This window comes from Vicia villosa, linkage group LG4, assembly GCF_029867415.1.
Source record: "Vicia villosa cultivar HV-30 ecotype Madison, WI linkage group LG4, Vvil1.0, whole genome shotgun sequence".
NCBI lineage: Eukaryota > Viridiplantae > Streptophyta > Magnoliopsida > Fabales > Fabaceae > Vicia > Vicia villosa.
The window spans coordinates 13,536,571-13,608,659 of record NC_081183.1 but is presented as its reverse complement, the minus strand read 5'-3'; the positions used below and the strand labels follow the sequence as shown (position 1 = coordinate 13,608,659).

The 72,089-nt window shown below is 35.1% G+C and overlaps 4 protein-coding genes across 6 annotated transcripts; all 4 read right to left on the bottom strand.

Annotated features, from left to right (window-relative positions):
- Positions 1 to 1,625: 1,625 nt before the first annotated feature.
- On the bottom strand, positions 1,626 to 6,689 carry LOC131594535 (YTH domain-containing protein ECT2-like). 3 transcript variants are annotated; one of them, XM_058866703.1, is made up of 9 exons: positions 6,483 to 6,689; positions 5,497 to 5,567; positions 5,311 to 5,407; positions 4,953 to 5,026; positions 3,641 to 4,177; positions 2,796 to 3,377; positions 2,487 to 2,699; positions 2,251 to 2,400; positions 1,626 to 2,148 (listed from the first exon to the last, which is right to left on the bottom strand). In XM_058866703.1, exons 1-9 carry the CDS (start codon positions 6,511 to 6,513, stop codon positions 1,933 to 1,935), a joined length of 1,971 nt encoding a protein of 656 aa, XP_058722686.1. In that variant the 5' UTR covers positions 6,514 to 6,689; the 3' UTR covers positions 1,626 to 1,932. The 3 variants fall into 3 exon arrangements, with proteins under 3 accessions (XP_058722686.1, XP_058722685.1, XP_058722687.1); XM_058866702.1 differs by having other exon boundaries at positions 5,497 to 5,570; positions 6,483 to 6,688; XM_058866704.1 differs by lacking the exon at positions 6,483 to 6,689 and having other exon boundaries at positions 5,306 to 5,407; positions 5,497 to 5,516.
- Positions 6,690 to 30,243: 23,554 nt separating this feature from the next.
- Positions 30,244 to 35,471, bottom strand: LOC131594534 (ADP-glucose phosphorylase-like). Its single transcript, XM_058866701.1, has 6 exons — positions 35,219 to 35,471; positions 34,646 to 35,107; positions 31,837 to 32,127; positions 31,313 to 31,584; positions 30,908 to 30,974; positions 30,244 to 30,824 (listed from the first exon to the last, which is right to left on the bottom strand). The coding sequence occupies exons 1-6, from the start codon at positions 35,294 to 35,296 to the stop codon at positions 30,318 to 30,320; spliced, it is 1,677 nt and encodes a 558-aa protein (XP_058722684.1). The 5' UTR covers positions 35,297 to 35,471; the 3' UTR covers positions 30,244 to 30,317.
- A 1,784-nt stretch (positions 35,472 to 37,255) lies between these two features.
- LOC131598842 (ADP-glucose phosphorylase) lies at positions 37,256 to 39,948 on the bottom strand. The gene is made up of 3 exons (XM_058871412.1): positions 39,352 to 39,948; positions 37,949 to 38,239; positions 37,256 to 37,840 (listed from the first exon to the last, which is right to left on the bottom strand). The coding sequence occupies exons 1-3, from the start codon at positions 39,865 to 39,867 to the stop codon at positions 37,574 to 37,576; spliced, it is 1,074 nt and encodes a 357-aa protein (XP_058727395.1). The 5' UTR covers positions 39,868 to 39,948; the 3' UTR covers positions 37,256 to 37,573.
- A 2,509-nt stretch (positions 39,949 to 42,457) lies between these two features.
- Positions 42,458 to 45,306, bottom strand: LOC131598841 (probable glutamate dehydrogenase 3). The gene is made up of 8 exons (XM_058871411.1): positions 45,117 to 45,306; positions 44,654 to 44,989; positions 44,424 to 44,498; positions 44,221 to 44,337; positions 43,545 to 43,795; positions 43,368 to 43,443; positions 43,182 to 43,268; positions 42,458 to 42,838 (listed from the first exon to the last, which is right to left on the bottom strand). The coding sequence occupies exons 1-8, from the start codon at positions 45,222 to 45,224 to the stop codon at positions 42,653 to 42,655; spliced, it is 1,236 nt and encodes a 411-aa protein (XP_058727394.1). The 5' UTR covers positions 45,225 to 45,306; the 3' UTR covers positions 42,458 to 42,652.
- Between the last annotated feature and the right edge of the window lie 26,783 nt (positions 45,307 to 72,089).

Genomic DNA, 72,089 nt, shown 5'->3' with positions numbered 1-72,089 from the left:
CTCATAAAAGAGATAAGAACAAAATTAATCCAACAATTAAATTCTTGCAAAATCATCACCAAATAGTGATATAAAAACTCAATCAAGCGTTCCCAATCCGATGTTACATATCAGAGCAAGACACCTCTAAATTAACGGAAATTAATAAAATATTATAATAAGTTATCGTCCTTACATCTGCAACTTTTCTTGAGTATTTGCACGTTACCCACGTAAAAGCAACATTCAAACACAAGGGGTGAGTAATCATAATCAATTATAAAAGGTATTAAGAAAAGTAAACTTTTACCAATATAGTCTACAACTCAACAACATCAATACAACATATACTCATACCTTCATTCATCATAAATAACACACATACGACTATCATCATGTAGCACTTAGTAGCTAATATTCATCACAACACATATCCTCAACAAGATTATGCAATGTCACATAAGATGTTATGCAATGACACTGACTCAATGCATGTGGTACCAATTATGAACACTTAGTTCATCTCCCTCCATGATCCCTACCATAGGATTAATTCCCTTTTGAAATCGGAACACATCACAAATTGCTACCATTATCATAGTAATATTTCACTAAAATCCCCGAAGAAGGAATTCTTGCTACTCGCACTCGATCCATCATCATAGAAACGAGGCCACATCATAAACAGAACTGAAATTTCCACATCATGTATTCATACCTGCAGCAAAACAAACAACACATAACATAAGTCCACTAACGGTAACATCATTTCAAATCTAGCCAAATTAAACCAGTTCATTTTCAATCATAGATCCTAAATTCTCTTCATAAATGCAAAAAAAAAAAAGGAACAATGTTGGATTAAAATAAATACATGAAAATGGTGAATGTGATTGTTGTTACCATTTGGGTCGAGAAAAGTTCGAGTAATGGCGGAAAATAGTTTGCTAATGAGAACAGCTTCGTCAAGATCAGAGAAGTGTTTGTGACCTTCCTTCAACATTGATTGCATCTCTTAAGAAACCATTTTGATGAAATTTGAAGTAACAAACCCTAATCCTAAAATTCACAAATTGGCAATTTGAAAATGTGTGTTTACACTAAGTCTCAGAGAGGGTATGAGAATTTTCCAATAAGGAAGCTCTTAGAAGAAAGAGAGAAGGAAAATAAAAAATATTATTTTGGTTTAATTTTTTTAAACAACTAATGTGATATTCGTTCACCATAACCACTAAATTTATTTGATATGATATAAAATTTATTTGATACAATATAAATATTTTAAATTGATAAATTGAATTTCATATTAAAAAATTAGTATACAATCTAATTTTCTACGGGAGATATGATGATGTGTATTTATACGCATAGAACCTAACTAAGTGTCTTATTTACAAGAATTAATTTAATGGCTAAAATTATGTAACAATGATATATAATACTCCTCCACAAATTAAAGTATGCATAGAAAGAAGTTCCATCCTGGCAAGAAAGGAATATAAGGCTGATGTAGCGAGTGGTTTGGTGGCAAAAAAAGGAATAGAAGGTTGATGTAGCGAGTGGTTTGAAGAGGTAGTGCATTTATTGAAATTCATATAAAGGGAGGAAGAAGCATGTAGAACATATAAATCACTAAATCCAAAAAAAAAACCAAACAAACATGTTCTTCATTCTTACTTTAAACATATGTCAAACAAAAGTAAAATAGCAATACTATATAACCATGGCAAAATATATCTTCTTGGATTAGAGAGGCCACTCCCCACACACATAATATCAGTCTTGACATCTATTTGACTAGCTAAGAAAAAGATAAACTGATAAACTCCACTAAAAGATTAAGGTCAAACCAACTTAAGCATAAAAAAAACAAAAACTTTCTCCATACTAAAGTAATTCAAGAAAAAGGATAAAAAGGTTTGGAGGAGGATTGTAAATCACATCTTAACCACTCTACGGCTTGACTTCTTCACCGGTTTTGTCACCGGTTAAGCTGCTATTCGAAGAGTCTGCAGGTGGTTCAGTAGGTGAAGTAAGTCCATTCCCTTCGGTAAGATTCTCCTTTGTTTCTGCTGCATCAGGAATAGCTGATTCATTCGTCGAAGTTTCATCAAGGGACTTGGGCAATAAGTCTGTTCCAACAGATGTTAAATCATTGGACTTGCTGACCTGTAAGTGAACAGGGTATTTGAAATGTCAATCAATGTATCTTAGTATCCTCAATCAAGGTGTATTGAAACAAATTAAATGAGTAATTGTAAAGGTGCATACCATGTCTTTTGTGAGCAATTGTTCCTTGGCTTTTTTCTCCTGAGTTGCCTTTTCGCGAGCCTCATAAAATCCAAAATCATCCAGAATGCATGTTTTGCTTGAATACTCCTTGAAGATTTTGAGGATTTCAATACCCTTCTCAAACTTGACCTGCACAGGAATGTAGTTAAGCATTGTTTATTGAAAGGTGGATAGGGTTCATAGAACAGAACGGATCTCTATCTCTGAGTAAATACCTCTTGAGTGTCTCTACTGTTTGTAACAGGTTTGTATTCATTGTTTTCTAGCGTTATGTGTCTCAACACATTATTTGGGATATCCTTTATGATATGCCACTTGACAGAAAAGCAACCAGTCCACCTGTCCTGCTGCCAATACTCTACGGTTCTGTCAAAATCAACTGGACTCACCATTTCAGCCAAACCAACAAACTGTCCACTAGTATTGACCTGTAACAGAAATCATTGAGGCAAAAAGTGGATATTTGTAAAACCAAGGAAATATAAGAATTTCAAAGAAAATACTGCAGTGAATTGCTAACTCACCGAAAATAGCAAAAATATGGGACAGTCACCAGACTTCTCCTTGGCTTCCTGATATGCTGCATCTAGCTTCTTGTTGCCATTGGGGGTGCTTGTCCACACACTGTATTTCATACTTTTATGAATATCATCCTCGCTATAAGACTTGATGACATAAAACTTTGCATCAGAATAACTCTCAGATAAATCTTCCCCATTGTACTGTTGCTTGTTGGGAACTGGAAGCACTTCTTTATTATCATCACTCTTGATGGGAAGGTCCTGACCCTTGAGCAATAATGTGACAGCTCCAAGACTTTTGACATTTTTATCATCAGAAGTATTGGAACCTCTTGGTCCCTTGTTCAGCTCACCAAAGCCATCAGTGTTTTTTTTGACATGGTCAAAACCTCGGCCATAACTTGAGGCTTTAAACTTGTTATCAAAAGAACCTGCTCTGGATCCATATGCAGTAGATCCAAAATTTGACCTAGCTCTGTATGTGTTTCCATATTGGCTGTACGCCGTGTTGTTCGGGTACATCCCATTAACAGCATATCCAGAAGACAGTCCTAGTCCAGATGAATGCATGGAAGCATACATGTTCTGCAACCGAGGAATAATATTTAAGGTAAATTATTAATATTTTCTACAAATAGTCATCCATAATCATGTATGATGAAAAATTAAAATATAAATGGGAAGTTGGTTGAGGATAAAAAAGAACTCAAGATAGGAAACTATAGCATACAAAAGAAAGTTCATCATGCAGTTAAGCTGTTGTTTTAAAGGGGGGAAAACAAATGTATGCAAGTACTTAGATGCTTAAAGTCTAAAGGTTAAGAAGTAGGATGGCAGAGTGAACATACTGTGAATTGCGGAAGTGGCTGCGGAAAATTGGTATTCCTTTGAGAGTTAAAATCTTTGGCAGGCATAGCTGCCGAAGATAATCCAAATTTTGATCCATGTTTGGACTGCCTGTCAGAAAATAATGAAGGATCCGAAGGGTATGATTGCTGAGTCCCATGAGTACCTACTCTTGGATCTTGATATTCAGCCACAGGAAAGCCAGCCCTTTGGTAAGAATCATTTGCCCCATTGTTATTTGAAGAATATCCATTTGTCACAGTAGAGGCATTTCCTTTATTCATTACTGATGTAGGGACATGTTCAGCAGTAACATCAGTTGAAGTTTTCCCTCCATGACCATTTATTTTGTTAGCACCATATGTCCCATTGGCAGAAGCTGGAGGATGATAGTAAGAAGGATACTGGTACTGTTGCATCCCATAAATCGTTTCATCAGGTGGAAGGGATGGAGATGAACTGGGAGATGGATAGGACCCATATGGTGCATAACCATAACCTTGAGGGTACATGTAAGAACCACTATCTCCAAAAACACCCTGTTAGTCAATTCAATAAACAAAACATGGTTAAGAATGCTCAAGGACTCAGCATTACTGTTAAATTATAATTCGTTGTACGAAAATGGTAAGAAACAAATCATATTAGCAATGATACGAGGAAAAACAAGATAAGAATCTACACTTAAAAGAACTTGGTACATGAAAGAAATAACTATTGTGCCCAATACCCTAACACTTTTCTGGTTTGTAGGGTAATTACAACAACACCCTTTGCTTTACTGAGGATAGTGTTCATCGAGGCCATTCCTCAGGGTACAGTACATACTCATAGCTCCCCCTACTAAAATCTCCTAAAAACAACAAATGGAAGTATAATTTCCAAGACAACAATGGTGTAGAAGTTGCGAGTAAAATTTCAGCAGAGGTTGCTGTCATAACCACAAATGATGGTTGGCTCATCAAAATGATCAAACTAAAACCATATTCACTAAAAGGTCTAGGACTGGTGATCATAAAGAAAAATATCATGAATAATGAAACGCAAACATATGAATACAGAAACTTTAAATGCTGCATTTAAAAGTAATAAGGCAAAGAAACCATATTCACTAAAAGTCCTCGTCACTTAATATTGAAGTCGTGTGTTATTGTTCAACATTGTTTCAAAGAGGTTAACCCCATTAGACCTTAATATTATTCAACATTGTTCCAAAAAGGCTAACCTCATTACAAAAACAACACTAATTTATTATAAATAAAAAATAAATGCACACAATTATCACGAATTCGAATAACCAGAATAAGTACATACTTGTGCCATCCCGCCATTGGAGTTCACATAGCTGTTATAAGGATTCCACTCATAGTTGTTTTGCCCATCATAACCTGTAGTTGCAGACATTCCCATTACCACATAATTTTTTCCATTAAAAATTCTCAAATAAAAGTGTTGTCAATTGCAGAAAACAACAGTTCATTCAAATCTCGCAATGCTACAGTGCTATAGTGCCTTCTATAGCCATTATTTGACAACACTATGAACTAATTAGTGTATCGCATAACAATAGTGGTTTCTTCAAATTCTGCTACGCCAAAAGTGCTGCTATGTGACAAGATTAAGAATAAACAACCTCCACATTATTCACTCAAGTCATAACAGCTTACCTTACCTCCATAATAGTATGCAGTAGAAGGGTGAACATGTGGAACAAAACTCGCATTTGGATTAAATGGCTTGGGCCCATCATTAGCAGCACCATGTCCATTCTGTACATACAAACAAATATATTATAAGAATCAATTAATAAACTACAATTCCAAACACGCACATGCTTCGTACAATGTTCAATCCTCACCTTTGGCGCATCAGGAACCACAACCGTCCTGGACTCAGAATCCAAGGTTATATTCTGTATTCTCTCAGCAACTTCTGTATCAATTAGAGTAAAGAAAATTTATTCTTATTCAAAGAATCATTTCAGAACTACATGCATAAAAAAAAACTTCCAATGAACAACAACAAAGAAGTAAAATACAAGAAAAAGAAAAAGTTCAAGCAGCTCAACACAGGTATGCCCTTTAGTAAAATTCAACAAATAGAAACTATGAACAGAGTAGACTGGAGTAGAGCAAATATTTGCACTCAGACACATGCAATGACATCAACCAGAAAATACTACGCTGTAGCGCGCCACTTGACAACAGCGTTTTGATTAGTTCAAAACTCCAGACATCAGCTATGTTGGGGTTTTTCACAATCACAATGGCAAATTATGCAAAGTATGGTGTCTCAAATTGCCGGATTTTTGCTACCCGCAATCAATATAACTGCTAAAGCCACTATTCAACAACATGTCAAACATCAGCTATGGCGTAGTTTTTCACAATCACCATGGCAAATTTCTGCAAAGTATGCTATCTCAAATCGGCGGATTTTTGCTTCCCGCAATCAATAATATGCTACAACCACTATTTGACAACAATTACACCCAAAGAAAAACCCTTGAAAATTAGGGTTAAAAAACCACAATAATCTGAACAAAATCAGCTCATAGCAAATTAGGTCATAAACACAAATTCGACTCAATCATTCATAGCTACCACAGTTACCACCACAAAATCAAACTCTTAAAAAAATCAAATTTTCACCGGAATCAATAACACCCACAACTCAAAACCTAGTTTTTACAGCATATTATAATAAAATTCAAGAAATTAACCATAGAAGAAAACGAAACCCTAATTACACACAAACAATATATTCAAGAAATTGAAGAAAGAAATCAAAAAAACAAGCATCGAGTACAAGAAAAAGCGAAAGGAGTGTGAAAGAAAAGGATACTTGAGGGGTCTGGAGAGGAAGCAGTTGACATGGTGAAATCAATCGACGACGACGACGACGCAGCCGATGAGAGAGAGAGAGTGATAGAGAGAGAAAGATGAGAGAGAAAGAGAAGAAGAAGTGAATTTATATAGAGGAGAAGCTTGGAGAAGGGGTCGGCGCAATAGCACCGTGAGTGTTGGGGTTTTGAACAACGCGACTCTATTCAAGAGATTTAAGCCCAATTTTTTCCACTATTTCTTTAGGTTTAAATATGCTTTCCCTATTTTATTTCATTTTCTTTTTTTTGTCATTGGTGTTTTTTTTATTTTTTATTTTGTTATCAATATCTGATCCACTAGACTGACTAATTAGATTCGGGATTTAGTTTTGACATCAAGTGTCCCTCACGTCGCAGTTGTGGGAATCGAACGGTAATTTTTCCTATCAAATTCAGCGTTAATCATTATTTGACCAATTAATGATTAGGGTTTTATTTTTGTCTATAGAAAATTCAATCATATTAAAATTGTTTTGGACATTATTTATTTTTATTTTATTTTTTACTGGGTTGTGTATTGTCCAAAAATGGTACAAATGTGTGTTTCCATTACAAGGACAAAGAGACTCATAAGTCATAGTGGATATACTATACGAATAGGGTGAGGGATAACTCGCGTCGATGAATTGATGTACTTGCTTATGTGATAAATGTATTTGTGATATGTGCAATTCTTATGAAACTTGTTCAAATTATGAAGTGTGATGAATGAATATGTTATGGTATGCTATATTAATTGTACATATATTATGTATTCATTATGATGTGAATTCTCACCCTTCTATTTGAATGATCATTGTGACATCGTGCAGGTTTCGACGAGTAGTGTGCTTGCACGAGGATTTAGCCGAGGAGTCTTTCAGTTTTATCGTTTTGATTAAGTAGTGAGTCAAATGCTCTGATCATGTAACATTGAGGGTTTTTAACTCATGTTTTTAATGTTTGGATATTGTTATCTTTATGGTATTTTACATGATAATTTGGATACTTAAAATTGAAGGCTATGTTGCCTAGTTGTTGAATTCATATGACATGTGTGTGTGTGTGTGTGTGTGTGTGTGTGTGTGTGTATATATATATATATGAATTGATTATGTTATATGATTTGGTAGATGGATATAGTATGAGATATATTCATTGAAATTGCGTGAGATTTATTATTCTACGTGCGATAGGCATAATGTATGAAAGCATGAAGTTTCAAATTGTGTTATAAGGTGATCAGTGCATGTTTGTATGATTCGATATTTGGATTTTCATTGCTATGAAAACAGCATGTAGCGCCCTTTTGTTTATGCATTTTATTTACTCTATGAATATATAGATTGAATATTTTGGGGGTTAGAAAAGGTGTGTTACAAGTTAAGCACGGCTACGAAATCGACCAGGATTTAAGACTTGATGCTTCCTCTCATAACATATTGGATGACGTATTCCGAGAGTTTTATCGACCAAGATACCATTAATTCCGCTAGATCGGGCCTCTTCAGCAACTGGCTGGCGGGGTAATTGGTTTTCACTAGGATGGTGTGCCCTTGGTAATAAGGTCAGAGTTTTCTCGCTGCAGTAACGACTACTAACATGAGTTTCTTAATCTTCTGGTAGCGTGCCTCAACGCCCTTGAACTCTTAGCTCACAGAATATACAAGTTTGTCCATTTTGTCTATTTCTTGGGCGAGGACTAAGTTCATCGCACGCTCGGTGAGCGAGAGGTAGAGGAGCAAGGGTGAGCCTTACTTCGAGCGAGTGAGGATTGGGGGGAGATGGGAAGTACTCTTTGATCTTATAGAAGACTTCCTCACACTTGGCGTCCACTTGAATTTATCTTTCTTCTTGAGGGAGGCGAAGAAAAGGAAAGTTATATCGCCTGCACAGAAGAGGAAGCAAGAAAGGGTGGCGAGGTGTCTAGTGAGTTATTGCACTTCTTTCACATTAGTGGGACTTCTCGTATCGATGAATGTTTGGCATTTGTTTGGATTGGCTTCAATTCCTCTCCAAGTTAATATGAATCCTAGAAATTTCCTTGCATGTACTCTAAAGAAGCATTTGGCGAGATTCAAGTGCATATCATACTTTCTTACAGATTGTAGGATGTCTTCCAGGTCTTCGGTGAGGTTGTGTCGTTCTGCCATCTTAATGATTATTATCGCCACATACTTCAAGATTTCGCCCTATCAGATGGGCGAAGACAGCATCCATGAGTAGTTGGTATGTGGCACCACTATTTTTTAGGTTGAAGTGCATGTCGTTGTAGTAGTAGTTGTCATGGTTAGACATGAAGGAAATTTAGGGGGCATTTAGGGGATCCATCTTTATTTAGGTATACCATGAGTATGCGTCTATGAAGCTCAGGATACGGTAGCTTGAGGATCTGTCAATGAGGCGGTCAATATCTAGTAATAGGTACAGATCTTTAAGACTGACGAAATTCAGAAAAGTGAAGTCCACACACATTCACCCTTTGTTGTTATCCTTCTGTACCAGGATCATGTTGGCCAGCCAAGTGGGGTAATTTGTTTTTCGTGAAGAACCCGTAGCTGGATGACTTTTCTACTTATTCGTCAATGGAAACTCGCTTTTCCCCGTTCACCTTCTGTTTCCTTTAAACCACTGGTCTGGAGAATAGATGGATGACGAGGAGATGGTTGACGAATTTAATGTCAATCCCTGACATGTCTAAGGGGGTCCAAGCAAATAGGTCGACGTTCCTTATGATTCAATCGACTAGCTCCCGCTCCTGCCCTACAGGAAATTAGGTGTTTATCTTTGTGACTTTATGGGCGTGGGGTCCTATTTGGACTTTCTTATGGTCTTCTATGAGCATGATTTGCTTGGTCTCTACACCCAATATGGATCCCAACCTTCCAAGTCACCATTTTGAACTTCGGAAGGAAGGGCATCAACGAGGGTGAGCTATTCTATGGTTGTCTCCTGGCTGCTCATATAACACTTGTGAGACACTTGTTAATCACCTCGGATGGTGCCCACTCTTCCATCTAGGAGCAGATATTTTAGGGTTAATTACTGGGTGGACACGGGTATAGCTGTCAATATGGGCTACCCGGCCCTAAACGGGCCAGCCCTAGCGGGCCCTGGGCTTTTCAGGGCTGGGCCAAAAAGGCCCTGTATAATATGGGCTCGAGATTTACTTCCCGAGCCCGGCCCTAGATGGGCTTCGGGCTACCCGGCCCTAAATGGGCTTTTTTATTTAAAAAAATTAAAATAAAAACTCCATGATATTTATTATAAATAAAATTAAAAATTATGTTATTTTAAACATAATACATTTTTAAGTACTATATTATCTCTTATAAATACTATAATGTGTTTCTAAATATAATATATGTCTAAATTGTATAAAATAATACTTGAATATTTATTATAAAAGAAAAACTAATATAATTCGATGAAAAAATGTTGATTATATTAATGTATAATATTTAAAAGAGAAAGATTGAATAAAATAGAGATAAAATTTAGTGAAGTAAGAAAAATCAATATGCTATTTTGGAGTAAGATGATATAAATATTAATATATATTTTTAAAATTTATAATTATGCGGGCCTGATGGGCTACCCACGGCCCATATTGGCTAGCCCTACTGGGTGGCGGGCTTTTCAGGGCTGGGCTAAAAAAACCCTGAAAATATGGGCTTTAATTTTAAGGCCCAAGCCCTATGATTTTTCGGGCCCGGCTGTAGCAACCTGCCTAAAATTTTAACTTAGAGAGTCGCCACCTATTCTGAAGGGCGAATAGGAAACCCTACGTAGTATAGAGATCAGGGTAAGATACTATATTCAGGTCGAGGGAAGGTGTTAGGCACCCTCAACCCTTTCCTAAGGTTTTATGTTCACAGTAAAGGTTAATGGCTAATTATTGAGGTTTATAGCTAAGGAAGTGAATAGGGGAAAAATTGAGATTTTAGGGAGGGGGACTCGCCTTGGTTATCCAAGTGCCTACGTATCTCCTTAAGGAGAATCAGAGTCAACGTAGTTCGGGGAAGGGTTGTACGCCCCAGAGTTAGAATTGAAGGTGTTTGAAATTGCTTGTGCTTTGAAAAGCGTTTTTTAATTGTCTAATTGATGAGGATGAAAATCCATAGTTTAGTATTGTGGTTTTGAAAGGTTTTGAGAAGTGTTTTAGGATGTGGGCGTACAACCCTAATTTTAGTATGCACTATTAACCGCGATAATCGATTGATTCAATTACCATAGTTAACAGATTAGTAGTTGTATCGTTACCAATTTTAATCAATTGATTTGATTATTACTAATAACGAATAATAGTATTTTTTAATAATTATGAATTGATTTGCATTGTTACCCCTCGCAATCGATTGATTCGATTAAAAAGAATAACAAATTTGAAGTTAGAAAAAAGGATTAATCATCACAACTAATAAGATAGTTGCAACCATTTAATCGAATATAATTGAATTGCATTTTAATTAAATTGAATTTTAATTAAAATTATCATTGACCATAGCGATTAATTAATTTAATCGGAACGAACAACGAATTGACATTTTAATATAAATATCACATAATAATTTATTTATAAAAATAATTATTATACAATTAATATATATTAAAAGGTATTTTAATTAAAACAAAATAAATAATTAAAATTATTTAAGCTAATAGGATTAGGATTCAGTGTGGTTGTTATTAGGGACTATGGTATAGAGACAAACTCTAGGCTATTGGATCTGACTGAGTGGATGATCAAGGGCTCAGATTCTGAGGGTGTATGATGGTACATAGGGCTGTGGGTGCATGAGATCTCATTGAAACAATTTAGAAAAATATATGTTAAAGGAGAGGCTCGAACCTGCGACCTCTCCCCTCACACGCGCGCATCCAACCAACCCAACCAGACAAGCTATCTGTTTACTATACGCGCCTGATCCAATACATACCAACTTTAGACACGTCAATACAAACGCGCGCGCAAATTTAAAAGGACCAGTGGTGTGTTGCCACGCAGCCCTCTTCCCCAATAGAACCTGCAAATTTCAGAAACAATAGCTACGAAATAGCTGCGTTTTTCTTCGTAGCGAACCAAACCAGGAAAATAACGAATCGAGCCTCTACGCACATAAACTGTTCGCGACCTATCCAATTCTCTCGTCTCAAACATGCGAACATGGTCATGTGGTTGATTTCATTTAATTTTACCTCTACAGCAAAGCCCCAAATAATACCCTAGGAACTCGACTCGACCTCTTATGGCAAATATCGTTCAAGGCATACAAACTCAAAGCGACTAACCCAGAAACGTTCAGATCAAGGTCATTGATCAAAATATGCCATTAATTGCTAACAAGAATGTATGGATTATGCTAATCGATCAAGAATTCAGAAGCACTTACTTGGACAGATCGGAGACAATTCTGGGTTTGTTGAAGCTATGCTAGTATCCAGACACGTTCCAAATCACCTGGAGAAGCTTGTGGAACCTTTAATTCTTGTTGACATCCACGAATTCTTTGAAAAACGATTTTGAGTTCTTTGGTGATTTTTTTTGGTTCTTGTAAATGTGCCTCCCTTCAGAAATCCCTCCCCTAATCTGGTCCCTTGTGTTTGATACTTATACTGGAATGAATTAGGTTAAAAAAGAGAGCCCAAGGATTATTGAATCAAATTTTGCCATATTTGAGAAATTTGATTTCTTTCTTGAATGGCAAGCTACTATTTTCGATCAATATTGTATCAAATCTTTCCAATCCATGTATGCACGAAATTAAATATATTTTAGACATTAATTGTGATTGGAAATACTTAAAAACCTATTTTCCATCAAAATATTTGATTTTTATGTTAATTAAATCATTAAAATGAAATAAAAAATCATATTAAATCAAATATAATGTTAAATTTCGTGGAAAATAATTTTGGGCATGCTAATGTCTTGTGGACCAAGTTTGTATCATAAAACCATAGACCCATTTGCAAAATTTCTCAATTTGAACCTTCTTTTTTCACATTTGGTCCTCAAAAATCACCCAACTTTGATCAAGCATATCTCACTCAATTTTTAAGCTATGAGGGAGTTCTAAGACTTTTTGGAAACCTCAAGAGGTCCTCTATAAGCCACTTTGGAATATATTTTTCATTTGGAGCTTTTATCTTGATCATATCCTCTTTGGGGAAAAAACTGCTTTTGAAGGATGCTGAAAAATGACCTGTAATCTTTTGCCATGTATCTCTCAAATGAATCATTTCTAGCCCTGGCTTGTGAGAGACAAAGTTGTAGGGAATCCAATTTCCTTCAAAATAGGCTTTGAGTGGGGCATTTTTGATGTTCCATGTGAAAGTTATGCCCAGTCAAAGTTGGGTTGACTTTCTCCTAAGAAACCCTAATTTGAACCTTTTTGTATTTGTTCATCTCTGAGTTTCTATTAATGGAATCATGATCAATCCTTGATCAAATGATGGTTATGCACCTCTATGCTTGATGTTTGACCAATGATCATAGGTTTGAATCATGCTTTGATTGTAGTTGACCTTCAGATTTGAAACAGTTGACTGTGGATCTTGGGATTGTTCGAGCAAGGCTTTGGAATTGAATCTTAGACTTTGAATTATTGTAAATGGAATATGGAAGGCAAATTTTGGGGTATGACAGCTGCCCCTGTTCAATCTTCTTGAACCTGAAGAGGTAGAAGATGATTGGACACTGAAATGCCCTGAAATTTGCTTGCATAGGGAAAGAGTTCGGTGGGAGATGGGCTTATAGATGCCATCTATTTGCCTGGAAGGGTACTTGTCTAAAGCGTATGCTTTTCAGACCTGGATCATTTGTTGTATCTGAAGAGATATAAAGTAATGTCTTACATAAGACTACATGAAGAGGTTCCTGAATAAGGTATATCGAAAATTGATGCGAAGAAGCTTAGGCTTTGAACAATGCTTAGGAAGAATGTCTTGGAGAAGACTAACTGAGGAGTTCTTTTAAAAGAACTAAGCGTGTCTTAGAAAAGAATGGATAAACATTTTAAGAAGGCTACCCAGAAAGGCATGATATGTCTTAAATAAAACTCACCTAGAAAGGCTCCTAAAAAGATATGAAACGTCTTGAACAGGACTACCTAGACAGGTTATGGTACGTCTTAAACAAGACTAACCTAGAAAGGTTCTCGGGAATGATACGAGGCGCCTTAAATAAGACTATAAGGTTAAATTGGATATGTCTCAAACAAGACTGACCTATAGAGGCTCCTGGAGAGGATAAGGAGGGATTGGATACCTGTCTTTAAGAAGATTACCTAGAAAGGAATGATATGTCCTAAACAAGACTAGCCTAGAACCGTTTTTGGAAATAGTGTGATACGTCTTACACAAGACTCACCTAGAAAGGCTCTTAGATAGGATACGGGATATCTTAAACAAGACTTACCTAGAGAGGTTCCTATAAAGGGAACGATACGTTTTAAACAAAACTATCTAGAAAGATTCCTATAAAGGGAACGATATGTTTTAAACAAAACTATCTAGAAAGATTCCTATAAAGGAAACGATATGTTTTAAACAAAACTACCTATAAAGGTTCCTATAAAGGATATGGCATGTTTTAAACAAAACTACCTATAAAGGTTCCTATAGAGGACATAAAACGTTTTAAACAAAACTACCTAGAAAGGTTCCTATAAAGGACATGAAACGTTTTAAACAAAACTACCTAGAAAGGCTCCTATAAAGGACATGAGACGTTTTAAACAAAACTACCTAGAAAGGTTCCTATAAAGGACATGAAACGTTTTAAACAAAACTACCTAGAAAGGTTCCTATAAAGGACATAAGACGTTTTAAACAAAACTACCTAGAAAGGTTCCTATAAAGGACATGAAACGTTTTAAACAAAACTACCTAGAAAGGTTCCTATAAAGGACATGAAACGTTTTAAACAAAACTACCTAAAAAGGTTCCTATAAAGGACATAAGACGTTTTAAACAAAACTACCTAGAAAGGTTCCTATAAAGGACATGAAACGTTTTAAACAAAACTACCTAGAAAGGTTCCTATAAAGGTCGTGGGACGTTTTAAACAAAACTACCTAGAAAGGTTCCTATAAAGGTCGTGGGACGTTTTGAACAAAATTACCTAGAAAAGGTCAGGATACGTCTTACACAAGACTGCTTGGAAAGGTTAGGATAATTGTCTTGGACAAGACTACCTGGAGAGGTAAGAAATTCTTTGATTGCTTCTGGATTGTCTTTGAAGAAAGACTTGGAATGAGGTATTAGAATTGTATCTGTTAAGATTGAATCGTTGATACGATCGTATTTGCACCATAATTGGATGATAACATCCTTTTGATCATGAAATGACCTGAAAAGGCAGCGTTAGTTTTATGCAATGTCATGATGCATGTGTCATGTAATGAGATTCTCAAAATAAATGAGAATTATGCATGTATGCCGATCCCACACTGCGGGACGTAAATAGTACGGGCGTGGGAAGATCAATTACGCAACAATGCTCCCTGTGTGATACTAGTGTGACTTCCCGAATATCAGAATTTTTGAGAGGCGTGCCCCTTAATCTGAAGGAGGGACCTTTAGAGGGAACTCGAGTTTCACCATGTCTTGCCTGATATGCATTGCCCCAGTGTTTGAATTCTTGAAAGATATGCCCCTAATCAATAGGATTCTTGATTGTATGCCCCTGTTTTAGGAAAACCCCCTGGATGTGGTTTCCCCATTCAAGAGTCTTTATCAGGAATGATCGTCTTTGATTAGACCAATTTTGAGGTCTCCTTGATGCTAAGTGTTGATTTGAGTGTGAAGCAGATGCTTTTCAAAGTGAGTCATGCGTTTCGGTTGCGCCTGACGGACAGTGATTTACTGAGTACTCGGAATGAGATGATGTCTTCTATAAGACTACCTGAAGAGGTCCTTGGAAAGAATGGGAAATTGTCTTAAACAAGATTGCGCTTCAAACAAAGCTCAAAGGGATGTGTTTGTGCAGAGGGTCAAAAATATTCCTATAGAGGGAGAAACTGTTTTAAGGAATGTGGGGTTTTAAACAAAACTTTAGGAAAAACATCTTGAAGAAGATTACCCTAGAAAGGATGGTGAACTGTCTTAGAGAAGACTCTGTACTTTAAACAAAGTTTGACAAGGTTCTTTGGAAGCATAAGAGAAGTTTGAATATGTCTTAAAAAGACTAACTGAAAAAGTTAAGAGGTGTCTTACAAAAGACTACCTAGAAAAGGCTCTTAGAAGGGAAATGTCTTAGAGAAGACTATCTGAAAGGGTTTGAAAATAGAAAGGATAAGAGGGTGGGTCTTTAAAAGACTGTCTGAAAAAGGCTCCTAGAAAGGGTAAAAAGTATTTGAACATGTCTTAAAGAAGACTATATGGACAGATTGAGAAATATCCTATACAGGTTCCTGGAAAGGATGTGAGAGTGGCATTGACACCATCTGCTACTGAGTGACCTTTGCAACGTGCCCCCAGGTAATGGGCTTGCCCCATGGGCTATTCAGCGTCTTTGAGAGATTCTATGGATCTTGATTAGATTGCCCCATGTAAATGGGATAATGACGGGTTATGCCCCGCGTACACCTTAGCTATCTCAGTCATGTGTAAGAGATGTTTCTTCTTTGGACGATCTTTTAAAGCTACTTCGTCAGTCAGTAGGATTTTTAGCCATTAGCCATGCTCCATGCAACTTCTCTCTGATGTTTAAACATCTGAATCCACATAGACAAGTGTACTTTGTAATGAAATTCATAAGATGCGAATGCATATGTCTGTCTTGAAAGTTTAAAACATTTTTTTTTGAGTAAAACGAAGTTTTTTTTTGTAAGAAAGTGATATCAACTCAAGAGTTATAGTAGACCTTAAGGAGTCGGGATACCTTTGGTAACGATATGCTTTCGAACTAACCATGCTTCAGTTAGGACTTTTAAGGGTTGTAACGTGGCCTGGTTCACGGTTTTAAGAAACAAAAGATAGTGGCTCAAAGTTTATTTGTACCCCATCCCCATCTTCGTGATGTTCTCCAGTCCTATGCTCAGTTAACTATGCATTTAAGCTCCAAAAAGACTTTGGGAATATTGATATTTTTGATGGTTTAAAAACTAGAAGTTTATTTTGCAAAGGCAGTCATCCTCCTTTCTTGTAATATTTTCTCTTGTGAGGGTATGTAATGACCTCTTTTCGACTTTGTTATCCCTAACTTTTGCCTGAACTGTTCGTTTTAAAACTACAGTCAGCGGGATGCCCCAATTTTATCTAAGTCTCCTTAATAGGTTTTGACTTAGCAGGCCTTTGCATTGCTTTCTTTTTCTTTGCGGACATTGACTGCCGAACTTAATGATGACGGGGAACCATCGGTGATTATGTTCAAAGGAACAACTTGGAATAATTAAGTTAACTGAGCGACTACCCTACCCCAGGTTATGTATTAAGGGTTTTATTTTATATGAAGGAAAACTCCTACTTCTTTAGGCTCAAAAGGGGTTGACAAGGGATTAACATCCTTATATCTCCGTTATTTAGGAATTGAAACAATGTCTGTACATCGTCAACACGGTCTGTTCGAAAGCGTAGTGTATGAAATTGTGGTATCGTTTTCGTCATTCTCCCTCTAAAGGTGCACGACTTTAACGAGAGTTGAATATCACAAATGAGAAAACCGAGTAAAAACACAGTTTTAAATATAGTGAGAACACAAGGAGTAAATCAAGACAAATGTAAGCAATGCATTAATGATTATTTGTAAAGTACACACCATATGTCATAAGACTAATGTTTAAACAAACGAAAAGAAATTGCGAGTGAAGACAAAACTAATGATCTAAGAAATCCTCCTTCTAGCCACCTATGGTATTAGACTTGCGAGGATCTTCGAACTCAACGAGCCCTTCTTCAATCAAATCTTGGATCTTGTGCTTTAACGGCTCACAATCCTCTGTATCGTGACCAGGACTATCTGAATGATAAGCGCACCTAGCATGATGCTTGTACCCGGGAGCGGGGTTAGCTGGAGCTGAGTATGGAGGTAGCAGAGTTACCAGGTTCTGACTGAGCAGATGTTGCAGAGCTTGAGACAGCGGCATGTACAACGGGGTGAATGATCGTTTTGGCTTGGGCCTCCAGGTGCGTTGGCCACCCTGTTGCTTTTGCTGATCCATTGATCTCTTCTGCTGAAATCTTGTTGGATAATATGGTCAGGATGTTAGGTTATCCTTCCCAATGGTCCCTTGTTCCGGAGATAGAAGAGGAATCTTCTCTTAATGTCATAAAAATGATGTGTATGCCATGCATGATATGTATGATATCCTTTTTTCTTTCTTTATTTTTTGAATAAAATATGATGCAAGAATGCCCCTGATGTATGATGAATGGAAAAAGAAATAATAATAAAATAATGATCAACACATATATATACATATTGCACATAATCACATAAGTTCATAGGTTCGACGTAGCGGCTCTTGGGAGCCAACCTTTTTATAGGGGGTTTCTAGAAGGTCTCATGGGGTCATTCGTAACCTCCGAGACTTTTTGTCTCTTCGGATTTTAGAACAACTCATTTTATCCATGAGGTTCGAATTTTTAGGGTAGGTTCCCGGAGAGATCAGCCAAATATCCCGTCCTGCCCTCAACAAAGTCAAGCCTCGTTTTGGACATTTCCGAATATTCAACCCACTCCGAGTGGAGTTATCAATGAGACTCGTAGGCGATTCATACTCCCCTATTGATCTCAAAGTTAACTCCCACACTTAGGGTTTAACACAACATAGAAAATACCAGCAATGCATATAATATATAATCAAACATTTTAAGGCAGATAAATAAACATTTAATCAAAAAAAAAAACAAAAACAAATAAATAAATAATTTAAAATTTATTAAAAAAGATGAACCTCCCCCAAACCCTAAAAATGGCAAGTTTGCCAACCCTAAAATGCGCCCAAACCTAAACCCTGCCAAAACCTATAGGAGCATAGTATTCACCATTATAGTTGTCCCCAGCAGAGTCGCCAGCTGTAGCAACCTGCCTAAAATTTTAACTTAGAGAGTCGCCACCTATTCTGAAGGGCGAATAGGAAACCCTACGTAGTATAGAGATCAGGGGTAAGATACTATATTCAGGTCGAGGGAAGGTGTTAGGCACCCTCAACCCTTTCCTAAGGTTTTATGTTCACAGTAAAGGTTAATGGCTAATTATTGAGGTTTATAGCTAAGGAAGTGAATAGGGGAAAAATTGAGATTTTAGGGAGGGGGACTCGCCTTGGTTATCCAAGTGCCTACGTATCTCCTTAGGGAGAATCAGAGTCAACGTAGTTCGGGGAAGGGTTGTACGCCCCAGAGTTAGAATTGAAGGTGTTTGAAATTGCTTGTGCTTTGAAAAGCGTTTTTTAATTGTCTAATTGATGAGGATGAAAATCCATAGTTTAGTATTGTGGTTTTGAAAGGTTTTGAGAAGTGTTTTAGGATGTGGGCGTACAACCCTGATTTTAGTATGCACTATTAACCGCGATAATCGATTGATTCAATTACCATAGTTAACAGATTAGTAGTTGTATCGTTACCAATTTTAATCAATTGATTTGATTATTACTAATAACGAATAATAGTATTTTTTAATAATTATGAATTGATTTGCATTGTTACCCCTCGCAATCGATTGATTCGATTAAAAAGAATAACAAATTTGAAGTTAGAAAAAAGGATTAATCATCACAACTAATAAGATAGTTGCAACCATTTAATCGAATATAATTGAATTGCATTTTAATTAAATTGAATTTTAATTAAAATTATCATTGACCATAGCGATTAATTAATTTAATCGGAACGAACAACGAATTGACATTTTAATATAAATATCACATAATAATTTATTTATAAAAATAATTATTATACAATTAATATATATTAAAAGGTATTTTAATTAAAACAAAATAAATAATTAAAATTATTTAAGCTAATAGGATTAGGATTCAGTGTGGTTGTTATTAGGGACTATGGTATAGAGACAAACTCTAGGCTATTGGATCTGACTGAGTGGATGATCAAGGGCTTAGATTCTGAGGGTGTATGATGGTACATAGGGCTGTGGGTGCATGAGATCTCATTGAAACAATTTAGAAAAATATATGTTGGAGGAGAGGCTCGAACCTGCGACCTCTCCCCTCACACGCGCGCATCCAACCAACCCAACCAGACAAGCTATCTGTTTACTATACGCGCCTGATCCAATACATACCAACTTCAGACACGTCAATACAAACGCGCGCGTTAATTTAAAAGGACCAGTGGTGTGTTGCCACGCAACCCTCTTCCCCAATAGAGCCTGCAAATTTCAGAAACAATAGCTACGAAATAGCTGCGTTTTTCTTCGTAGCGAACCAAACCAGGAAAATAACGAATCGAGCCTCTACGCACATAAACTGTTCGCGACCTATCCAATTCTCTCGTCTCAAACATGTGAACATGGTCATGTGGTTGATTTCATTTAATTTTACCTCTACAGCAAAGCCCCAAATAAAACCCTAGGAACTCGACTCGACCTCTTATGGCAAATATCGTTCAAGGCATACAAACTCAAAGCGACTAACCCAGAAACGTTCAGAGCAAGGTCATTGATCAAAATATGCCATTAATTGCTAACAAGAATGTATGGATTATGCTAATCGATCAAGAATTCAGAAGCACTTACTTGGACAGATCGGAGACAATTCTGGGGTTGTTGAAGCTATGCTAGTATCCAGACACGTTCCAAATCACCTGGAGAAGCTTGTGGAACCTTTAATTCTTGTTGACATCCACGAATTCTTTGAAAAACGATTTTGAGTTCTTTGGTGATTTTTTTTGGTTCTTGTAAATGTGCCTCCCTTCAGAAATCCCTCCCCTAATCTGGTCCCTTGTGTTTGATACTTATACTGGAATGAATTAGGTTAAAAAAGAGAGCCCAAGGATTATTGAATCAAATTTTGCCATATTTGAGAAATTTGATTTCTTTCTTGAATGGCAAGCTACTATTTTCGATCAATATTGTATCAAATCTTTCCAATCCATGTATGCACGAAATTAAATATATTTTAGACATTAATTGTGATTGGAAATACTTAAAAATCTATTTTCCATCAAAATATTTGATTTTTATGTTAATTAAATCATTAAAATGAAATAAAAAATCATATTAAATCAAATATAATGTTAAATTTCGTGGAAAATAATTTTGGGCATGCTAATGTCTTGTGGACCAAGTTTGTATCATAAAACCATAGGCCCATTTGCAAAATTTCTCAATTTGAACCTTCTTTTTTCACATTTGGTCCTCAAAAATCACCCAACTTTGATCAAGCATATCTCACTCAATTTTTAAGCTACGAGGGAGTTCTAAGACTTTTTGGAAACCTCAAGAGGTCCTCTATAAGCCACTTTGGAATATATTTTTCATTTGGAGCTTTTATCTTGATCATATCCTCTTTGGGAAAAAAACTGCTTTTGAAGGATGCTGAAAAATGACCTGTAATCTTTTGCACTGTATCTCTCAAATGAATCATTTCTAGCCATGGCTTGTGAGCGAAAAAGATGTAGGGAATCCAATTTCCTTCAAAATAGGCTTTGAGTGGGGCATTTTTGATGTTCCATGTGAAAGTTATGCCTAGTCAAAGTTGGGTTGACTTTCTCCTAAGAAACCCTAATTTGAACCTTTTTGTATTTGTTCATCTCTGAGTTTCTATTAATGGAATCATGATCAATCCTTGATCAAATGATGGTTATGCACCTCTATGCTTGATGTTTGACCAATGATCATAGGTTTGAATCATGCTTTGATTGTAGTTGAACTTCAGATTTGAAATAGTTGACTGTGGATCTTGGGATTGTTCGAGCAAGGCTTTGGAATTGAATCTTAGACTTTGAATTATTGTAAATGGAATATGGAAGGCAAATTTTGGGGTATGACACCGGCGGGTCAGCCCATATGGGCTAGCCCATTTTGACAGCTCTAGACACGGGTGCTCCTAAAGAGTTTATGATTAGGCGCCCAAGGATAATGTTGTAAGGCGAAATGGCGTCTATGATGAGATATGTGACGTTAATGATTTTGGCGTCACTTCCCTCACCATAAATGGTTTTCAGAGTCACATAGCCCATTACCTGTATTTGTTCTCCTAACAATCTTGTTAGAGAGCCTGTGAAACTCTGTATGCCGCCCAAATTCAACTGTAACTTCTAGAAACATCCCAAAATAGTATATCAGTTAAGATTCCCGAGTCTATTAAGACGCACTTAATATCATAGTTGTAGTGTTGGATAATGATGACCAAGGGATCTTTGTTATGATGGTTTATTCCCAAGGTATCATATTTGGAGAAAATAATTGGCCTCAGTTACTCCTGTAGGGTTCTCAGCAAAACAAAAGGATATGATGTTCGCGGCAAGCACCTACCTCGCGTAGCCCTTTAATGAGTATCCATGGAGAGGCTTCTCACGAAGATACCTCCGACGATGGTGTTTGCCGTGTGATGCGGGACCCTGTCCGTTATTTGCTGAGAAAAAAAGATGGAAGGGTGGGAGTTAGAGGTGTGGCCCAAGTTATTTTTACCGGGGGCCCACGGTGGACGCCATTGTACTCTCAAAAAGTAGTACATGTGTGTGAGTGTTCCCCTTGCAATGGCAGGGGGCTCAGTGGCCCTATTATGTATATTGCATGAATGGGGTGGGGACTAGCTCACAACGGCGAGTAGCCCTGCATGGTAGTTTTTGATACTGTTTTAGGGATTAGATCACGTGAGGTGAAAGATCCTACTATTGACTTGCACTGCTAGGTTTTAGGCGGGAGGTTAGAGTGATGTTGTTAGGGTTACTCAAAACGAAACACTCTATGAGTGGTGTTTGAATAAGTTTAACTAAGTGTTACTTGAGAGTTGTCATATTCCCTTGAGGGATGGTGTATTTATTGGAATTTCATATTCCTAGGGCTCTTTTGAAAAACGTCACTGCCCACCCAGTCAAAAGGTGGACAATTGGATTCCTAATCCCAAGAGATATGTGGGTTAGTAGTTATCTCGAATTTCCCATTATTTAAGACACATCTTATTCTATGTTTCCTCTCCCATTAGCGATGAAAACGCATGGGTGAGGCAGTATCTCCTTTCAGGCGACCTCGCCTTGTCACCCTTTCATAGGGCATTCCCAAGTTGTCGCCCCAGGCAGGGTTATGTGCAAAATATAACACTACAGGTTAAAATTAAATATTCTCATAAAGATGATCAAATGGTGATCAAGGTGCAAATATTTAATAAGATATTTACAACTCATTTTGGAAGTTCCACTAACATCTGAACGAGAATGGTTTTGAAGATTTGCAACTTACTCCCGAACTTCAATCTTATTGAGGGAGTTTGGTTTGATTCTCGGGTGAGAAGGAGAACGCAAGGGGTCACATGACTTTCAACACCATTTTTGATCATGTGAAAATTGCAAAGATAGATAAAGTGAGTATGATATTTGGTTATGATTGTAGTGTTCTAGTCCTATAATATCATATATTGCCTGACCTTTAACGCACTAAGGGAAGCATTGTTTACCAATACCGAAGTATTTCTTGAGCAATGGAGAAATTGACATAGAAAGAAGAAATTAGGAGATTGTCAGTTGGTGTTATCGGGACAATTTGAAGCTCAAACCATCAAAAAAATACACCCCTCCTCCTAGACAGCTCATTAGATGTTAACTTTGTACAAAAAGCGGTCAACTTGGACCAAAAAAAAACGATTTAAGAGAAACAAGGGTTGACCCTATTGAGGAAATGAAGGATATAGGTATCGAAAAACACCCACACCAGGTCACCAACTCAGGGACTTCTTTAGACGAAGAGCAAGAAAGGCTCATTGTGGCAAGAAAGAAAGAGAAATAGTATAAGAAATAAAAATTTATCATGTAAAGAAGAGATCAAGTGGATAATTAAAGATATATGTAGATGTCATAGACCCAAATTTTTCCTGACCTAAAGATGTGAACCCTTTTACCAACATTGACAAACTAATAAACATAGATTTTGGCTATAAAGCATTGACTTTTATGGATGTCTACTGCATATATTACCAAATCAATATGAACCCATTATTGTTTCATTTACAATGTTCATGTCCAATACATGGAACTATTACTACAAGTTTATGCCTTTTGACCTCAAGAACATCGACACAACTTATTAGTGATTGATATATAAAGTATTTCTAGATCAAATAAGTAATCAGTTGGATTTATACATAGATGATGTGTTGGTTTAAACAGAGGAAGGAATAAATTCCAATGACAGCCTGAAATAGATCCTATGTTCGGTAAGAAAGTATAACATGCACATGAACACGACACAATGTTTCTTTTGGGTACAAGTAGGGAAGTTCTTATGTTGTATGCCATAAAAAATCAAGGAATAAAGCCTACATGAACAAATTCCAAAAAATTAATGACATGATAAATCCGACAAATGTCAGTGAAAGTCATCCTTTTATTATAATAATAACAACCATGCCTAGTTTCCACATGCTTAGAGGTGAAAGTGTTCCACTTCTTTTCAATGTTAAGAAAGAAAGGAGAATTTTCATGGATCTAGAGTGTGAATATGCGTCTAGGAACATAAAAATTATACATCCTCTCCCCTAATACTTACTTGCTCGAGAGAAGGGGGACATTTGTTCATCTACTTATTAGTAATCGACCACACCCTCGTTGAAAGAAAAAGTATTTTGGGATGTTGAGACAAGGAACATGAAGATATATCATTTTCCCTTATCGTCCTCACCGACAAAAGAAGATTAAGGCCTTTATTTCAGTGATGAAGCTCAAAGACCAAAGGATTGGGAGCGACTCATTTTTGGTAACAAGACAAGTAGTAGACGAGTACCAATCCAAATAGTTGTAGTTATGACTATAAAACTAAGGCAAATCTCTTATCCAAGATAGTTAGCACAAAGAAGCTAAATAACAAATGGATTGTCATTCAAGAAATGATCATGAATTCCACCACAAAATATATGATTGTAGTTTTCATCAAAGAAACCAACAAAAATATGATTTATCTCATCCAATATTCTCAACATGAATATTACTCCCTCTGTTTCAAAATGAGTATCGTTTAAGGTTTTTCACACATATTAAGGAATGTAATAATATTGTCATAAGTCATTACACTTTACTAAATTAACCTTATAAATATGTTGGAAGTAGATTACATAGTAATAATTGAAGGACACAATTGAAAAATAGCAATAATTTCTACATTGAAAAGTGAGAAAATGACATTCATTTTGACACAAAATTTATGTGCTAAAATGACAATCATTTTGAAATGGAGGGAGAACCAAAAGTTATCGATGAGGCAAAAAGGTAAAGAGGTCTTCGACTAAATACATGTTGGTTTATGACCAACTATATAAAAAGAGAATAAGCATTCTTATATTGATTTTTTGAAACCCACAAAATACTATGACACAAGTGCAAGAATGAGTGTGTGGCCGCTAATTTGTTGGAAGGTCATTTACCAAAAAGATAATTTGCATTAGTTTCTACTAGCCTACTACGAACAAAGACAACACAAATATGTGAAAAAAATGAAACAAGTACAAGTGATAATCTAACATGTGCCATGCCCCAACTTAAACACTACACTCCATATAACCCCCTGGCATATCTAAATTTAAGGAATGGACATTTTGAGACCATTTACCTTAGAATGAGACCAACTAAATTTCATTATTGTTGGAGTGGACAACTTTGTCAAGTGGTGGAGATTAAATTTGTTTCAATAATAATAATAATAGAGAGGTTAAGGAAGTTTTACTAGAAAAGATTTGTATGCATATTTTGGCTACCCAAAATATAGTCTGGCAGTGACACTCTATTCCTAAACTCGTTAGTAATTGTATTATATGGCAACCTATGCATCCGCAACAAGTTCATCCTAATATAACACCCTCAGTAAAATGAAAAACATAAACAACCAACAAAGTCATTATAAATGACATCAAGATATAGCTTAAAGAAGCATAAAAGATGATTAATTGAAGAACTACACCACATGATATGGTCATATCGCCCAACATTGCATACTTCCACATGCAAAGCACCTTTCAAGCTCATATATGGCTCAGATGCAATGATCTAAATATGTATACATTCTTCAATATAGCACATGGAACATAGTAAGGAATAAGGCAAAGAGATTGCACTAAGAAATAATCTCAATATAATGAATGAAGCAAAGGAAATGGTTCATATCAAAGAATATGTCACTAAAGCCCGAGTTGCACTCAAATACGACTCCAAGGTAGTGCCCACGTAAATGAAGGAAAGAGACCTTGTCTTGAAGTGTCTTATGGACCCAATTGAGGGAGAAAATATATGCCTCAAGTGGGAAGGCTTAGATAGAATAAGAGAAAAGGTCATAGCATGAGCATATACGCTTGACTATGAAAACAATTTTATTGGGGAAAGGTATATTAAACTTTGAAAGGTATATTAAATGGGAAGTATATGCCTCAAATGGGAAGAATTCGAAAACAATTTTATTGGGGAAATGTATATTAAACTTCCTCCCCCTTTTAGACTATTCTACTCCAATATTCAACATAACACAAATATTATATTTTACATATTTTTTTCTCCTAAACAAGGGTATGGCCTTTAACCATCTGAATAAAGGGTACGAGTCTTGAACTATTGCTATCTAAAATGGATTATGTGTGAATATATACATGTCCACCTTTCTTGCAAAAGTTATAGGATCACGTTTAAATCCTCCCAAGTGTGATTAACTATGATTGTCTACAGGTCGACCTCTCATGAAGAAGGATAAGAATATGATAAACTCCTCCCAAACAAAGGGTCAGAGTATTGCGATACTTTTAACTAAGAGAGATTAAATGTTATTGTTTACAGCAACCTCTCTTGAAAATACGTAGGCAATATTAAACTCATCTCGACAAAGGAACGAGTATAGAAAAACGGCTGTAGAGATCAACCCCAAAAATACACTTAAAGTGAGTTATTAAGATATTAGGGGATGTATTCTAAAAATTCGGATCGAAATGAACTAGCCATTGTAATATTTACGATGGCTAAAGAAGGATCTTGAATACACCTTGGGAAAGACAAAATATATAACAAAGTAGATCTCTTGACTACTCATGCTTGCCTCACTTGAATCTTTGGAGCTACGAGAATCATTATTACTCAAACCCCACATATTCATGAAATAACCCCTATAATCCTTACTTGTGATATCTCTCCTAAAATGACAATTGTATATATCGGCCAAGACCTAATGAGTAATAAAAGTTTTTGCAACCTTCACCCCTGGGCCTATCTCTTCAAGAATTACCATTGATCGAAAAACCAAGAAAAATAAAATTCAAGAAATGTTTGAGATGAAATACTGATACGCCACAAACATGTGACTATATTAAAGTAATAAAAAGAGTTATTATTCCTTAGAGATTGATTTGAGTACTGAGTTCCACAATTTATGTGTTTTTAAGATGATCAATTTTTATGGTTGTTTTGTGAAAACTTGAAAATTGGATTTAGTAATAATTAGAAAGAAGGATTTAATATAATGATTTGTGTCTATTACTTACTCATACAAGTTTAATTATGTTAATAACAAAAATTTTTATTTGTAGAAAAATAATAAAAATTAGTGGTAATGCCTACTTTCATCAGCGTACTATTGTGTTCTATATGTGGATCTATGTGCCTCCATGTACTGTCAATGTATCCAAGGTGGTGGATCTCGTAGAAAGCAGAGCTACAACAAACTAATTGATTTTTGGTTTTGATGATGACAACACCTGATAACAAATGATATCTAATGAAGTCATTATTTATTCAAGATAGCTCGGGCGGTCAAGGATGCTCAATATTTTTTAGCAAGTTATCCTTCTGAAGATTCTTTTGAAGATCAAGTCATATTTTGAAGTCAACATTGTATTCAAATAACATTCAAGTGAAGAATTTTGTTTCAAGGTTCGCCGACGGTTTGTCCTCCCAACTCTCTGATGATGATAATCAACTTGAACATATCTCAAGCCTTATCAAGATTAAAGATTTAAGGTTCTTGTGTGTGTTACACTTGGATTTTCAGCGAAAAGACTTAGTAGTTTTTACAGATTCAAAGGACCATTTGCAAGCAACATCGACTGTGCGTGGAACACTTACCCTCAAAAGTTTGTGCATTAGTTCGAATCAGTTATAATTAAATATGGTTTGTGAACCGAGAGAATCGTGGGTGACACGTAAGTACACTAGTGGGAACTTAAAGACCAAACGTGGATTGAACCATAATAGTTCTGTAAAGGGTAAAATCATCGTCGACAATTATTTTGTAAATATAATAAATAGCATACTCATACATTGTAACAAAGGTCACAAAATTTTATACATTCTCTCCATACCACTGGAGTACCCGAGTCAAAAAGCAAAACCGTGTGTGGGAAACATGTACGTACGTATGTGTTTGCGTCCAATTTTTTCATTGCTTTCTTGTTTTCTTAAATACAACATTTGCTTTTTCATGCTTTCACTTTTACTATTATTTTATGTCATTTACTGCATTTTTCCTTATCATTTATTGCAACTCAACTTCATTTAAAATTTGTTTCCACGCTTTTATCGTGAAAACGACAATTGCATTCAATTCACAACCACGTGTTCACATAAATTATTTGCACAGATTACTTTGGAGATTTTTTGAGTTAATCTCACTTGCTTTCTAAACTCATGTATGGTTACCAAAAACACCGGTAAACAGTGTGATGCTAAAGTCAAAGATAATGATGCCAAGACTTTAAGCTTTAGGGTTTTAAAAGAGAGAAAATGTGAAAGCTCGTCATGTTATGTTCGTCTGAGTGAACATTGTCTTGTTAATGCACAAGGTACTTTTGGAAATACTATGGAAAAATCACACACAATAAAAATCTTTGAGATACCTTTGTTATTTTAGTAAAACCACCTAAAAATATTTTTAAGGCCTAACTAATTGATTAGGGGACTGTCTGATCAATTGGTTAGCCCTAATCATCTAATTGATTATTTTCTCCTTGTTGAGTCTAAAACCAATTAGGGCAGTCTCTTAATGAATGATAACAACTAATTATCAAAATATTCCATTTGTGGCTTGAATAATATATTATTGAGGTGCAATATTTGATTTGCCCAATTGATTATGGCATTCATTTCGCCCATAGATTATTTCCAAATTTAAACTTCAATTTGGCCTATAAATAGAGAACTTAGTTTTGAATCATCCAAAAAATAGGGTTTGATCATACTTTCTCACTTTCTCACTTTCTCATAATTGTATACAAATCTTTAATTTCTCACATATCTTTTGCCTTAGTATTTTAAGAGTGTTCTTGTGGCTAAATGAGAATCATTGTTCTCGGTGAGAGCTTAAGTGTAATTTACTAAAAGTTTATTATCTCTTGAATAAAATATTCTTCTATAAGACTTTGTTTGGTTGCGAGTGTTGTACCCTAATTTTGTCTCATACATTTTATTTATTATCCGACATTTCGTTATTTCATTTGTTTTATAAAAAAATGGACTTTTACTAAGGTTTTGTTTGGATTGATGGAACCGGATGGAGCGGAGCGGAATGAGATGAAATAAAATGATATTCCATTGTTTGGATAATTTAAAAACGGATGGAGCGGAGCGGAATCGAGTGGTATGGATTTTATTCCATTCCATCACTTACCATCATTTTCCTTCCCTTCCGATTTAGGCAGAATGAACTACTTACCTTATTCTGTCCTAAAATTTCTAAACAATGAAATGGTATATTCTTTCCGGTCCGCTCCATCTCACTCCGCTTCATTCTACTCCGCTCTATTCCGCTCAATTAATTTTATGATATCTAAACATAGCCAAAAGTCAACAAAATAAAAATTAACTTTCATTCCAGTCTTCGCACTATTATCTCGTTATTAAAAGATTCTCTCATTACAACGTATATTTTATATTATTAAAAGATTCACACATCTTTTGTTGGCCTTTAACATACCAAAGGTTCTCTAGTCTCTGATTAAATGAAAGAAAGAATATGTAGTGATGGTCAATTTTTTTGGAAAAGTACTTATAAGTTTGTATTGCAGAAAACAAAACAGTGTTGTCCTATCCACAATTGTAGCTTTAATATGTTTCAGCCACTTATTATTGTGAATTACAGTAAATTAAATTTAGATTTTTTCACAAATGTTTTCATTTTGTGTGAAAATACAATTACAATTGGGCTCTGTTTGATAAAACATGTTTTCAAGCTTATAGCTTATGTTTTATAAACTCATATGATAATTTAGACCTGTTTGATAACGGTCTTTTCATCACGAGCTTGTAACTTATTTTACTAACTTATAACTTATTTTCCAGACACTATTTCAAATAACATTTTAGCTTATGTCTTATAACTTATTATTTTTTCTTCTTTTTTTATCCTTATTAGCCATCAGTCATCAGCCCTCAGTCATAAGCTATCAACTAGCTTATCAGTCAACCGCTGTTTGGTAAATGTTACATAAGATAAAATTATATAGACCCAAAAAAACATTGAAGCACTTGTGCAAATCTAACATTTTGACAATAACAATACGAAATCTAATAAAGCACTTATTCCTTTTTTAAAGTACTCTTTTAGCACTATACTTTTAATAGTTGAAATACTCAGATAATTACTAATGACAACAGCAATAATAACAATAATAGAAGTACCTTGTGAAAAAATAGAGTAATACAAATGTTGAATGCAGTACACTCAATTAACACTAACTTTCTAATAATCTAGAAGAACGTTTTAACTGTTGGCGCACATTATAAATCTGCTTGATAGAAGTCAGATTGTCTTCATTTCTTTCTTTCAATGTCTGTAATATGTCTTTTGGTTTTACCATACTCTTCGTCAAATCGTCGACCAAAGACTTCTCTTCTCCGCTTAGTCGACCTGCATATGTGCTCCCAATCGCTGTTTCAATTACTTCATGGTTGTGAAATCCACACACTACATTCACTTTCCATCCATCGCCGTTTCTAACAGGTCTTCCTCTTAGTCTGAATGGACATCCACATTTCTTCGTTCCAGTCTTGCGAGCTAATGCGTCTTTATATTGTCTATATTTTCCGCTTCTTTCACAACCCAGAATAACAGTTGTTTTCCTTCCTATCTTCTTCTTCCCTGTACCACCATTGTCTGATCTCTGAATAATGACAGTAAATCCATTTTCTCTCCCAATGGCTCGAGCCCAATTCAGTAGATATTCGCGGGTAGGAAACACCTAAGAATTCAAAATAAATTATAAATTTCGTGTTTTTTAATAGGAAAAGAAAATCATAAACATAATAATCATAATTCAATTACCTCTTTAGTGGTGAATGCCTCACTATAATCCACAATCTTACTTGGAGGTGAAAAACCTATGGTGCGCCTTCAAAAAAAATCAAAACAACACACTTAAAATAAATATAACTTTTGCATGATTCATAAATTAAAGAGAAGACGAAAAATACATTAAGAACTGAACAATATATAAATCGAATCAAACATAATCGTCTAAAAGCCATGGTATACAACACAACTAAGCAAAAAATATAGCATATTCAACTATTTAAAAACTTTAACATACTATAATAAGATTCAATTCCAATCCTTTTCTCTTCCGTATCACACAAGATAAGTTAACAATAAATTATTACGTGAACAGTACGAAGGAACAATATTATTAACATTCCAGTTTGAAATTAAGTCACCAAGTATATTTTGTACCTTTCATGTGCAAACACAGGAACAACCACTTCTCTTAGAACCTTTGCAGCATCCTCGGGCAAAACAGGGTTGACGTGACACCCAGTTCCAAGCTCAACACCAGTTGTCGGAACTAGCTGAGGTACTATTTGTATATACCAATGACTGTATGCTAACTCTGACCCATCACCATGCAGTGGACTAGTATGAATCATGAAGTTGAATGGCGGATTGTTCAATTGAAAAGATATCTTTCTAAGAGTTTGTCTCATCAAACCTCCAAGATCAAATGCCTGTAAAATAAATGTCAATATATAATGGTCACCCTTTTGACCATAAAACCCAAATTGAAGAAATTAACACTGGTATATATAGTTGGAAACAGTATGCAATATTGCACGTTTCGCAATACAAGATTCAGCTAAGCTAAACCAATAGGATTGCAAAATCCACAACTTTAGCTATAGCTCAAGCTATGAGTAACAAGTTTGTAATATATTTTGCATTTAAACATAAATAGGGCTTTGCATAGAATGAAGTGATACCATTTCAGCATCCAATTCATGGAAATGAGCAGAGTGATTCCGGGGAATAATCCATATCTCAAAAGGATATGAAGCAGCAAAAGGAACCAATGAAAAGAAATAGGTAGATGAATCAATCAAAAGATCCTCATGTTGAATTTCACATATACAGCATTTCCCTGTCTGATAAAAATAATTCTTCATATTTGAAAGACGGGTAGAAACAGTGGTTGGAATAATTGGTAAGGCCAGGATTTGACTATGAGAATGACTCATTGATGCACCAGCTGAAGCCCCGTGGTTTTTAAACACCTTCAAAGATTAATAAATCAAGTTTATTATACATGACAAATAACATGAACATGGGCCAGTAGAAGACAACCATAATAATATATTTATGAACAGTGCATGACAAGGTTCACTGCAAGTATTAATGTTTTTGTAGAAAATAATAATTTAAACTGGAAAAGTAAATAGATCTATAGTCAGTTATGTCGAGCATGCAATCAACCCTGCTTAATTACTCGGTTGTTCTCCTTACCCAAAGTAAAATAACAATTATAATATGCCTATATATATATAAGATTTAAAAACTGATAAAACAGGACAAGGAAGAAGACAGTGACTTCCTACTTTAATATTGAAAGTGTCATACACTATCCAAACACAACCCATTAAGCAACCAAAAAAATTCAAGCTCACATAACCTTTGAAGAAAAATAACATGTAGAACAAGGGCCCAAAGAATAACAAGGAGTAAAGAGTGAAATCATTGTTATCACTAGCGAACTGGGGAAAATAGAAGAACGCCAAAATTTTGCTATGTGAGGCAGCAGATAGTGTTGCGGGCAAATAGCAGAAGCTACATAGCAGTTGAAATAAGTCAACTATATATACATAAAAAGGCACCCTGCATACAAATAAAAAAAGGAATGGCGGCAGAGTGTAGCTCACATATTGAGAGGTTTACGTATTACAGGGAATATATAAGTAATATTCATTGACTCTTCATTTCTCCAATTTAAGAATAGGTTCAATTTGGCACTCAATAAGATTCTTCGGAGAAAAACCCGAATTTTTTTTCCCACTATTGCCACTACTTCAGCTAGCAAAAACTGGAATAGCTGCCACTATTATATACTAAAATCGAAACTAGGATAGCGTCGCAGTTTTTTTACCGGATTCATCAAAATTCGTTGAGCTATAGCACCACTATTTGCAATAATGAGTGAAACTACGCAATCCATTAGCTTTAAAGCTTAACAGGATAATTAAACTACATAATTTATTATTTCAATCACAAATCAGCAAGAGTTAAATGTGAATTTTAATCTCATACCAGGAATTTAAATAAGTCTAAAAGGCAAATGGGACTACAAATAACCTATTCTAAGAACTACCAGGATCATTTCTTCTTTCAGTGATCAATATATATACATAAACACACTTATACTGAAGGCTTACTTCAAGATTATTACATTAACCTTCTAAATGCAAAATGATAACACAAACACTACACATCAGGTGCATTCTTACCACTTATATCCATGTTTATCCTCTTACAAAAGTTAATCTTGTTCAAGATGGGTAGAGCAACAAGGATTGTCATCACCCTAAAGGATTTATTGTTCACAATGAATCAAACTAAATACCTCCCTCCCAATAAGTAATACATCTTTACACAGTCTTCCTACTTGCAGTAGCATGGCTCCATTAAACCAACCTCATTGCAGAGTGCATAGGACTCGTCACCAACTAGAAAAAAAAAATCACTACTCTCTCTCACATCACCTATTACTTCATAATATTAACCTTTGAAACGCAAAATGACCGCACAGACATTACCACCATGTGCATTATTTGTAGCTATATCCACATATATCTCCATACCAAAGTTAATCCAATTCAAGGCAGCAAAAAGGGTACACATTCCAGCTACTAGGAAGAAAAAAAAAACCCATTACATACCAAGTGAACGGGGACTAATGTCCCCAACTAGGTAGAAAAAAAAACTCCCACATTACCTATTCTCTAATAAAACTTCACTTTTATCACATTAGCCTTCAAAATGCAAAGTGATTACACAGACATTACGCATCAGATGCATTCTTCCCATATATATCCTTCTACCAAACAGCACACATTCTTCCCACTTACAAACCTAGCACGGTTCCACTAAGCCAACTACACCGTGTGTCGGGTGCATAAAAACTAATATCACCAACTAGAAAAAAAAAAAAATCACATTCTCACCACTCTCACATTATTACCTTTTGGTATTAAGGGGGTATCATCACAATCATCTAGTCGGGTAGAAAGGACCGCATGTGCAGCAAATCTCACTACTCTCACATTACAATAACTACTTTTAAGCCATAATAACCTTAAAGATCCCTCTTTTTTTTCACTAAACATACTATTAAAATTCAAAACAAACAAATATTAACATGACATTATCCTTTGAAAATGCAAAATCATCAAACAACACATTACATATCATATACATTTCCTCACAAAACTCACATGCATATCCTCCTTCAAGAGCCAACCTTGTTTGAGGTGGCTAAAACAATATTAGCAGATAGACTTTGTCCCTAAGATGTATCCCTCCACACAATTTTCCCACTTGCATATCTATCATGCTTATCCTAAACCAACATAATAAGGGTTTATCTATCAAATGCATAACACCCTCGGGAAATCGTGTCACGACCCCAACATATAAAGCTACTTTCAATCACTTCTATCATAAAACAACTATTCTTAACCTTAAAATGTAAAAACTTCAATTAAATTTAAAAAAAAAAAACAAAAATCCATAAAAACAAACCTGAATGTATTTGATAGACCCAAGGTGAAGCAATTCATGAATCCTATTAATAAACGCGACAAAAACCTCTCCAATCTCCCTCGGCGACAACTCCAACAACTGATCAGAATGAATGGGACTCTCAATAACAACATCATGAATCCCAAACCCATCCAAAACCGTATCCTCCACCGGAACATTATGAAGCTCCGGAACATACCTCGAAAGAGCCGGATAAGGATGCTCCACGACACGAATCTTCCAATTGAGTTCGTCGAACGGAACACGGAAGATCTCAGGCGTGCATTCATCCTCATAACCAATGCAAAAAATACACGGCTTGTTTCTGCTAGGGTTTGTGTTGAACGTCGATTTTCCCTTGAATTCGCAAGGCTTCTTCGTTCTGTCTTGCGAGAAGATTACCCAACGGTTCTGGATTACGTCTTTTCGGAGATGTGGATTTGGATCTTCATCATCGCTATCCTGAAAAACAAAAACAAAAAAGAGAAATGAAAATTAGGGTTAGTAAAAAACGACGTGTCGTTTAGAGTTATGATTAGGGTTAGGGTTAGGGTTAGGGTTGAGAAAGAGTACTGGAGTAATGGAGGAGAATGGAGAAGTTGCGGAGAGTGTGAGGCAACGCTTTTTTCCGCCAACGGTTTTCGTTCTCATGGTGAATGGTACGAAAGGTGTTTCGTGAGTTTGAGTTGAGTGATGGAGTGATGGTGTTTCGTACTGAATTGGTTGATTTGTTGACTTTGGAAGTGGTTTTGGTATTGTAAGCCCTAGGTAGTAGCAGCGGCCATTGGAATGAAGGAGTGAAGAGCAGAGAAAGAAAGAAAAAAAATATAACTTTTTTCTTAATTATTAGGTCAAATGATTTTATTTTACATATTTATTTTAAAAAACAGTTTTTATTATGAGCTTGAGTTTTTTATTTAATAATATTTTCTTTTTCTTAAAAAATTTCTTAAAAAATTTATTAAAAAATTATTTAACCTAGAATGTGTTTATTTATATATTGTTTAAATACATTAATATTCTATTTTACAATATGTGTAAAGTTACAAAAGTTGCGGTGTATGGGAGTTTCTGATGCAACAAAAGCGGGGGGTGTATCTGCAAGGTTAGCACTCTGATGCTAAAGTCAGTATATGAATGATGAAAGAGTATTCAAATTGTGTTTGTAATTTGTTATCTTTTCGACGTGGAATGCGGGAGACCGTTGGAGGCACAAATCTCATGTTTCTAGGTCTCTGATGGTCTAGTGATTAGGAGAATATTTTGGAAGCTTATTGAATACCCGGTCTGAATTCGGGGTGTTCTTTGGTGGTCGGATCCATGGAGACATGGCCGAATCGAAGTAGTTATGGCTGGCCTAAAATAGTAGTCCCCTAAGCCCTTAAGCTTGGGAACAAGCGCGAGGGTTTGAAGGATTCTAGTCATCTATTATTGGCTATACTTTTCTCCGCTTCCACTGTTTTGTAACTCCAAGTGTCTTTTTGGAGGAGTGATTATGTTTTTTCTAGAGAACCAAAATACTCAAGTATTACGCGTGAGAGAAGTGACTGTTTACAAGACACATTTCGGTTCATATGGTCAGTTCATAAATGTGGGATGAACTAAAGCCACTTCTCTTCTAGGTTTTTCTTTCTCCTCGTTCTCGAACAGTTACTTATTTTTCTCTTCGGAAATATTTATTTCTTGTTCTTGAATTTGTTAGTGCAATATGACAAAAATATATCGAAAGATTATGAAAAGGAATATGGTGAATCCTTCATCTCTGTGGGAAGGTTCCATATATTATTTGGATGTCTCAATCTTTGCCAAAGAGGAAAACTTAAACGGAGCCTTTGTTGATGTGGGCGAACCGTGGCTTTGGGGGATTACTACTTCTAGTGTTGAAGACAAAATTTGTAATGAGTATTGTAATTGTACCATTCCCTACGTGCTCCAAAAGATATGGAACAATGATAGTCGAACTGCATGGAACAATGATATTTGAAATTTTTTAAAAAAATAATTTTGTTTAAATAATAAAAGAGTCGTTATGATTATTATATTTTTAATTTTTATAATACTATAACAACCTAAAAAATATTTGAAAAATTTATATAAGCCCTTCAAAACTCTCATTCAATACAATTTTTGAGTTTCACCATTTAAGGAGATTTTTGATGTTATGAATAAAATCAACCCTTCAAAATCCTCTTACCCAAAACCTTTCTATTCTTTTCATCAAACCCTTCTTATTTTCCAAAGCCCTCATCTCTCTTCTCCTCCAAACTTGTAAACAAAGCCTGAATGGATGGTGGCGGACGGAGATACCCAAACCCAACTCGAATCCGTTTTGATTTTAATTCTCCATCTCCATTTGAAACGGAAATTATTTAGAAATTCGGATTTGAAGTTAAAGGAGATAATAAGCGTCCCCGACCCACTCCGTTGCCATCCATACTTGGGTACGTGACTCTCAACATTGATTTCAAAGTACTGTCACACCAAAGACTATTTTGCCTATGAAATTTGGGTTTCTCAAAACCTATTTTACTAGAAGTTACTCCTTAATCCTTATACAATTTTAATTATTAATAAATTTATCTAAAAACAATGTTCAAATTCTATAGTATGTGATAACAAGATTCAACTTCAATCTCTTGTATAGATGTAAATGTAATACAGAATAAACATCTAAGTTTTTTACACAAGGTATCCTCCACGGTCTCACGAGTGCTTATGTCGGCGGATATAAGCTCAAAAAAGCTTAACCCAAACAGGCTGTAAGTTAACACTATGTTTCTATCTTTTTTATTCTGATTCTAGAACAATCACTGCTCTTAGAATCTTTGCAGCATCCTCAGGGAAAACTGGATTTATGTAACATCCAATTGCGAGCTTAAAACCTTAATCCAAACAGGTTCTAAGTTTAACAGTATGTTTCTATCTTTTTTATTCTGATTCTGGAACATTCACTTCTCTTAGAACCTTTGCAGCATCCTCTGGGAAAACTGGATTTATGTAACACCCAGTTGCGAGCTCGAAACCCGCCGTCCCAATTAGTTGAGGCACTATCTGTATAAACCAATGAGTGTATGTCAATTCCGATTCATCGCCATGAAGTGGACTAGTGTGAATCATAAAGTTGAACGGCGGATCGTTCAACTGCAAAGAAATCTTCCTCAGCATCTGTTTCAATAAACCTCCGAGATCAACTGCCTGCAACATAAATGTCATGATATAAAGATAAACTTTCAGACCATAAACCGCCAATCAGAGAAATCACCGCATGTATATTTAGTTGAAAATCGCGTGCTATAGTGTTACCTTTTCGGCATCCAATTCATGGAAATGAGCAGAGTGATAACGAGGAACGATCCATATTTCAAAAGGAAATGAAGCGGCATAAGGAACCAATGAAAAGAAGTAGGTCGAGGAATCGATCAAAAGATCCCCGCGTTGAATTTCACAAACACAACATTTCCCAGTCTGATTGTAAAAATCCTTCATACTTGCAAGGCGTGCGGAAACAGTAGGCGGAATAACCGGCATGGCTATCATTTGACTATGGGAATGAGTCATTGATGCACCGGCTGCAGCACCGTGGTTTTTAAACACCTTCAAAGATTAATGAACTCAAGTTATACTACATGACATGAAACACGTGCCGAGAACAGTAATATAATTATGCAGAACCAGTGTTATAGAACGTGGTTCTCGAAAAATAGATGTTAGTTCAAATTCCAATATACAGAAGTGTTACAAAGCTAAGATCAACTTTAATCAACAAAAATACAATTTGAATTTCAATCTCATACATATTCTGTTAGTCAAATTAGTCCAAACTGTAACTTAACAAACAAAATACCGATTTTAAGGACTTATGCGATAACTTCTGTTACTTCTGCAAGTAGTAACAAAAGAGAAAATAGAAAAAATCGCAAACAATAAATACCATATTTGTTTCCGCAGTTCGGCCAAGTGTGTCTACGGCCATCCATAAATTCAGAGCATTTGTAGGTCACCATTTTTACTCGAAAGAATTAGGCTTTTAGTGTTACAAGCTAGTCTACAAGAATTAGGTTTATCAATAGTAGAATTAATTCTGTCTCCAGAATTGATTTTACTTGAAATTTATTGTTCAACTCACTTTTATATAAATGTATCCAAACATAAATCAATTCTACTAAACTCAATTTTATAAAAATCAATTCTACTAGAATCAATTCTGTCGACCGCCAATCCCTACACACCTAAATTAGGCATATAATGCATATTTATAAAACCAATGAAGTGATTGAATGTAATCACATGAACTGATGTTGAATTAGAGTCATGGAACTAACCCACCAAACAAAGTAAGATTCCCCGTAACCACAAGTTCCTAGATTCACGCACTCAGCACACCGATGACAGTCCGATCAAGATTAGATCAGTATAATCAAAATGCCGGTAATAGCTACATCGACATTTAGTGTTGCTGAATTTGAATAAATCAATATTGTTCCATCGTCTACATTCCACAATGAACAACACTACAGTAAACCTGAATGTCAGCTCTGTCAACTCAGTTGGTAGCAGCGCAGATATTAGGACAAAGAGTAAAAAAACACTAAATTCATTAAAATCACCTACTACTAAAAATAACCACTCTTAACCATGCAAATTAAATTCATTTTTCTCTAAATAAAAAATTATGAAACAAAAAAAAAGTATTTTTGAAAATGAACCTGAACGTATTTGATAGAGTTGTGCTTAGCAAGTTGTTGAATTCTCTTCGTATAAGCAACAAAAACCTCTCCAATTTCCTCCCTCGACAAATCACAAAGCTGAACCGAATGAACCGGAGTTTCAATAACAACATCATGAAACCCAAACCCATCCAAAACCGAACCGGAAGTTACACCAACCGGGTCTATAAGATCGCGTGAGAGGGCCGGGTAAAGATTCTGAATGACCCGAATCTTCCAGTTCGGGTCATTTGTCGGGACCCGGAAGATTTCGGGTGCGCATTGGTGTTCGTTGCCGATGCAGAAAGGGCAGGTGGTGTTGGGGTTAGGGTTTGAGGGTGATTTGGATTTGAAGTCGGTGGGTCGCTTTGATCTTGCGGGTGAGAAGATTACCCAGCGGTTTGAAATTGGGTCTTTGCGAAGTTGGGGGTTTTGGGTTTGGGAGGTTGAAGATGACATGGTTTTGGGTTGTTTTTGGTCTTGTTGTGGTGAAATATTGTGAAAAAGTAGTTTCATACACTTCCATAAACTATATATACAAAAGCTAGTGTTTTTTGGATTTTGTTTTTGGTTTTGTTACTAATTTGTTGTCGTATGGTTACTGGTTTTTGTACTTGTTTGTTATTGGGTCTATATGCATACATGGTTTTAAGTAAGAAATTATTCTAGCCCCAAGATTTCGACTAGAGTTGGTCTAGTGGTGGAGGTTTGAGTCTTAAGTGTGTGTTCTTCTTAAGGTCTCTGCTAGTGGACGATGGAATTGATTCTCTTGAATTAGTCGATCGCAAGATCGGATACCGATATTTAAAAAAAAAAAGTAAGAAATTATTCCACAAAAAAAAACTAGTGTGGATCTTTACAAATAATGAAAGGTGCAAAGAATACAAGTTTTTGGAATCACAAATCAAATAATTTTTTTTGTCAGATTTACTAATTCTCACAAATTCAGTATGCAAAGTCTCTTACAACCTTACACATGAATAATCTCCCATTGTTGTTTTCACTAGTATTATTAGTGCTCATCATTGGGCCCAAATAAAAATAACTTATGCCACACTTGCATCTGTTTTCCAAATGGAGCCTCTTGCTAGAGAATAATCACATTATTTTCTTGCACAACCCATTATGGTGAGAACGGAGTATCTCAGTAGATAGATACTCTTCAAGCCATAATTAGCAGGGAGAATGATGAAATGGATTGTAGAACTCTCCGTCTTCGATATTTCTTATGAAACAAGGAAAGCACTAAAAGCTTAAGTGTTGGCTGATTTCATTGGTGAAACTACGACTGACGAACCAGATGCATCACCTAATTAGAAAATGTCTGTGGATGAATCATCTAACATAAAGGGCATCACTAGGGATGGCAATTTGGCCCATCCCCAGTGGATACCCACAAAAATACCCACAATGGGTAGGTAAAAACCCGCATAAATGGGTACAGGCACGGGCTCGGGTAATTACCCACTTAAATAAGCGGGTATGGGTGCGGGTATGGGCAACTTAGTACCCAGCCCGCCCCATACCTACACAACATATATATTTATATATTTTGATTTATATTATTATATTAAAATAAATGTCTATTAATTTTCAAAAATACATCGATGTTAAACCATTACATATGTAACATAAGTGTTCGTTTATTTCATAATTTTACAATAAGTTTTTGAAAACATTTAAATGTTACTAAAAACTTAAAATGATATGATATTTTATAATTGATATATTTATTTTTTATTAGAAATGCGGGTAATGGGTACGGGTATGGGTACTTACATACCCAAAGGGCACGGGTACGGGTGCTAAAGTTGTTACCCAAGTGGGTATGGGCTCGGGTACGAAGATTTTTTCCAACCGCGGGTATGGGGATGGGTACTATAGTACCCTACCCATACCCTGCCCATTGCCATCCCTAGGCATCACTGATGGGCTTCTATTTGAAATTGACCACGATCTTAGAATGGAGGCCACAATAATGTTCAAATTCCCTACCTCAAACAATCAAGCGGAGTATGAAGCTTGCCCAATTATTCTACACGTGTCATCCAATCTGACTAAGTTTGTCACATTACAAGTCCTAAATGTGTGTGTGTGTGTATATATATATATATATAAACATTTATTTGTTTTAAAAAAAGATCTTCCCTAATCAAGCTTGTCTAACTGAATTTGTGATTTTCATTGTTGATTATTTCATGAAGTAGATCTAGGCGGAGTCTCTAGCAAAAATTACGAGGCACAACACTTTACGCTTCTTTAAAAGGAATGTTCTTAATAGATTCACTATCCTAAAAACTGCGACCGAAATGGGACTCGACTCAGAGAGTTGGTGGAGGATTTACGGGGTAGTCAATACTTTACTTTCGTAGAACACTCTCAGATTAATGGTTAGGCAGAATTTACATACTGAGTTCTATTGTGAAATCTAAGACAAAGATTAGACAACGCCAATGAAAATTGGGTGGAGGAACTTTCATTGGACATACTGGACCACCTCTCATTTCTCCACAAAGGAAACCTTGTTTCGACTTACATATGAAACTAAAGCAGTGAATTCTATCAAGATAGAAGAGGTGACCTAGAAGACCTCACACCACCCCCAAAAGAAGTTAATAATGATAGACGCAAAGAATAGCTAGATCGCTTAAAAGAATGCAGATACTTAGCCGTCTTAAGAGGAGCCATCGTAAAGTAGGAAATGATATCGAAATACAACAAGAAGATCATTCCCAAAGCTTTCACCATAGAAAGGCTCATACTAAAAAGAGCAGACGTCAAAAAACAAAATGTGTCATATGAAAAACTCATACCTAATTGGAAATAGTTATGCAAGGTTGCCACCAACTCTAGAAAAAGACTTACGTTTTAAAAATTCTCAACGAAGAAACAATTCGCCAAACATGAAAGACATCAAAACTTAAGATATTTTACCGATTAAATTACAATTTATATTGTAATAAGTCCATTGGTTCTATTCTCTACTTCTCACCATTTGGTTAAACTTGTCAAACAAGTTGCCTTTTCATGAATAATTCAAAATTAGATTTATAGTCAAATTCCCACAAATATATACACACACTCATTAATATTGAATATACCTATATTAAAATAACACATACATTTTTTATTAAAAATATGAAGAAAAAAAAACAATACACTTGAGAAAAAGAAAGAGAAAAAAGAATCAAATAAAATGAAACTATAAAAATAGTCACAAATATCCCTCAAATTTAGGGATATGTATAAGCAAGAATGGTTACATTATAATTGCTACAACTCTTATTTCAAGCTTATGATTTTAAGCTTCCCAACCTCTAAGGACAGTGGCCCTTGCTACACGGTTAACTGCTAGAGTAAATGCTCCCATACGAAGGTCACAATTATGTGTTTTGCACATTTCTTTCACATCTTTGAAACCTTTTGTCATGTATCTCTTTAACTCATTGTTCACCTTTTCTTCTTCCCACATGAACCCTTGTATGTTCTGAAAATCACATAATAATCAATATTCAATCTCATTGCAGAAAAATATGTCACGTATCTGACACCGACACATTACTAATGTATCAATGTTGTTGTCCAATGTTTTTTCTGTTGGAAAGTGTATCCTCTACTTACAACTGCAAAGACTAATTTTTTAAGCTGATAAAGAATACAATACATGATAAAATTATTCATCAAAATAATTTAACACCGAGTTCAAAAAAACTCCGATTAAGAGAGAGAAATTCCCTTTCTATCTCATACATAAACTCTTCGGGTCGATGTCGATGTTTGTGTCTATAATTTCATTTCATAAATGATAATTTTTATTTAAGTAAAATTACCTGCACCCATTCAAAGTAGCTAACTGTAACTCCTCCTGAATTTGCAAATATATCTGGAAGGATCACAACACCTTTCTTTTTCAAAATCTGCAAAATAATTAATATGTTTGTTAAAAAAAAGTATAGTTAATTTATTTTTATTTTAATTTAATAAAGAAAAAGAAAAAAAAATACAAACTAATTAACCTCATCAGCTTCTGGATCAGTTGGGTGATTGGCTGCTTCCACAATAAATTTGGCTTTTATCTCATTTGCATTTTCCCTATACAAAAAGTTGAAAAGCACTTAAGAAATAAGCTAAAATCTATTGGTAAATAAAAATCACTTAAATATAAGCTAAAAGCTACCCAAAATCAAACTTACTTGTTGATGACTCCTCCAAGAGCTGCAGGAACAAGAACATCACAGTCTTCAACCAAAATTGATTTGGGATCAATTGAATCACCACCATGAAATCCTTTAATTCCTTTGTTCTCTTTGGAATATTTAAGTAGACTTGGAATGTCAAGACCATTGCTGTTCTTTATAGCTCCAGTTATGTCACTCACAGCAACAATTTTTCCACCCTTTTCATTTATTAGTTGTGCAGCCCATGATCCTACATTTCCAAAACCCTACACAACAAGATATCATGATTTTGTGTCAAATTATAAAAAAATAATATTAAATTGCGGTTGCGGTCACAGATGTGATTGTAGGTGTTGCGATTGCGGTCATTGTTGTTACTGCAATACATATAATTTTGAACTTTTGATTTTTTGATGAAAATAAATGAACAAATATGAGTGAAATATTTGATGAGGTTTCTAGTGCGGTCCTCACACCACAACTACGGTCTGATGCGATTGTGAAGGTTATCGAATCGGCAATATTGTGGCTACCATTGCGATTGTGAATTGAAATTTAAAACTATGCTAAAGACATTTTAAATATAAGATAAAATACTAATACTTCAATTTTAAAATTTGAGAAACTTAATTAATTGAATAATTAATTTTAGATTAAAGGATTAATTAGGATAATTTTAAACAAGATTTACCTGTATGATAAACCGTTGACCAGATACACTCATTCCATATTCATGAAGCAAAGCCTCTGTTGCAAACAAGACACCTCTTCCTGTAGCTGCATCTCTTCCTAGAGATCCACCAAGATCCTGATTTGAAAATGAATAATTAGAATTAAAATTAATTTATTAACTCCTATTAAAATTTAAATCATGAAAAAAATCAATAGACTTACTATAGGTTTTCCAGTAACTACTGCAGGAGAGTGACCATGAAATTTTGAATACTCATCTAGTATCCATGCCATTGTCTAAATTCAAAATCAAATAGAAAATCAATCGGTCAGATGCAGCTAAGAGTGTACTTCTCTCAAGATTTCATGTTTGAAATTTTTGTATTTTATCTGTCCATAAAAAACTGAATTTAATTGAGCTCTCGCTAATAGACGGTGAGATTGATACTAACCTGTGGTCCAGTTCCCATGTCAGGTGCGGGAACATCAATATGAACACCAATAAGATCATGAATTTTCTGAGTAAAAACCCTAGTAAGTCTTTCTAACTCAGAAACACTCAATTGAGAAGGATCACACCCTATGCCTCCTTTTGCACCCCCATATGGTAAATTTGCAACTGATGTTTTCCATGTCATTAGTTGAGCTAATGCATTCACCTCATCTTGTTCAACATCAGGATGATATCTTATCCCTCCTTTCATAGGCCCTCTAGAGTTATCATGTTGGACCCTAAATCCAACAAAAGTAGCCAAAGTCCCATCATCTTTAGGAATGCTACACTCAACCTGCATTTACATTATACGTAATCATAAGCATCGGTATCAGTTTAGGACACGGACACAGGCACAGACACATCGGACACAGACACAGACACATCGTGCTAATATGATATATTTTTGAGGTTTCACTTACCTTAATTTCTCTGAATGGAATCAACAAACTCTTCTCAATCTTTGAGTCCAAACCCAAAAGTCTTGAAGCCAACCTAAAGTTTCTATTGGTGGCTGCTAATGCATTCATTTGTAAAAGCAAAATTTTCAACTTTTTTGAAAGTGATATTCAAGATGTGGAAAATCGATATTGAAGATGTGATGTTACCTGGAGTTTAATATATATAGCTATTTTGGGGAAGAGTAGGAGAAATTCAAATTGTATTTTTGTATCTATATGTGAGAAAAAAATAATTTTTTTCCTTGAAAATAGGATATATACACGTAAGAACCAGCAAGGTAGATAGAGTTATATAAGGTCAACAAATAAATACTATATAATATAGTAAAAATAACATGTGGATCTAAGTCAGCAAAAAATATTATCTTGGTCTACAAACAATGTGAATGCAAAGAAATGTTTACTTAAAACAAGGAGACGTGCTCCAATGTTTGGATATGCTGTTGTGGTGGCGAAATTTATGTTAATCACGTTATTCTCACAGCAAAGAATAAGAATATCTACAATCTATTTAGCAGTCAATATTTTGGTTACGTTTGTTTTGAATTTAAAAAATAATTTGATTTGGAAGATCTTTTTAAAGAAATTCTAAAAAATATGAAGTTATTTTTATTTGTTTCATATCATATCTTTTTTTTTTAATTAAAAATAGATGTAGTTGAAAAATATATGATCTTGAACGTGACTCCGATCTTCTTTACAATGGCACATAGTGGACCAGCATTATTAACACTCTAACGCCTAAATCAGTTCAAGACTCAAGATGAGTGTAGTAAAATGTGGAGATCAAATATTGTACCTTTTTCTTAACGTGTGAACTAATTTTATACACTGAGTTAAGTACAGCGGATTTAAGATGGATTAAGTCTTAGTCATTTGAGCTTTTGGCCAACCCAGAATAGTTGCCCCAAGGCTTTGCCGAGCCCAGAAGGAGTCAGAAAAATCCTTAAGTAATGTTGGTCGGCCTTCGAGACGTGGTCCGATGTGAAATGGTACTAAAACTTTTGGAATTAGTTAAAAAAAAGTAGCGGGGAACAAGTCCATTAAATGTGGTTGCATCATTGAAACACTTTGTCACCCTTTTCTGACACATAAAGTGAAGTGACCAGTTAGGGCATGGTGGAGTTTACATAGTGTTTGAGTGTACTCAAGTTGGCGTGTACCCATGATTGGAAATCTAGCTGTTGATCTTGTGATTTCTTTTTATAGTTGGTCTGATCATTTCAACGGTATTTGCTTTCAAATATGGTGAAATTAGTATTTGGAATTTTCGCAACCTTTAGCATTCAAACTTACAATTACTTTTCAGAAAACGTCTTCATTTCCTCTTCCTTGAGAGTATTTCTAGGGAGATTCCAGTGCTTTGCTTAAAGCTTATGCCTTTGTTCATCTTCTCCTACTTCATCAATCTTACATAACCAGGTATCATCCTAAATCAAGCCTTTATAGTCTACATTTTCTATTTTCTAGTCAGGATGAGTGATAGTAGGGCTAACCTAGTGAGCGGCTCTAAAGCTGAAACATCATATGCCTCTGTAGTTGGGACATCCCATGATTATCATCTCCTTTCTCTTAGTAGTAATCACCTAGAACCAGAAATCATACCCCTATCAAACGATTATGATTCAGAAACTGGGAATTCCTTAGAAGAGGTGACTTATTCATTTGGATCTTTAGACGCCCATTTATCAAATGTTGGTAGAGAAATTAATCGCGTCGAGGTCCCTATGCCCCATCGCGTTTTATCAGAAGGTGAAATTCAAGCGAATTTGCATATGAGAGAATGCGCTAGAGATTACATTCAACTTCATCTGCAAGCAGATAACTGTGAGCCCAATGGCGCTGATGTGCTGCTCATTTGAATCTTTGAAGCTTGTCGGTTGCATCGGTGTATGACCGGATGAATATAAAATTAGCGGGCACTTCATCTGTTCTTAGCACCATGGCTGCTATAGATGTGACTGAAATTATGGTCGATGATTCCCTGGAATGGTTAACTCTTCTAATGGAGTCGGAAAAAGGATATGCAGTTCTTTTGATGATTGTGTGATCTCATTATATGAGTGTTTGTTTTACAAGAATATAGATCTGATTGCCCTTCTCTAACTCTGAGAGAGCCGTATTGAAATATTTAAAAGTCACTCTTTCCCAACTTCATCCGGGGTCTTGGGCATATATAAGGGTATTTCAACTGTGTGTTAAGCACAAATCTCGAAAGCTTTCTCTTAGATTATTCATTAATCTTTTCCATCTGAGGCGCACCTTTCGAAACAATTTTTGTAATTAGAGGCTTATTTGCTTTCACCAGGTCAATCTTTGGTTCAACTCCTTTGCTTTGGACTTGGGCAATTTCTCAGGGTGTTTCTTGCTGGTAAATCCGCTCACAATCGCGAGTCATCTTGTTTTCTATTATCTCCTTGCAGATTCTCCATGTTTTTGTCAGATTTTATATCCGAAGTAATGGTCTAAGATCCATTTTAACTGAGATAATCAATCCTACTGTACCAAGTAGAGTTCTTTTTCTTGGGACAATGAAGGACGAAATTCAATCTTCATTTTAGGGGCTTGGCTATGAGGACGGGGTCGTTCTTGGTGAGGTTCTCCCTATCGAGGTGAGAATAATGCAGATCGACACCCATGCTATTTTGAGTGCGTGTTACTTAGGAAGAGAGGAAAAAGATTTTTGATGAGAGCACAGTCTTTGTGCTTTTTTTGTTGGTGTAAGCCCTAAAGGCAAATATTTTTGGTTCTTGTATCGAATTATTTATTAATAATAAAAGGAATTTCTTTATTATGTTTGCTTTTCCAAAAATAATAAAATCCCTAGAATAGCTAGTCCGTTTAATGAAATGTTAAGTGTGACTTAATCATGAGACCTCATTAAACATAAGGACACTATTCTTAGATTATCCGTAGTCGAGCTTTATTATGAAGTTGAATAATATTAAAGGGTTGAGACTATTATGAAAATAGACTGGTGATCACATCTCATGGATTATGAATAAGGAGTTATCAAGTCTTGACATAGGTATGAATATTAGGAGTAATATTTAAACTGGATTGACCCACTATGAGAATAATACATAGAATATTATGCACAGTGTCATAAGTTATTCTCATGGTGATAAGTGGTGTATACTACCCTTCAACCTGAAACCACTATGGACCCTAGATGTAGAGTCGAGTACTTTATTATTGATCAAACGTTGTCCGTAACTAGATGACCATAAAGACAAGTGATGGATACTCCACAAAGCAATGCTGAGGGACATGAGTGACCTAGATGGAATTTGCCTATCCTGCATAACATGTTCAGTGTTTAAGGGTTCAATATTGAACTGGACAAGGGTGACACGGTCTATGCCTTGTGTTCAATATAAACATAAGGAAAAAGGGTTATTGTACACAAGAATTATCACGATAAGGTTTTGTCATATCACATGATATTTTCGTGACTTCGGTAGCAGTGATGTGTTGCTAGATACCACTCACTATTTATTATATTAAATATAATTTAATATAATTGCCAACATTGTGAAAACCTACAGGATCATACACATAAGGACATATTAATGAGATAGAGTAAATAAGGAACACTATAAAGTATGGTGTACTTAAGTGAATTATAGAACACCGTAAGGTACAATGCACTTAAGTAGAATACAAAATATGATAAAGCACCACGTGCTTAAGTGATCTACGGTACACCATAAGATATGGTGCGAGTGCACTTAAGTGAGGTTTTTGGCTTAGAACCCATGTGCAGAAGTATTCAGTCTTGATGAAAATTTGGTCTGTGAAACCACAGCCGTATTTTCCTTCTCTCTAACTTAAAGCCTTCATTCGTATTATCTAGCACTGGGACTGAAGACATCTGTTCGATGGACTAAGTAGAGGTGTTATTATTCATCAACGCTCGTGATCACTCCTTCGATTTTGCATCAAAGTTTTTAATCGCTACAAGAGGTAACCGTTCCTATCACTGATCATGCCCATTCGTAAGGATCACTACAGGAAAAAAATTGTTTTCCGCCGCGCATTGTATCACAAATTTTCTTCAGTGGTATCAGAGCCACTTACAAACCATGAATCTGATAGTTGTTTATTTTCTGTAGTTTTTGTATTAATTCGATTAAAACACATATTGAATTAAATAATAAATGAGTAATTAGATTTTGGCATCATGTTGTGTATGATTTAGATGATTAGATGTTGACCATGCTTCAGAATCCGACTTCTGTATGGTGAAGCAGCGATACATCGATTGTCTATAAGTTACACACATATGATCGATCAAATTTACATATGATATAAGTAATTCTGGTGCAAAAATGGTATATTGGATATACTGTTTCTATTTCCTTCATTCGACCACATAATGGTTGTTATTCATTTTAGCGATTATTGTTCATTTGCTTCGGAATTCAACATTAGTATGGTGAAGCAATGCCATGTTTATCAATCACTAAATTATCAATCGTAGTGTGTTCGACGGTATGAAATTGTTGCATTAGGGTTCATGACGGCATAAGGGTTGTGTTGACGAAGATTTATGCAATTAGGGTTGTAATGGCGCAAGAGTTGTGCCTTAATGTTTATGGAAAGCATCAAGTCTTGATAGAAAAAACGACGCCGATTTCAAATCAATTATTCGTTAAAATTTTACAACGGGGCGGTACCCCTAACAACCCCGCTGCGGGCGGTGCCCCCTTGACCCTCGTTCGCTGAACGGTCAACTGAACCTCTGGCTAACTCTGCGTAGTGTGATTAATCGCCGAAATTTAATTTGATTTATTTAATTAACAAAATTTAAATTAATAATAATCATAAAATGTATTTATTACTATTGTCTTGTGGTGATCAATTATGGCCTTAATTTTCTTTTATTTTGTTTTGTGATTTTAAAATACGACCTACATGTCGTGCCTTTCTTTTAATCTCTTGATTTAACTTCTTTTCTCATCTCACTCCCTCGTATGTAATATTTCAGCCATCAATGCCCATGTGTTAATCCGCTGGCAATAACTCGTTTCCATGTCATCGAAAATGTCATGAAGACACATTTCTCAATCATCAGAGAAGATCATTACCTCCCACAACTAAGGAGACATTGCTAGCATTTGAATCAGTGCCTTTCTCTGACGCTGCCCCATCAAGACACTTATACTTTATTTGTCCAATCTTTTCACATTTCTAACATCTCACACTAGTTTTGTTGTTTTTCTTCACATAAGATCTCATGCTAGCAACCAACACTAAGTTTGAAGAAGTATTATCCTCACCTTGCAATCTTCTTTCTTCAGAAATAATTTTACTAGAAACTTCTTCAAAATTTAAAGTTTCCTTCTCGTATATCAAAACATGTTTAATATGCTCAAAGAAAGATGGAAGAGACCATATGAGTCTCAAAGCTTTATCTGCATCTTTAATCTTGACTCCAATAGTTTCTAATTCATAAATAGTATCATTGAGAATACTTAGATGATTAGATACTTTTGTATGCTAATCTATACGCAAGCTATGAAACTGCTCCTTCAACAACTACCAATTTGATATACCTTTTTCTTGATATAACCCTTCAAGTTTCTTCCAAAGCTCTTTGGTTGACGAGGTACCAATAACATTCACAAGAATATTTTTAGCCAAAGACTTGCGGATTGTACTCGAAGCTCTCAAATCTAATTCCTCCCAAATCTCATTGTCCATGATGGAAATGTTTCCTTTCAACGACTTGTGTAATTCTAATTGGATAAAAACGTCTTTGACTTGAATTTTCCACAAGGCAAAATCGATTGTTCCATCAAATTCCTCGAAGTCAATCTTTACTGCACTTTAAAATTTTGACATTGCAGTAAAAATCTTTCCTGCAGCAAAACAAAATTTTCCCAACCAACACAAAGTATAAAATTTCTTTTCTGATATGGAAGATCAAACAAAATTGCATCCGTAGAGTGTAACACCCTTCTAAACCCCGCGGCAAGTTAAATAAATTTATTCAGAGTACATGAAATAAGGGTGCCACAATTTCAAAATAAATTAAAACATCATTCAGTCATGTCATGCATTCACTGAGGCAATTCTTATTAATCAAAACAATTCATGTCAACACAGCGGAAATAGTTCAACAGATTAAGTTTAACATTTTCAGACCAATCTTTCAACATAAAAACAAAACTAGAGTTATCAAAACTTAAACTCTAAACGTTCGCGTCCCCAGTGTTACAACTATCAGAGCATGACACCTGACGCTAACCAAACAACTGACTCATGAGCTAATCCTCACCGAGTCGAATAGCCGCTATCCTCAATCTGAAAATGACAACATGTAAGGGTGAGTCTTCATCATAATTAACAAATGTTATAAGGCTATAAGGCAATAACACATCATAGCTGTATTGTTCACCCAATTGTTTCACAAACAGACATTCAGACAAGTTTCATCATCACAAAGCAATCAACCAACATCATCAATATTTATAACACTGGAATGCATCCAATCATGTTATAAAAGTCATGCATATGAATGCAACTGACACTATGCATGTGGTACCAACATCATCAAATGGGAATAACCCATGACCGATCCAACATCATCAAGATACGGCCCTGCCGGCACAGATTCCACACAATGGGAATCATGCCCTTCACTGATCCAACACACCCTTATGGATACAGTATCACCAATGAACATGAATGAATGCAAACATATATGAACATACTTATACCATCGTCAAGTCTATGAGTAACATCGTCAAAATACCCATTTCATCATAATCATCATCATAATCAAGCATGTTTATATATATATGCATCATTCAATCACAATCACATCATTAATCATCACATAGATTATTTAATAAGGTTCGTTTAGCTCAAAACGGCACGCGAAACGGACCAACGGTTCAAAAGTTATGCATTTTACAAAATTCTGCATTTTTCAAAAACCTTCAGTGGTAATCGGTTACCCAAAGGCCAGTAACCGGTTACCCTGACTCACGAAACACATCCCCCTGGTTTTTGTATGGGTAATCGGTTACCCTGTTTTCAGTAATCGATTACCGACTTCTAAAAAATACATCCCCCTGTTTTTTGTATGGGTAATCGGTTACCCTGCTTTCAGTAACCGATTACCGACTCCCAGCCAGCAATATTTCCCTTTTTACACTGCAGTAATCGGTTACCCTGCTCTCAGTAACCGGTTACTGCGTACCTGCAACCCCAAATTCTGCATAAAACAGCATTCCAACCATTCCCAACTCATTCCAATTACACCAATTCGAATAATAGGAAATGAAATGCACACATACCACGAAATACACATCACAATACATCAATTTCACATCAAACAAAGCCATGATCACACAATATCATAGATTTCATACACAAGATCAATTATCATACAATTTGATTCAATCCCTAAACCTATCATATGACTCAATTGACCCGAATCCTACATCTATTCAATATTATTAACCCCTAACCCGATAATAGATGATAATCAGAGAAGTCCCCCCTTACCTTAGTCAAATCCTTGAGTGGGTCTTCTCCCTCTTGGTTCTCTTTCACGTTCTTCAGCTCCTCTTCTCACAACTTCTTGTTTTTCACGTTCTAACTCTTTTTTCCTCTTGTTTTTCCTTATTTCATGAAAACATAAAATTAGAGATGGGCTCCCTTACACTTACACCCCCATATTACTAATTCCACCATAAGGCCCAACAACTTAACATTTTATATTTCTTTCCACATAATTCCAATAAAATGCTAATCCAAATTAATTAATTTAAAAATTAAATTAAACTAATTAAATTAGAAAATTTGGGATGTTACATAGAGCATACTAAAAATTTATACCCCACCAAACCAAAGCTCTTGATACCACTTGTTAGGAAAAAAATAAATCATAGAGAAAAAGAGGAACAACATAACAACACAAGAGATTAACGTGGAAACTCTAAAACCAGAGAAAAAACTACGGTCGTTGTTAAATGACAGTCATTGTCAAATTACAACCAGAGAATATCAATATGTGAAAATTGTTACAACATGTAGACTATCCTTAACCATCCAAGGCCCCAATACACTCGCACTCTCCAAAACAAATACTCAACTACCCCTCACAATACTCTAAAACATGAGTATAAGAGAAAATATAAAAAAGTCAGATATAAGTTTAAAGTGTTTTTGACTGATGTATTCTAAAATGAAGAACTTGAACCATATATATAATCTCGGACATCTTCTTCTTTCAGAAAACTAAGCGATGTGAGACTTAGAAGAACTTTAATCCTATATATAACCTTTTGATTCACTCTTCTTTCACAAAACTAAGTGAAGTGAGACTTCTTTAACATGTATATTTTTAACCAACCTAATAAATTTTAATATAAATATCTATTTAAATTCAAAAATTATAAATCATACAATTAAAACAAATTCTTATAAATAATCTAAATCTAAAATAACACATCAAAATCAATTTGAGACTTCAATAATTAATTATGACTACTGGACAGATATATTAATAGACACAAAATATCATCGTTCTAAATTAAGATATCTTAACATACACAAATAGCACAAGTCTCTTTGACTTATTCCCTCAATTAAATAAATAATACTAATACAAAGTCTCCTTTTGATGAAATAACACAACGTCTCCTTCAACTCCCTGCCTTATCTCTTAACAAATAATAATAATAACTTGATTCATGTAACATAATTAAAATATTCTTAGTTGCAAATTTTTACTATTTGTTTTTGTAGATGTGTTGTTTTTTCTTTTTAAATAATTGGAAAAATAAAAAGTTTTCCATTCATATTAAAAAGAGTATGTTATGAAATTAACTAAAACAATAGAGAGATCAAAGAGAGGTAGAGAAGAAAGAGAGCAATATTATCTTATCTTATTTCAAGTGTGTTTTACATTGTAATATGGGTCTCTATTTATAGGACTCAAGGGAGATAGAAAATCACACATATTAAACACATATTAAGTATGGAATAGGAAGATGAAGAACATGGAGATGGATTGGACATCCACTAACATAAATATTCATAACACTCCCCCTTGGATGTCCATTGAGGATATGCCTCGTTAAAACCTTACTAGAAAAAACCCAGTGGGAAAAATTCTAGTGAAGGAAAAAGAGTACAATATCCTTTGAATGTGAATTGCCTCGTTAAAAACCTTACCAGGAAAACCCAATGGGACAAAACCATGGTGAAGGAAAAAAGAGTGCAAAACATATGTATTTCTCCCCCTCATGTAGACATTTACATGTGAGACGATATTCTTTGTAGTTGTTTCTTAAAATGTCTTCTTCGAAGTGACTTCATGTAGTGGTAATAGTAATGCGGGATTTGATGAAGTTGTTTCCATGAGTTGTTTCATAGATCTCCATGAAATGGTTGTACCATCACATGTAAAAAAATAGCCTGTTTCTGATCTACTATTGTGAGAATCTGACAAGTAACCAGCATCTCTAAGATAACGAAGTATATGTTTGACTCCGTTCAAATGTCTTCATGTAGGTGAATAATTGTATCTTGGTAATAGATTGACCACAAACGATATATCAAGACGTGTATAATTAGCAAGGTACATTAGTGCTCCAATTGCACTAAGATATGGTACTTCAGGACCAAACAATTTTTGTAATCATTTTCTTGAGGCCTGAAAAGATCTTTCTCTCTAATGATATAACAATCATTGGAGTAGACAACTAATGAGATTTGTCTATATAGAAGTGTTTCAACACTTTTCTATATAATCTTCCTGGTGTACAAATATTCCATTGTCCAAATTCTCAATTTGTAAGGCTAGACATAATTTTTGTTTTTCCTAGGTCATTCATCTCAAACTCTTTCTTTAAGGAATTTATAGCTTTTGGAAGCTCTTCAAGAGTTCCAATAATATGTATCACATTCACATAGATAATTAGTATTGCAAATTATTTTCCACATCATTTTATGAAAATACAAGTACAAATTGAATTATTTGTATATTCATCATTTAGTAAATATTCACTGAGGCGATTATACCACATGCATCCAGATTCTTTCAACTCATACAGAGACTTGTTCAATTTGATGTAGTAATTTTCTCGAGATCCATAATTACGTGCCTCTGGTATATTGAACCCTTCAGGGAGTTTCAGGTAAATGTCACTATTAAGTGAACCATACAAATAAGATGTCATTACACCCATCATGTTCAAATTATGCCCTTCATGTGTTACAAGGCTAATTAATTATCAAAAATCGATTGAATCCACTACAGGTGAATATATCAAAATCAATCTTAGGTCTTTGTGAAAATCATTGAGCAATAAATCAAACTTTATATCATTCTTATTTTTCTTTTTCACAAAAACTCATTTATATCACATTAGTTTCACATCTTGAGGTGTTCGGACTACAGGTCCAAAAGTGAGTTACTTGTAAAGTGAGTTTAGTTCTTCTTCAATTGAATATATTTATTTTGGCCAATTCTCACTTAGTCTACAATCTTTAATAGACTTTGACTCATGATCCTCGTTATCATTGATCACTTTTAGCGCTATATTGTATACAAAGACATTGTCAATATTGACTTTATTCAGTTATCTCAATTTCGGTTCCATTCCATTTCATCCATGACATAATTTATCGAGATCTCTTTATTTCATATTTCAAGTACTTGATTTATTCTTCTGGAACTGAAAATTAAATTATGTCAAAGTGCTCTAAGCATTTTCATATCCTCACTTGGGTCATCTTTAGTTTCTTTTCTTAGTAGAGGATTCTTAACATTGGAACCAACTTTCATACCACGCTTCAGGCGCAACGACAACTCATTTGCATTATTATATTATCCAATAAGAGAATCCACTTTGAGTGGAGTATTATCAGCTGATAATTTATTTCATAAACTTTGCAAATGAATAATATTGTGAACATTTGGTTCATATTGATTTGTACGAGGATCAAGACAACAATTTAGTTTAAATTTTTCATTTGAACTTCTTGTTCATGATTTCAGCTGTTCATTTCCCTCCCCCTAATATTGGAAAAATTAATTTATCAAGTGATAATCAGCCTACTGGGCTGCAATCAAGTATTTGATTATTTTCTCAAATTATATCCTCAAAATTGAGAGTCATATTAATTATATTTTTCCAATATTCTATCATGACTCATCTTAATGTATTATATTGGAGCAATTGGAATTTACACAACACATCCAAATGTTCACTAAGATGAGAAGTATTAGAATAAATTAGGGAGGACTAAGATATAGTATCTTGTTGGCTTAATGCGAATAAATATATTAATATCATACTTAGGGTGTTTCAAATATATAATTTAGAATTGATGATCTCATAAGTATCAACCATATAACTAACTTTAGACGTCTAAAGAATGGATCTTCGGGTCCATTTTCTTTTTATGAATATATATGATATTCAATATCAATTTTAATAATATATGTGATACTTATACATGAATTTCTATAAAAAAAATCCATAAAACAAGATCTTAGTCTAATTAGTTGAGAAAATAATTTCACAAACTTCTGGTTGTGAGTAGAGACATATGCATGATATTTTAGTCGATGCAACAATTAATGTCATCAAAATGTAATTTCTCACATTTTTATTTTCCTTTACAAACACACAAAAATTGACTGGATTGAAGAAACTTCTGGTTCTTCAATACAAATTACTCGCATCATATTATATCCGAGATGACCCAACCGGTTTTACCAACGACACATTTAAGTGTAATTTGTAAACTACAGGTTTACAATGACATGTGCTTCAATTGTACTAATATAAGTGTAGTACAAGCCCGTGAAAAAAACGGTAGCTTTTCTATTACCCATTTTCTGTCCAAATTGTGTTGTGTAATACAAAGATATTCGATACCTCAAATACAAGTCAAAACCAATATAATAGTATTTCATTATTAAACACTTTAATCAAATACATTCATATCGATTAAGAAAAATAATTCTTTAAGTAATTCTCTTGAGATATCTTAACATTAGTTTAAGAGAGGTTTTTTGTTTTGTATAGTTCTTCAGGAACTCAATCACAATCACAATTTTTTTATAGTTCTTCAGAAACTCAATCACATTTTGTAGTTCTTCAGGAACTCAATCACAAATCGTTTACTAATAAAAATAATAATATTTATAATCCTTCTGGGATGCACGTTATTCATGCAATTCTTCAGGAATGCATGAAAATTACAATTGTTGTTTTCTTAAAAATTGAACAATCATTCTTTAAGTAATCCTTCAGGGATGCTTCAAGAACTTATCAATGATAGACAACTTTAAAATATATAATTGTGTTAATTAAACAAAATTTCCAATGAAATCTTATACAAAAAAATAATAGAATAGCATGCTAAAATTTAATCTATAAGATGAAGAAAAATCTTAAAAACTTACTCGAAAGAGAAGAAACATGATTATGCAAATTGATCATAAAATCGCTCACACGGTAGAGTTTCGTGCTGATAACGTGTTATGAAATTAACTAAAACAATAGAGAGATCAAAGAGAGGTAGAGAAGAAAGAGAGCAATATTATCTTATCTTATTTCAAGTGTGTTTTACATTGTAATATGGGTCTCTATTTATAGGACTCAAGGGAGATAGAAAATCACACATATTAAACACATATTAAGTATGGAATAGGAAGATGAAGAACATGGAGATGGATTGGACATCCACTAACATAAATATTCATAACAGAGTACGACTTCTTTTATCATATGCCTTTATAACGTGGGAATATTTATTTCCTCCTTTTAAGATAAAGTTTAAATAGTTTTGTAAAAACAAATTATATGTAGTAGTAATTGTTTAGAAAACATCTTCTAACAACTATATTCAAAATAGGTCACTTTTATGTTATTGGTTAAGATGTATTTAAAAGATATTTCGATTTCAAAGCAAGACGATTTATATGCGAATAAAAAATAGAATAAAAAATATTTTTAATCTCCATAAATAAATTATAATTCAATATAATTATTTCTAATTTTTTAGACAATAATAACGTCTACATTTTTTTTTTTGTCTCTTTAGTTAATTCCCCTTAGCCGAAGCTAATGGACACATCAAGTGGATTTTCTTTAAGACAAGACATATACATGATAATACTAATGTGACTAATATGTTAATGACATGACACAAGACATTTTTGAACTTTTTTTTATAATTAATATCAATCAAGTATGCTTGGAAGATAAATTTGTCACTAAATTCGTTGGTCAAATGAACATCATAGTTAGATACATAAATGCCAGGTAATTCGCAGCTAGCTAATTCGCAACTAGTTTGTAGCAAATTCTCTCTAAAATTTTCAATTTTTTTGTCATAAGAAGAAGTTTATAATGACCTAGACTTGATTTTTTTTTCATAAATTTTTGCATGTAAGTTAAAATAGTTCACATGCAAAGAACAATGTACAATCTCTGATCTCAAATTTTACTATACTCATATTGAATCTTAAACTAAGTTGAATGTTGGAGTGCTAACCATGCAGGTCCACCTCGCGTCACCCTAAAGGAGATCGGAGCTACCGTTTAAGATCAACATTTATTCAACTCTCTTCATTTCTGCTTGCTTCACGGAGTTAGAGCATCCATTTTTGGTTCCCAAATGGATAATGGCGCCGTTTGTGAGAATCGACTTTTGATTCCTACGATTTCCATGAGAATCACGTTCGTGGCGCCGTTTGTGAGAATCGACTTTTGATTCCTACGATTTCCATGAGAATCACGTTCGCTTTGCAACACCAACAAACCAACTCGAAATTCTAGATCTGGAATCTAACAATTCTGAATCGAGCCTTCGAATGACCAAGTCGCAACCTCCTTAGGTCACATATTCAAGAGCAAACTGGATTCCAATTTATCCATTTTCGAGGAATCTACAATCACCTTTCAATCATCTTTCATCTTCACCGTTTACAGCCTCAAATATCAGAATTAAGGAGTGCTTAGAAGCGGATAGCGAGATTTGTCACGATCCATTCAGCTTATCACCGTTTCCGCTTCGGTTTCTCAAAATTCTAGATCCCAGGTTCTCTCGAGAACTCCACAAAGGAGAAGAAGAAAGGATTTCAGATTCAAGTTTAGATTTACTCATGGGTCTGAAGGCAAAATTCTATGATGGTCACGTCGAAAACTCTGATCTCCAATTTTACTACACTTATATTGAATTTTGAACCGATTTAAGCATTAAAGTGCTAACCATCCATTTTTAATTCCTTCGCGGAGTTAAAACATCCATTTTTTATTTTTGAATAGAACAAAACCTATGTTAATACAATTTTAGCTAGTTTGTTAGTGGTGATAACTTAATTTTTATGTATTATGAATATCTATTTTGATTACATGCATGCCATTAGATTATTTTTCATGTCCTAACTAATTTCCATCTTGCATTCTAACCTTAACTTATCACAATTGATTCGTTGCAAAGGTATATCACAATTTTGGCTAATTTTATCAAAGTTTCAAAATGGCTAAAACGATTTTCGGATATTAGTTGTCTATTTCTTTATCTCAATTGATGTTACAACATCCTTAGGTAGGGCTGGAAATGAGTCGAGTCGAACTCGCCTCAGCTCAGTTCGACTCGTTAAGAATTGACCGAGTTTGAGTTCGAGTTTATGACAAACTTCTTTTTCAGTTCAAACTCGACTCATTAAGAATTGACCGAGTTTGAGTTCGAGTTCATCACAAACTTGTTTTTCAGTTCAAACTCAACTTTTTAGAAGTTCACGAACATCTCGGTTCAACTTGTTAGGTTTATCTTGTTAGGTTCAAATCATTTATTTCACGGACTTAAAAGTGGTTTTTTAAATGGGATAGGATCAAATGACACCAAGGTGTCAAAATTTAATTTGACACCAAATCTCAACCGTTAAAAGAATTGATCAAACGGTCATATAAACAACTTATTTTTTAGGCGACAAAATAGGCTATATATATTTTATTATTATTTTATTTTATTTAATATGACTGTTGAATTAATTCTTTTAACAGTTGAGATTTGGTGTCAAATTAAACTTTGACACTTTGGTGTCATTTGATCTTGTCCATATATATATATGACATTTTAAATAAAAAATATAGAAATAAAATAAAAATTATAAGATTGGAATTTATACGATGTTAATTTTATTTGTATAATTATTTGTAGAAATATTTTACTCACTTGAGAATATAAATTATCAATTAAACCGTTAGATTAAAAGAAAATATGATACTAGGATTTAGAGAAAATATTTAAACCTACTCTTTAAGACAATACAATCTATTTCATGTATAATCGAATTGACTCATGAATCAAACGAGTCAAACCATGTATAGTTCAAGTTCAGCTCATTTAATTAACGAACATAGTTTTTAGCTCATATTCAGCTCATTTAGTTCATGAACCTAGTTCAATGATCTAATTTTTAAATCGAATTACGAACTATTTTCAAGTTAGTTTGATTCATTGTCAGACCTATCCTTAAGCAATGAAATAGTTTTAACTTATACTCTAAAATTTTCACATCAGTATTTTAAGTCTAGAATACCAATTACCCATAATCATAAAAGCCATTTTAAAACACTTATTACGAGAGAATTTAGCATTTCACTTTTCTAGACTGATGCCTCTTCGACTTCTTAGCATTTGACTTATATAAAGCCATGCATTTACTAAGAATAATATAATTTACCTCAGTTAGGTATAGGTTATTATCTTGGTTTTTTAGACAACATAATGAAGGATGTCATTGTAGGTCAAAATCTTTCTCCTCAGTTGCAAGTACACCGAGAAGAAAGGTGGAACTTGTAGTCGGTGTTCTATCCATTTGGTTACTTAAACATGTCATTAAAGGGAGGTCGCTGTTGCCATTGTGCAATAACATACATGTAGGATTGAGTGTATCATTACTTAGTTTCCTTATTAAGTGTATGTGGTTGTATACATACACAATTTGTAGGTTTTAAACAAAATTTATTTTCAACCGTAATTGGTACAGTTGCAGTTTTGGAATATACTAGGTTGTCATGTAATGAAGTCAACATAAGTTATTGCCTTAGGATTGTTAAACTTCAATTGAGACTAAGTAATAAGCAAATGGAATGGCAAAATTTGTTGAATTCCTATGATGTATATGCAAAATACCTGTTAATATGTCATGACAAACAGTCATGACAAAATTCATATGGACAGTGTTATGAATAGGGGTGGCAATAAAATCCATTTAATCAATATCCATCCAATCCATCCAAAAATTAATCCATCCAATCCATCCATCAAACAAAATAATATTTAATGGATCGGATCCAATCCATCCATTTAATCATATGGATGGATCCAATCCATCCATCTCATTTTAGAAATCCAATGGATTATGTTTAATTAATAATTTTTTTTACAAAAATTAACATCAATTTTTTACAGAACTTTATTTTATATTTTAAATTGACAAAAAATATTTTTTTTGAAAATTTCTCACTATTAATTATTTTTATTATAAAAGACACATGAAAAATCTCTTTCCCTTTTTCTCTCTTTGCCCCTCCCTCTGTCTATTTTTCCTATACTTAAATCACTTACAGGTTAAATTATTTAATCAATAGAAAACTACCGTTAATTAACCTAAGTAGAATATCACCCAGAAACAAATGATAAATAATGTCCGTAATTTTTTTTATTGTTTTGATATTTATTTATATTCTGTTTCTTATTAGAAGATGGAGTCACATAATTATAATTAGAAATATACATATTTGGCATATTGTATATTATAAAAAAAAAATTAAGATTAAGGCTAAATTAACCTTATTAATTTCTTTAGTAGACTAAATGTCATAATCAGTAGCAATTAAATTAAACTAGTTAATTAAAGATAAAGGTAAATTTGAGTAAATTTGACCATGATTATAAAAACAAAACAAAAATTGACAGTAATTTTGTTTTATTTTTATTAATTTAATATATTTAAGTGAAACTAATTACGTATTAGTATTCTATTTTATCATAAGAATTCTACAATTTAGAATTTTATGAAATCATTTAACGTCATAATTGTGCAAATGGTAAAATTCCGTTTGATAGAATATGTTGTAAAATGGCAGATTAATTTATGATCAAAATTGCATATTCGTAGAGGATTATACCAAAATTGAATTATGATCTTGAAATAATTAAAATAGCAGATTATGACTATAAAATTTCAAAAAAAAAAAAAGCGATTTAATCATTTTTAATAGTATTCGCCTTAATTATGACTAAAAAGAATAAAATTGAAAGGGAACATAAGTAACTAAAACAAGGAAAAATACCGATAAGGAGAGAAGAGAGAATTATTTTTTTGTAATTATAAAATGTATTTTTTGTGAAATTTTATTTTTTTATAAGAAAATTTTAATTAAAATGTTTAAATTAAAATTATGGATGGATGGATATCCATCCATTGAAAAGTTGTTTATGGATGGATTGGATGGATTATATTTTTAATGGATGGATTGGATTGGATTTTTTAAAGGTTATGTTAGTGGATTGTTAATGGATTAATGGATTGTTTTGATCCATCCATTAACAATCCAATCCATATCCATCCAATCCATCCATTTTGCCACCCCTAGTTATGAATATTGTTGATTAAGAAAAGAAAGTGCAAGCTATGCTAACAGAAAGCAACAACCAATAACATACAATTCCTTGTGTATTATTTCTCTGCGTAAAGGTTACCTTAATAGTACAAAATCTAAACTAGAATCCAGTAGCAACTTTGTCTAATTTGTCACCATGGCAATATCTACAACTTGAATGTGAGTAGCTCCAGCTATGTACTCCGACAAGTTGGGAGGAGGTCGACCATACATCACTTGCAAAGGTGAAATTCCTGTGGATGTATGCACTGTAGTGCTATAATGCCATTCGACCCAATGCAGGTACAGTCCCATTAGAGTATATGGTGAATAACTCTTGGGCCTATTCTGAATATAATTGTATTGGGCTTATTACTGTTGTTAGGCCCACTCTAGTCTTGCTAAATTCACCTCTGCATTGTTATGTATAGGCAAGTGAATATAGGTATAAAAGATAAGGTTTCAGTTGTGTGGTTGTAATTGTATTGTAAATACTTTTGTAACTGAACTATGGAAGTTCATCTTTATCATCAAGAAAGTGAATATGCAGAGCATCTTACACTTCAATATGGTATCAATCGCCGTCGATCCAATCTCGCTTCCGCTGCTCATCGTCGCGATCACACCTCTTCAGTGATCTTCACACGAAGCTCCATAGATTGTTCAAATGCGAACTTCATCAACCTTTCAGTCAGTTACAAGAATCGATCACAGAGCTTCTGAGAAGCTTCATCAATGGCTGCGTCACCGGAAAATTCGGAATCGCTGCACAACACGATACCACAGTTATCGCCGTTTGGAAACTCGTCCAACCACACTGTGTTTGGCCCAAAACTCTCCATCAAACTCCAAGAGAAGAACTTTCTGCTGTGGAGTCAACAAGTTGAAGGTATTATCCTCGCTCACAAACTTCATCATTTTGTTGTTAATCCACAGATTCCTCCCATGTTCAAAACAGACGAAGATTGTCTCGCCAATATCCGTTTTGAAGAATATGAATCTTGGATTGTCCAAGATCAAGCCCTATTCACATGGCTTCTATCCACAATTTCAAAATCTGTGCTACCTCGTGTACTATCCTGCAAGCACTCGTACCAAATTTGGGATCAAATCCACAAATACTTCACTGCCGTTATGAGGGCTCGGGTACATCAATTGCGAGCTGAATTGAAGGTCACAAAGAAGGCAAATAGGTCAATCTCAGAATTCGTACTTCGAATCTGTGCTATATCAGATGCGCTTCTTGCTGTGGGAGAACCTATATCTGAGCGTGACCAAATTGATGCTATCCTTCAAGGGCTTCCAGAGGAGTACAACCCATTCATTATGATGGTCTATGGCAAACTTGAACCATTAACATTGTATGAGATTGAAGCACTATTGTATGTCCAAGAAGTTCAGCTTGACAAATATCGTCAGGAGCTTTCCCTCACCAATGCCACTGCAAACATTGCATATTCTGAAGACACTAACAATCTCAAACCCACCAGAGGTGGTTCCCAGAATTTCAGAGGCAGAGGATCATACAGGGGAAGAGGCCGTGGAAGAGCAAGAACTACCTACACTTCAGGAAACAGGCCCACATGTCAATTGTGTGGCAAATATGGACATGCTGCCATGGACTGCTGGCATAGGTATGATGAGAATATTGAGCCTACACAGTCAAAGAATCAGGCCCCTACTCAAACTGATCAAGCCAAAGGAGAGAAGAAGGAACAGGAGTCTAGTTCCATACAGGCTTCAGCATTCCTAGCTCATCAAGATGATCTGCAAATTCCTTCTAACTTGGAGTCCCAAGCATGGTTTGCTGATTCAGGTGCTTCTCACCATCTAACTCCTAATAGTTCCTTTCTTCATAATGCATATAGTTATAATGGTTCCAATAAAGTCCTAGTTGGTAATGCCATGGCCTCTATATTAAATCTGTAGGCTCAGCTGATCTTAGATCCTCTATAACTCCTAATATAAATCTTTCCCTGAAACATTTGCTTCATGTCCCTGGCATAACTAGAAATCTCATGTCTGTATCCAGATTTGCAAAAGACAATAATGTGTTCTTTGAGTTCCATGCTAATAGCTGTCTTGTTAAATCTCAGGTATCTAAGGAGGTTTTTTTTAGAAGGACTCCTGGATACTAGTGGCTTGTATTGCTTCCCTCAACAACAAATGCATTCTCCTGCTGCCAACTATGTCAATATGTCATCCCAAGGTCCTTTTACTGCTTTGTCTAATACTCTTGCTAATAAAATGTCTCTTTGGCATAATAGGCTAGGTCATGTGAACTCTGTAGCACTCAAGTCTATTTTGAAAATGTGTAATATTGCTTCTACAAATAATGAATGCATTGACTTTTGTAGCTCATGTAGTATTGGAAAATCACACAGAATACATGCATCTCTTTCTAATACAGTTTATAATTCTGCCTTTGAACTTGTGCATATTGACTTGTGGGGACCCTCTCCTGAATTGTCCAGTCAAGGGTATCTATATTATATGGCCATTATTGATACATACACCTGTCATACCCCAAATTTGTCCTACCCTTATTTATCTGGCTTGCCACTCATAAACATACATCCATTTAGGTCATACCATTGCATGCATCCATATCATTGGTCCTTGATCGGAAGAAGAGACTTGAAGCCTAATATGGGGTGTCATCATCTTGTCCAAGATCTTTTGAAATCAGGGTTTTCTCATTCTCAACTCAAGGCATTGGTTAGAGGATACAAGCTTGTTGTTCATCTGGTCATCCTGAATTAGGGTTTCTTGACCAAAGTCAATGCAGTTGACTTTTTTGGTCAAATACATCGATCAAGAGCTGATTTTGTGAGGAGAAGTGGCATGATGCTTGTGTGGAAGTGTTCTGTTGATTTCCATTGGTCAGAAGCAGCTTTAATAGGGAATTTCATCAAGATCGGAGAAAAATCAGAACAGTTGACTTTTGGGTCAAAATCAGAAGAATTATTCAAATATTGACTTTTGGTGGAAAATCGGTCAAGAAAAGTCAAAGAACGAATAAAATCGGAGGTTTGACAAAAAGTTGCCAAAAATAGAAAAATAACAAAAAGGAAGGTTTTCATAGAAAATTTTTTGAGGTTTTAAATCTTGATGAGCAGTCCACTTCAGCCCTGATGTACACGTGGCAAATGACATTTTCTGGAGAAATTTCCAACATCAAAGTTGTTCCTCTCATGGAGGAGAACAACTTTGTAGTTGGACACCTTTTCATTTGAAGCTTGTATGAAGAGATAAAATGGTTTGAAGTTGTTGGAAAGTCATTTGAACCAAGTCACAATCCAAGTCATGGGCCAGGTCATGACCAGACATTTCATCAAGCATGTGGCATGCCAAATTGCAAGCTGATTTCAGAGATGTACAAAAATGCTATAAGCTCAAACTTGGCATCATTCTCCTCTCCTCCATGCCCTCTATGCAATGAAACAAGAATTGAGTACATTGGGTGGATATTGAATCAATGGTGGATGCTCAAAGTCATGCCCTCACACTGGCCAGAATGCAGCATCAGGCAGGCCAAGATCCAGGTCACGCGCAAGGCATTTCTACAAACACATGGTGGGCTGAATTCAAGTTCAATTTTATCCCTCCACAAGTCCCCATTTTGAGCAAGCTTGGTCTCTAACTATTCTATGCCATGCCCTCTATCCAATGGTCCAAGAATTACATCATTTAGTTGTATGGTTATCAAGATACAAAGCTTTAAAGTAGTGCTCTTACAAGTCGCATTTTTGCCAAGGACACGAGCCATAGCCAGGTCACGCACGCGGATAGTGAGCAGTGACATATCATCACTTTGCAAGTTACTTTTGAATAGGCTACAGGGATATTCTCTCAAAACTTCCAACATGAAAGACACTCTATGCCATGCCCTCTTCAAACTGATACCAAGATTGAATCATTCGGGGGTTTGTATCTAGAGTTATTGATCCACCAAGTTGATGCCATGAAGCTTTTTGTGAACAACATGTGAGATATCATGCAGCATATTCATTTCTCCAAATACTATACATATGATTATGCACGTGAAAGGAGGAGAAAACTTTGCCACAAATGCACTAGCCTTGTTCACTAAGTATAGAGAGAGAAATTCTACACTACCCTCATCCACACCACAACAACCATGCACTCCCATGCACCTTATATAAGCTTCAAGCTACTTCACATTTCAAACACACACTTCCATTTTTTTCCAGATTCGTTCTTCTCTCTCTCATTTTCTCTCACTCTCATCATTCCTCCATTCTCTCTTTCTCTCTCACCACCATCCAACCACCATAACAAACTCTAACAAACTTCTCATGACCTCCATAACCACCACTCTCCTCCACCTCTAACCACCATCCAACCACCGTAACAAACTGTAACTAACTTCTCCTTCTTCTTTTGCAATCTTCACCACCTATAAACTCCATAACCATAACTTCCATTCATCATCATCTACCTCTCCTCAACAACCACCATCATCACCGTGCAACAACCACCATCATCACCGTGCAACAACCACCTTTACACCGTGACTACCTCCATCACCACTCTCAAGATTCAGCAATCCATGTCTCCATCAACATTTTGCTGATTTTCAAGGAAGGGAAAGCTGTTTGTAGAGATTTCTTGTTCGTTTGGATTCAAGACCTCATCAGGTGAATCTCTGAAACTTCCTCAGCATCTTAGATCGTGTGTAGTAGATCATGCATTTGGTGCTTGCACATATGAGTTCTTGTCACTTCTTGAAGTGTTTTCGGTTTATATGAAATGCTGGCCGTTTGAATGTTTAAATTGCACATTTGAATTCTGTATGTGGACGTGATTGTAGTGGTATGTATAGTTTAGGTCGAGATATATTTTCATGGAGGTAGAGCTTATTGTGTATGCTTCGGTTCGTGAGTTAGATAGAGAAGTAGAAGAAACTAATTGCAGATTTGAAATCAGAGCAAAAAACCGAGTCGGGAGATGTTGGTCTCGTCTTTTTCTGGGCGTTTTTGTTCATCGCCGGTGACTGAGGCACCGGAGAAGGAGACCAGAGGAATCTCCGGCGGCCGTTGGATTAGTTTTCTGCTTCATCACTTTTGCTTGCGTGGCGTGCATGTATTGGTTCCTCCTCCCATACTTTTGTTATTTTGTTTTATTTCAATCATTGGATGATGAGGTGGCAGGTCCTAATTGGTTGAGTCCATTATGTTTGTCCTTATTCATTTAACCCAGCCTTGACCAATTGATACATATTCATGTAACGATGCATAACTGTATGAAAAAGAGATGAATAATAAATAACACATGCTATGCTAAATAAATGCTGACACACAACAAAAATAAAATAAATGGAATAGCAGGAGTATTGAGTGGGCCACGAATCTATTGGGCTCAAGTTTGTTTTCTGGATTACACACCCCATGCGCTAACAACAACACACGTTCTGAGTAGATGGGCCCAACATTGTTTGATGTTCACACCCCTTATTTCTAGCCCATTTCCTGCTTTAACATGATTTTAGTCCATATTAAAAATACTGTTGCACCCCCCTGCTGCAAATAAAAATAGTTTTTTTTCTTTTTTGCTTTTTGCTTATTAATTGAATTTTCCTTCAATAAAAATTGATAAAAATTGTTTTCTATCCAATTAGACTTTTTAGAAATATTATTGTTTTTTTAGAAATTTTAATTGGTATTTTCCTTGATTTGTGATTGGTTGGTAAACCATAAGTAAATAGTTTCTTTGTTAATTCAAATTGATTTCTCACGAGAATAAAAACGAATTTGCTTGTAAATAATTTTCATGATTTGTATAGACTTTAATTCTTCTATTTTGTGAATATTTTCAACATATTATGAAATACCAAAAATACCCCTTAGTTATTAAAGTTGATTTTAATCAACTTAAATAACTCCTCCTCATTTTTCTTTTTAGGAATTAATCAATAATTAGGCTAGTCCCCCTCTTTCATTCTTTTTCTTTTACAACATCAAAACATCTAATAAATATCAAAATAAAAACCCCTTTAAAAAATACAAAGAAAATACTTAAAAAACATTAATAAAAAAGTGAAAATCATTAAAAAGGGAATGGAAGCTTGAATCTCCCTTGCTTTAGGGAATCATTCGAGTGCTTGGATCTCCCTTGCTTTAGGGAACCATTCGGGCGTAAGTTCCCAAATTCTAAAAGACACAAACCAAAGAGTAACTCGAGTTTCCCTTGCCTTAGGGATTTCCTCGAAACACTCAAAAACTCTCTCTTCTCTCCTTTCTTAAGGGCATTGTTATCTCCGCTCTATTGCATCCTAGGCTGTCCCCTTATGCATGAGCGCGAGCGTTAACTCCGCCCAACTAAAAAACACAAAAACAAACAGAAAATCGTGAGCCAAACTACGGCGCTTTGATTCCTGAAAAGGATACGTAGGCATCAAGTCGCGGGGCTTGAACGAGCACATTTGTAAATAATTCCTTCTTTTCCCCGTATTTCTTTTTGCATTCATTCGCATATAGACAGAGACATAGTACACACCCTTTAGATAGAAACAAACATAGGTGGATACCATCGAGTACGATGGGCGCGAGGGGTGCTAATACCTTCCCCTCGCGTAACCGACTCCCGTACCTTGATTCTCTGGTCGCAAGACCCTGTTCTTACCCTTTGTTAGGTTTCCTGATATTCCTTTCCCTTATGGGATAAATATATTGGTGGCGACTCTGTTCATTTTTCGCGAGCGTGCGACAGCTGGCGACTCTGCTGGGGATTACCTAAGAAAGTCGATCCTAGCCTTTGTTTGTTTTATTTTATTGGGTGTTTATTTGTTTTTTATGTCTATATCTTGTATATATGTTTGCATGTTTATTTCTGCTTGCATATCATGTTTATTTCTGCTTGCACATCATGCATCTGGACTATATTATGGGTCCCCGTGGGGGCCACATATTTTTCTGCTTTGCTTTGCAGGTGGGGGGTTTTTGTGAGGTAAAAGGCCCACTACCCAGGCCAGTGACACATAGGATTAGCGTGGATGCTCATGTTGACTCCCGTGGCTCTTGCTACGATCGTGCTTGACATGGGGTACCACAACTGGGCGAGGTTCTTTCATGGAACACTGTGTCTGGCACGCTTGTTGCCTCAAACACTTTGTACCCCATGGGAACTGTAGACCCTAGTGACCATTAGGGACCACTTGTCCGTGTCTAGATTTCATACCCGTGAGATTGGGGTGGGGCAGGAAACCTTGGCTCATACATACCATTACTTCTTCATACTCGAGGTTGGACCTTTATTTGGTCTATTCTCATGGTGCTTGATATTCTGGTATTCTAAAAAGGCGTCGAACCTTTGATCCTGTGACATTTGGCCTGTACGGAGGTTTTATATCAGTCATTCAGAGGATTGTACAGTGGTTACTAAGATTATATGGACCTTGATCCCATGCTTTTGCATTGCATAACATCATTGCTTTATCCACTTTATTTATGGGGGATCCTAAAGTCTATTTCCAAAAAAAAAGGGAGAAAAAGGAGAAAGGAAATAGAAAAGCAGAAAAAAGAAAAGAAAAGATATTCTATACAAAAAAGCTTTGATTCCAAAAGGAAAAGAGAAAAAAAAAGGAAGTGTGTGAAAGGACTTTAGGATTCTCCATAAATAAAACATGCATTCATACTATCATGCATTTCATAGTTCTCTCAGAAGATTATGGGGGCCCCTTTCTACTCAGATTCTAACTTCAACAAGACAATTGACTTCTCACCGCTACGTGCTCAAAAGTTAACATTGGAACAACTCCGTGAGGTTTTTGACTGAGATGAGACCAGAAATGGGGATTAACATGAATCAATGTATGGAGGTTATTCAAGCGTTTTCTCTTTGACAAGAAGAATTGAGACGAGTTCCTCCTAGGCCAAATGCAAATGTTAATCTCACCTCAAGAGAAGGTCCTATGAATCAGAATGTTTGATTGTTGAGATTCCTATCATTGTTAATGAGGAGACACATCATGAGAATAATTTGGAAATTGAAGTCTGCAAGTCTCTAATTATTAAAACTGACAAAAGGTTCCACCTCTTGGAGAAAAGATTGAAAGCCATAAAAAGTCGTGACGCCACTGATTTAGATGTTATTGGTTTGTGCCTAATTCCTGATATCAAGAAATGCAAGGATCATCCACTCTCACTCCTAATGATGGATATTGAAGCTAAATTGGTAATCATCTCCTGTACATGTGTGGAAGTTGCTTGGGGCTCCCGATCGAGGGATAAGCAAGACGTACTCTTATCTTGAGCATTGCATCATTCACATTGCTCGAATCCCTTAAAGCATTACAAATTCCTGGGTGACTTTGTCAGAATCTCTTTCCATGTGATAATCAAAAGTGTTCTACACAATGCTTCTCATTCTCAAGGTTCTACTTCACATCTCAGTCGCCATTTCGCAGAATTTCCTTCTCAGTGGCCTTCGCTTGTTAATAGAGACAAGAAGAATATGAAAAACAAATTGACGTGATTCTATTGCCTTGTCCCATTCGCTTCCCTGTTTGTTGGAACTTCAATTGGTTAAGATTCGAGTATTGGGTCTTCTTCACCACAAGTAGATCTCCTCAATTTGATGACCATACAAGGTTCTTTCCATTTATGATGGCGAATACTACCCTAGCAACATCTATGCTTGGGGCTCCCGATTGAGGGATAAGTAAGACGTACTCTTATCTTGAGCATTGCATCACTCGCATTGCTTGAATCCCTAAAGTAACGCAAAAGTTTACAACTCTTGGGTGACTTCGTTGGGGTTTTCTTTTGAAGTAATCTGAAGGGTTTGGAAGGAACTGCAGAAAGTATTCGAGATCAACAAGTCCAAACGAAGTCAAGTCTCCTCAACAATGGCAGCCATTCAGTTCTTCATTGCATTCTCATTCGTAACATTTCATTGTTTGTTTAAGCATTTATAGCATGTAAAAACTTGTTAATTTCTGAATGAAAATAAAATACATTGTTTATGTTTGTCTTGAAGAAACCCATTCATTTTCACTCATAAAATGTTTTTGGCATTACGATACCAACTTTACTAATCTCTTGCTTAGGCAGAAAAGCTGAGGGAGAATGATGAAAGATAAAAATGCAAAAAAACTCCAATTGTGTGCTTTTGAATAAAACCCTACTGAGGATGTACAGGCATTGTTTCGAATCCCCAAACACCGGAGATATAAGGGAGATAGACCCTCATTAACCCCTTTGAGCCTTGAAGAAGGAGTTTCTTTTCTAATCATAAAAAACCCTTATTTTAACCTTGGGGC

Bases quoted from the DNA above. Each gene is read 5' to 3' on its own strand.
- LOC131594535 (XM_058866702.1), bottom strand. From the start codon at position 6,513: ATGTCAACTGCTTCCTCTCCAGACCCCTCAA. The intron at 5,571-6,482 runs GTATCCTTTTCT...TAATTGATACAG, and splicing joins TTCCTCTCCAGACCCCTCAA to AAGTTGCTGAGAGAATACAG. The intron at 2,700-2,795 runs GTGAGTTAGCAA...TTTCTGTTACAG, and splicing joins CCATATTTTTGCTATTTTCG to GTCAATACTAGTGGACAGTT.
- LOC131594534 (XM_058866701.1), bottom strand. From the start codon at position 35,296: ATGAGAACGAAAACCGTTGGCGGAAAAAAGCGTTGCCTCACACTCTCC. The intron at 30,975-31,312 runs GTACAAAATATA...TTTTTTTTGAAG, and splicing joins CCTGTGTTTGCACATGAAAG to GCGCACCATAGGTTTTTCAC. The intron at 30,825-30,907 runs GTAATTGAATTA...TTGAATTCTTAG, and splicing joins AGGCATTCACCACTAAAGAG to GTGTTTCCTACCCGCGAATA.
- LOC131598842 (XM_058871412.1), bottom strand. From the start codon at position 39,867: ATGAAACTACTTTTTCACAATATTTCACCACAACAAGACCAAAAACAA. The intron at 38,240-39,351 runs GTTCATTTTCAA...TAATCTTTGAAG, and splicing joins ACTCTATCAAATACGTTCAG to GTGTTTAAAAACCACGGTGC. The intron at 37,841-37,948 runs GTAACACTATAG...TTTATGTTGCAG, and splicing joins ATGAATTGGATGCCGAAAAG to GCAGTTGATCTCGGAGGTTT.
- LOC131598841 (XM_058871411.1), bottom strand. From the start codon at position 45,224: ATGAATGCATTAGCAGCCACCAATAGAAACTTTAGGTTGGCTTCAAGA. The intron at 44,499-44,653 runs GTTAGTATCAAT...TTTTGAATTTAG, and splicing joins ACATGGGAACTGGACCACAG to ACAATGGCATGGATACTAGA. The intron at 43,444-43,544 runs GTAAGTTTGATT...CTTTTTGTATAG, and splicing joins CTTGGAGGAGTCATCAACAA to GGAAAATGCAAATGAGATAA.